Raw genomic sequence first — 72,089 nt, 5'->3', positions numbered from 1 at the left:
GTGTGGGGGTGGGGGGGTGGGGAATGCTGAAGGAAGTCTAATATAACCAATTTCGCTACACTGATGGAAGAAATTACATTCTTTGTATTCTAGTCAAATCCCTGTTTAAGGGATCGCACTAGAAACAAAGCATCATCAGTGGCTTCCATTGCAGGGTTGGGATGCCACCACTGTTTGGACAATAGAGCTGTGAACCTTTTGAAATCTGTCATAAAACCCCAATCAGATTAACCACAGCCCAGGCATGGGAGTTATACCCTATCATGGTAGCACAACATCCTCAAACATTTTCCTCAATTAAAAGATGTCCTCAGAGCAAATATTAAATTTACTTCCATTAGGAACTGGCAAATCAATTTTGTCTTTTCTCACTTACTCATTTTTTTCCAATTTCATTCCTCAGAATGCTGAGTATTTAAAAAACAAAAATTATCTGCAGATCATCAAATGATGTGCTTGATGGAATAATTGCATTTGCATTTGCTAGTTTTGGAAGAAAGAAAACAAGTAGGGAGTGATATGTCATAGTGCTAAGCATCACAATGTAGACAGAGGATTGGGACTTAGAGGTTCATACAAACCCATTCCACCCCAAATATATCCTCTTTCAGTTCAAATACTGAAATCACCAGTCTACTTGTAGCTCAGCTGAGGCTTCATCTGGTCACATTAGGTTTTCTACCATTTTCCAGGTTGTTGTTTTGCTTACCTCACACTGTGGTTGGGGGATTTTGAGCAATTGTCACTGGAAAGAGCTCCAGAATAAACATCCAGTGTGTAGTAGTGGAGGGAGAAAGGTAATACAGGATAGCAAAAACCAACAGGCACCGTTTGGTGAAATGAGGTGAGTCTCCAGAATCGCCTCTTTAAGTTGTGGGTCCCAGAGCAAGATGAATAAGACTTCCAATGTCCTGTGTTTAAGGCATATTTCTAGCATAGATATTATTTGGGAAATCCTCCTAACAATAAGGGCAGGAAGCCTATTAACTCATTACACCGGGGGGGGGGGGGGGGTCAACTGGAGAACCTCTGCCCTAGTAGAATCTACCTGGTGGCTTTCCATCACCCTGTTGCAATTTTCAAGTTAAATACTTAAATCATTCAAAGAGTGGCCATATTCAACCCATTACTGTTGTCTGGTCTCCATGGTTCTAAAATGGGGAACCAAAAGACTGACTGAAAAACTATAGACATTTGTCTATTTATTTTCTCCTACTGTATGCATATTTATTAAGACTGTGTAATCAATAAAAAATGTTTCAAAAGTCATTACAAAATTAGGGGGCACCAGCAATTTGTTTGTAAGCACTAAATGGCTTTTAGTGCTGGGGGACTTCAATGTTCATGCAGAGACCACCCTTTCAGGAGCGGCTCAGGACTTCATGTCTTCCATGTCAACTATAGAGCTGTCCCAATTAGTAGCTGGCCCTACCCACAGTCCTGGACACACATTAAACTTGGTTTTCCACCAAGGATGGGAGGAAGGTGGTGGTGTTGAGGAGCTCTGTTGCCATGGACCGACCATCACCTGATCAGGTTTAGACTTACTGCACACCCTAACTTCTGTAGGGGTGGAGGACCGATTAAGATGGTCTACCCCAAGAGGCTTATGGATCTGGATGGATTCCTGACGGCTCTTGGAGATTTTCCCGCCACCTCGGTAGGTGATTCTGTTGATGCTCTGGTCACTCTCTGGAACGGGGAGTTGGCCAGGGCAATAGACATGAATGCTCCAGAACATCCCCTCTTGAGTAGCCTAGCTAAACCATCTCCTTCGTTACTGTGGAGTTGACAGCAATGAAGTGAACAAAGAGGAGACTAGAATGTGTGGTGGAAAAAATCTATTGAGTCAAACATGGCTATACCTCTTTCTAAGGGTATATGCTGCAGCAATAGAAGCTGCAAATAAATCTTTCTTTGTGGCCAATATTGCGTCTGCAAAGAACCATCCAGTGGAGGTGTTTCGAGTAGTCAGAGGGTTATTGAACCCCGCCTTGCAGGACGGGTCTCCTGACAACTCAGCAGCCCACTGTGAACCATTTGCTCAGTTCTTTGCAGACAAAGTCACTTTGATCCACTCAGGCTTTGACACCATGTTAACGGCAGTTTCTGACGATGTAACAAGAGCACCTGCTCGTCCAGTTTTGATGGATTCATTTTAATTGGTTCAGCTTGAGAATGTGGACAAGATTCTTGGAGGAGCGAGAGCAACCACATGCATCCTAGACCCCTGCCCATCCTGGCTAGTAAAGGAATCCAGAGATGGTTTGGCAGAGTGGGTGAAGGTGGTGATTAATGCCTCCCTTCAGGAAGGCAATGTTCCAGCCAGTTTAAAACAAGCTGTTATAAAATTGCTGTTGAAAAAACTATCACTGGACCCCACTCAATTCGTCAACAATCAGCCAGTCTCCAATCTCCTCTATTTGGGCAAAGCCCTGAAACTTGTGGTGGTCTTGCAACTCCAATGATTCTTGGAAGACACGGATTATTTAACTCCAGTGCAGTCTGGCTTTAGGCCGGGACATGGTACTGAGACAGCCTTGGTTGTCTTAGTGGATGATCTACACCGAGAGCAAGACAAGGGGAGTGTGTCCCTGTTGGTTCTGCTGGATCTCTCAGTGGCCTTTGATACCGTCAACCATGGTATCCTGGGATGTCTCACAGGAATGGGTCTTGGAGGTACTGTTTTACAGTGGCTCCAGTCCTTCCTGGAGGGTCACTCCCAGAAGGTGTTGTTAGGGGACTCCTGCTCGGCCCCACGGTCATTGTACTATGGGGTCCCACAGGGTTCAGTATTGACCCCTATGTTGTTTAACATCTACATGAAGTCGTTGGGGGAGATCATCCGGAGTTTTGAGATGAGGTGTCATCTGTACGCAGATGATGTCCAACTCTGTCACTCCTTCCCACCTGCTACTAAGGAGGCTGTTCAAGTCCTGAACCAGTGCTTGGCAGCTGTAACAGACTGGATTAGAGTGAACAAATTGAAACTAAATCCAGACAAGACAGAGGTCCTCCTGGTCAGTTGCAAGGCTGAACAGGGCATAGGGTTACAGCCTGTACTTGATGGGGTTACACTCCCCCTGAAAGTTCCCAGGTTGGGAGTGATCCTGAACTCATTGCTGAGCCTGGAACCCCAGGTTTCGGTGGTGTCCAGGGGAGCTTTTGCACAGTTAAAAGTTGTGTGCCAGCTGTGCCCATAAGCTTGGGGTTGCCTCTGAAGACTGTCCGGAAGCTCCAACTAGTCCAATGCTCGACAGCCAGGTTGCTCACCAGAGCGGGGTACAGGAAGCGCACAACACCCTTGTTACACCAGCTCCACTGGCTGCCTATTACCTTCCGAGCACAGTTCAAAGTACTGGCTTTGGCCTATAAAGCCTTGAACAGTTCTGGCCCAGTTTACTTGTTCGAACGTATCTCCCGCTACGATCCACCTAGGATCCTAAGATCATCCGGGAAGACCCTGCTCATTGTCCCCCCCCCCCCACCCCATCATTGCAGTCATGTTTGGTGGGGACATGGGATAGGGCCTTTTCTGTTATGACCCCTCAGTTGTGGAACTCCCTCCCAAGTGAAATTAGATCAGCTCCATCCCTCCTGACCTTTCAGAAACAAGTGAAATCCTGGTTATGGGATCAGGGATTTGCAGACTAGGCTGACATGCTGGCAAAGCAACGGCTTTAATACACTAATATAGTGCTTTTAGGATTTCTGAAACCGGCGATTGTTTTACTGTTTGAATGTTTTTATACTGTTTTTATACTATTTTTATTTAAATTGTATATTTATGCTTTTGGTTGTGGGCCCCATGGTGTGCCGTTGTTAGCTGCTCTGAGACCCTCTGTGGAGGTTGAGATAGGATGGGATACAAATGTCTGAAATAAATAAATAAATAAATAAATAAATATTTTTAAAGAATAGTTCATGAAAATTTTGTTACTATAACGAGAGTAACAAAATTTCACTTCCTTTTCTTTACAGTAATTGTGCAAGTGAGAAAACTTCAGGGTCTCCTTTCTCCCTCGTTTTTACAGCTATTGGGGTTAAACTTGCTTCAGTGGTAAAACACATCTACCACTGTTAGCCCATTTCAGAACATTTCACATATCCACAGATTTGTTAGGAATTTTCAAAAATTGTATAAACATTTTTTTGAAAAACTACAAGAGTTATCTCTTTGAATTTTCTGTACAATGACACAAGATAAAAGGGGATAGTTTTGCTCAACTTTCAGATATATTCATATATCTACTAATTTAAGGAATCTTTTAAAGTTTTAACAAAAACATTTTTTTAAAAAGAAAAGCTACAGCAGCTATCTCATTTACTATCTCTCACATTGACCAATAGAATTTCCATTTAGGAATTTCTTTCCAGCCCAGCACAGAGATTTACTTACTAAAAGCATCAGTCAGTCCTCCTCTTTGCAGTTTCAATCATTTATTGGAATTCTGACTGGCTACGGCTACAGAAAGATAAATCTCCCCTATCCTGATTGGAGCTTTCTGATGATGAGCAGGATTCTGGGAATTGTAGTTGAGGGCAGGGCCTTTTGAATTCTCTGGCATAGAGCTCCTTGCCTTCCCAAACAACATTTCTCAAAATTCTGTGCTTTCTCAGACTCTTTCCCAGTGAACTCTGCTTTCTCCCTGCTGCTTCCCTCTCCTAATGGTGAAAGGTCATTAATTTAAATAGAAATTGCAGTCTTTTTAACTTTGTTTTGCTTGAGTGTACTGAAAATGAAACTGACTTTGGGAGGTTTCCGAGGTTTACAAAAAGCAAACAAAAAAAGTATTGGGCAAGCTTCAATTCATTCATTTTGGTGCAGGCCACAACTATATGTTGGAGATTACATCATAAGTACGAATTTAATAAATTTGATCTGACTTACATTGACTAATGGTAATTTTGCACAGCTCTAATATTTATATTCCATTTGGTCTGATACACTAATTTGGCAAGAACATTTCCTAATGTATTGCATATCAATAATTATTTCGACAAAATGTTTGCATTTTCTATGCTCTTTCATCTAGTATACACATTTTAAAACATGGAAGAATTTATTGTAAATGTCAAATAGATTTGTAAGGATAAATGACATTTGTTTCAGACTTATTTGAAAAAGATAAACTAGGAACTTTTGCATTCAAATAAAGAAGAATTCGTAGCCTGGTGTTATGGTGTTAACTACTCCAGACTAAACCAAGGGAATCATGTCACAAAATTCAGAGCAAAATGATGGATAATGCATTCCAGCTTGTGTATTAGTTTGGGAAGTGCAAATTAAGTCCATTTGTATTAAGAGGCATATGAATTTTCTTCTCATCCCTACCTAAATGTCAACCATTCCTATTGTTCCTCATATGCAGTCATTTTATCCAAATGGGATTTGAAATTAGCTGCTTTGCTCATCTCCCCTCTCCTTCTCCTCAAAGTCAAAGTAAGTGATGCCTTTCTATCTTTCTTAGAGAATTAAATCAAAAGAACTACAGATGTTCTTGACAGTTACCATGGTTATAAGATATGTGCTCCTTCATCAAGTTCAATGCACATTGTGGAACAACAATGGAGATAATGTTACTGTATCTCTAAAATGCAGTTTGATATGGGAGAAGGAAGATACTACATAATTAATAGTTTGCATTACAGCAAGGGCAGTTTTTAAAAACCCATTATGTTCAATAGAGTTATGATTCAGCCCAAATATTCAGCATAAAGCCTCATTGCAGAATAGAAGAATGTCAAATACGTCCTATCATAGAGAACATATTTATTAGGATAAAGCTGTGAGAATTTTTTTAATTAACCAATTAAACACCATGGGGTAGATTAAGATTTAAAGGAAAACATTGAAAATCCTGTTCAGTCAAAATATTTGAACTGATTTATAATAAAGCCAAAATAACACAGAGAACATTAGCAATATTGCTCGAGGGTAGGAACTGCACATCAGTTCAAATCTGAGGCATATGAAAAAGGGAGGGCCTTACTCTTCTAAACAAAAGTTCACAGAAATGGGATAAAAGAATGCAAAAGAGATAATTCTGTGATGGGAATAGAAAAGAGAGCAAACAGCATTAGGAAGTGTCTATTAAAATAAGGCATTATGTATTTATTTTGTTTATATGCTGCCTTTCTCCTAGAATAGCACACAGGGTATCTACCAGAAATAATCAATTAAACACATGTACAATAATTGCTTTTTTAAAGAAATAGTTAATCATCATCATCATCATCACAAAACATTTTAAATTATTTTAACAAGATCCAAAAGCTTTAAAAGATAACTAAAAGCTAGCATACTATACACAGGAACATTCTAATTTCCAAGTATCATGTTGTGCTGAGACTCCACACTGAACTAGACCTACAACTGCAGATATTCCAGTAACCTACTAAGATTCAGTTATTTTTACTTGATAGATAAAATATTACTGAAAAAGGTTCCTTCAACCAATCAATTGCATTTTTCCACTGGAGCCCTTGTTTTGGGCACATCTACACTGACTAAATAATGCAAAAGGGAAACAAATCAGCCACACGGAGCTGGTTAAGATTAATGTGGGGCAAAGATGCTTAATACAACCTTGAACCACATTAACCGAAGCTGCAGGTTTCTCTGAATTCTGCCCAAGTATCTTGAGGAACCCACAACTTTGTGACCATGTTAAACAGCTGAGCTTGTTCCAAGACAGAACCAGCCACTATTGTTTACATGTGCATCCTGTATCTTATGTGAAGAGTCGATCCTTCATCACTCTGGTGATCTGGCCAACATCACATCAAGTGACAAATGACTGGCAGGATCCATACTGTGCCTGCGGGCCTCTGCAACAAGGAGAATAGGAAGAGGATGGTAAGAGTGGGTATTTGGTGACATTGAACTGGGTTTGACACAGCTGGTGGTGGGGACTTCTTCCCATATCTGCAGTGACTGGGAAGGGTGTTGATGTAAGCCATCCTTGGAATCAATCTGGCACATGCCATGCCAGATCACCTCAAGATAGAGAGTCAGTGTGGACCTGCCCATTGATGCAGCCATTGCAGGGCTTTGGTATAAAAAACTGCCCAATGCAGGTTTGGGGTTTTGTATTTGAGGTAGGATCTTGTTTTTTCCACCCCTTAATGCACATTTTATTGATATAAGCAACAACTTCCTAAACTCTTAAATTTTATTTCATTAAAATTCATATTTACCAAAATGTCATCTTCTTTACTTTTTTTGTTGAAATTATCTAACCCTAAACTGAAGCCCTGTTCTTCTGGTGTGATAAGAATTCCAGGAAAAGTAGTTTGGGAAGGCAAGGGTCTCTGTAGCAGAGTATTCAAAAGGCCCCACCCTAAACTACATTTTCCAGAATTCTGCTCATGCCAGAAGAATGGAGCTGCTCATGTTAAAGTCCTAGTGTACATTAAATTGGAAAAAAAAATAAAAATCAGTGGACAGACTGATTATTGTGAAACTTGGCAGGCTTGCTGCCCTGTTCATGTTGTCTCACCATGCCACAATTTGAGGGGATACTTCTTGTAGTTTTTTAAAAATATTCTTAATTAGTTTTTTTTATTTTTAAAATTCCTAAAAATCAGTAGATGAATAGAAATTTCTGAAGCTTTGAGGAATGGCTGCCTTCCTTATGTTGTCTCATTGTGTAGAAATTTACAATGAAATGAATTTCTTGTTGTTTTTTAAATTAAAATTATTTGTATAACTTTTAAAATTTCTTAAAAATCAGCGTGTCAGCTGTGGTGTGTGTGTTGCATGAATGCAACAACAAATCTCTTAGTCTATGGACCTCATCACACACCAATTTAAGCATTCTAGAACACTTGGCAGCCAATTGAGGGACAGATGGGCACAGAGGCCAACACACAATGTCCCTCAACTTCTGGCAAAGGCACTGCCCCCAACCAGTGTGGAAGTGTCCTAGAATGTTTCTTCATCAATATGGGAAAACTTCCAATGGAGCCAGCACACTTCTGTCCTGGTTGAGTGATGTGTCCCCTGTGTGATGGGGGAAGCGTTGCTGCACCGGAGTGGCATGTGGGGTGCCAGAGTCACTCTGCATACCTGCCATTTTGCCATGCTTGCTGACCTAATGGCACAGGGGGCGGGGTTCATATGGACCTAGGTACAAAGCAACAAAGCACTTTAAAAAAGAATTAATTAAAGGTTTTCATGAGATAGCTTATTACTTTAACCTCTGGTTTGCTAATAACACTAAATTAGTGTGATGCATGTCCCGCGTGCTTTTGAACTTCTAGAGCAAGTTTGATTGGTCTGCTAGTGTCTAAGTAGGAATTTTGGCCCGCAGTTCTATCCTAAGCCTCATTCACTACATGCAATTATTTGATTGCATTGTTTTATTGTTTGTCTGAAGCCCCATCTACACCATCATGCAATGCAGTTTCAATGCAGGTGGGGCCTCATTGACAAAGATGAGGAAGAATGTATTGTCTAAGGCTTTGTATTATCGAAGGCTTTTAAGATGAGGAAGTTTTAGAGGTGAATGAATTCAAGCTTTCTACCCTTCAATGAACTTCCTTCTATCACAGAGAAAGAAAACCCTGGTTAGAAGGAAAATTGCATTTAAGGGTCCTATGTTATTCATAGACAGCTCTACTCAAGCAGTTGAGAGGAAGCTAAATGTGACACAGAGAAATGGGAAGGAATAAGTATGCTAATGAGTAAACACAAGGTCAAGAGTTATCTGTAAACAGAAACAGATGAACAAGATTTCCATCTTGCCATTTTTGCTCCAGCCCCTGGACAAGAAAGTTTCCCCTTTAATGTGTTAAAACAGCTTGTTTAACTTGCCATGGACTTCTCAAGTGCATACAACTCTCATTGTTTTCATCATCAATGCTTTTCAGCACAGCCTTTTCTTTTCATTAAAGCACTATTATACATTCGTCTTCACCTTTCTGTGCTGAGTGTCTGTCAGTATCCACATTTTAAATCTCCTCCAGTGACTCTACATAAGCTTTCAAATTGCATTATCCTCATTGGAAACACATCCATATTTTTTACTTTCATCTTTTCCTCTAAGAACTTGAAGGATGACAAAACAGTTTTCAAAGAGAGCTGGGTCAGTAGCATAAGACATTTTTGATAAAAATTTCTCTACCGTGCAAAACAGGAAACAAGAGGAAGCCAACTAGGGCTCTGTGAAATTGCTCCTTTCTCTTTAATAAATTGTTTTCTCAGAAAACATGGGTGTTTTTTTTTATTAAACCTGTTGAAGGAGTTGGAAAGTACAGGGAGAAAGACATTCATTCCCATTCTTCTACTAAGTCTAATGGTATATTTTAAAGTCTGTTCATGTCAGATAGCATAATCAGAACAAAATTCAGCCCTGGGTATCCGAATGCTGTAAAAACACAATAAATGCTGCAATTTTCTATCAACTTAAAATTAAACGGGCTTTGCTAGCTAGAATGATTTTACAATACCTTTTCTAAGAAAGTGGCAATTTCCTGAATCAAATAGCAGCTGTCATTAATAAATGCATTTTGGAGGAGGTTCCAAAACAATAATAAAAAAGTTTTGTAGTATATGAAAGTCTAGAGGGAAAAGGTTGAGAGAACAAAGATCTTTCATTTAAAGGTTGGATGAAATGTGTTGTGTAATGGGTTTTTATCCTCTTGTGTTCAGTAAGTATTCAAGATTTCTTGTTTTGTTCCAATGAATAGGAAATGGTCATTTATAGATGTTTTTAAACAGTGAGTAGCATAAAGACATGGGGATCAGGTATGGACATTTGAGTAGACTTGAGGATTTCAGTGCTGACTTTGTAGTTGCAAAAATTATCTTTACAACCACAGCTTTGACCATATCAGGATAGGGAGTGTCCAGAAGGACTTTTATACCCTAATAATGTCAGGTTGTGATCAGAAACCACTGACCCCTAAAGTCAAATCTGATCTTTCAAATAGGGGGTGCCTAAGCAGTATTTGACAGTACTGTTTCACAAATAACTAGATACTTGAAATCAAATTCTTTTTCTGATAATGAGCTATAAGCAAGCTCCATTATGATTGCAAAATAGTGACAGCAGCATTGCTTCATATGGGTCCTAAAATGTATCTAGTTTTAAATTGTGTTTAAGGAATGTTTGTTTCAAAGTATTTGATATATTTAATTGAATATATACATTGTACATTGCCTTGGTGTTCTGCTAGGCTGATAGGTAATACACAAATGCCCTAAAATAGATATACATAGTTGATAGAGAGAAAGAGAGAGAGAGAGAGATGACAGATAGACATAACAGGTATTTTGTGGTAACTACAACTTACATGCAAGGGGATTTTGTTTCTGTATTTGATTAAATTCCTAATACATGGTAAAGTAAAAAAAAAAGATGTATTCAGCAATTATAATTATCAAAGAGAAATTATTTAACAGCTCTATACTGTTTTAAGATATAAGGCCTTTACATACATAACAAGGTTGCACAAGTAATGTCCTCCCAATGAGGCATGCAATGTCCACAAATCAGCCCAGAAATAATCACAAAGTACAGTGCACACAAAAGCAATATGTGGTTTAAATAGTTTCAGAAGCCTCTGGATTTAGCTTGACTCCAACTCTAAAATTTGTTTGAAAAATCAAACTCTCCATGTTTCCTTTTGAAGATAATTGAAAATAACAAATCATTACAGGGTTGTTGTTGTTTGTGTGTGTGTGGGTGTGTGTGTGAAATTGTCTGATGATAATGATGGCGATTATTATTATTATTATTAATAATAATAATAATGATGATGATGATGATGATGATTAATTTATCAGCAATATGCCCTCAAAATGCACTCTATTATTGATTTAGGATTGATTGATTTGCACGCCCTATCCCCTCCAAAAATTTCCATCCCAGTTATATCCTACCTTGCTCATGCCCAGCATTATTTTTTAAATTTTAATTTTACATTTGGCCCAGCCATAGGTTTTAAATGCTTGTTGTGTTACTGTACTGCTTATATTTTATTTTATTTTTGTTTATGAGATATATTTAAAGTGTTTTGTATTGTTTGTTTGCTATTGTTTTATTATTGATGTATTGTGGGCTCGGCCTCATGTAAGCTGCACCAAGTCCCTTGGGGAGATGCATTGGTCCGCGAGGCCTTACTGGTACATTATTTAAACTGTTATGTTTGTTCATATCATGATCTGATCACCATGCTCAATATAGGTTTGCTAGGGTAGATCCTACCCTAGATTTGCTAGGGTAGATCCCCCCGCCCCCAAATCAAACTCAGCCCCCCCCCCCGAATCAAAATCCTGGTTATGAGCCTGCTTCTATTGGCTCAATTTATAAGTATGCCATCCCTCGAAAACCACTATAAATTATCCATGCCACCTGCTCCCAGATGAAGACTCTTTCATCTGCTCATGGAATGACAGGAGCCATCCTAGAGAGAGATTTGTAGAGCCTGGAGTCAGCTATCTAGAATGCTTTCTTCTGGCTTTCTTCTGGCTTCTCAACAACATAATTCTGAGGTTGGTAGGACTGAGTGAAAAGCCTCCCACAAGTATATTTGTAGGTCAAAACAAGCACTTCTCACTGCGCCCAGACTGGTAGCCAATGGCATAGCCATTACAAAGATCATACATGTCCTCAAAACTAGTCCCAATTAACCATCAGATTACAGCTCCATGATGGATGCAAAAAGGAGACAACATCCACATGCTTAATTGATGATCAATCGCTTATTTCTTTCAAAAACCCAATGTATTTCAACACATATCATTGATTTGTTCTTTATAATTACAATCAACAATATGTATAAATACCTACAGCAAGAATTGAACACTTGATGGCCCAAACTGTTGAAGAGTATTATCTGTAAATCCAGATATTTATGTTGAATAGTTTGCATGTTTTTGATATGATAATGTAATCTTGGGTATGGCTAAATTAATATTATCTTGATTTTTTATATTTATAATATTTTTGCATCTAGTATTCTGCTTTTAGCCTCTGAAGAAGACCTTTTCTCAATAGGCTGAAGCCCAGTGGGCTTTTTAAAAGAATAAACAGTTGACCATTGACTGAAGCTTGTCTTCTTTTTGTTCCCTGCATTTATGAGCTTTTCAGACTCTCTCTACAATTGCATCTGTTTGGATCAATTGAAGTTTCTGAACATTCTTGAAAGATGTTCCCAAATAGGATTACTGCTAAGGCATGTGTCATTGTGATATGACCAGACATCTACAGGACTGGATGAAACTAGGACACTGGTTTTCACTGTGTAAATGATTTCCTGACAATCATGAACCCTGCAAAATTCAAAGTGAAGAACTGAATCCAGGAGTATCCCTAAACGTAATCTTCCTCTTCAGAGAGAATGTTCCACCATCCAGCACAAGTTCTGATTTTTCCTTGGACTGACTGGGAGTAACTGACTTGTCTGGATTAAGCTTCTATTTGTTAGCCTTCATCCAAACCAATAGTTCTCCACCTTTGGTCCTCCAGGTGTTTAGCATTTCAACTCCCAGAAACCCTAGCCAGCTTTACCATCTGTCAGGAATTGTGGGATCTGAAGTTCAAAATACTGGAGGATCAAAGGTTGGGAACCACTGATTCAAACCATTAAGGATGACAGATACCTACTTTGAATTGAAACAGTTCTCTTGGATTTAGAAATATGGGGTTGAATGCTATCTGCATACTAGTATTATAATCCTCTCGAGAGGTGGAGCACAAGTTGTTCCAAGTAAATGAAAGCCAAACATAGCTGCTGTATATGTATGATTATTCCAGTTAAAACACTGCAAAAGTACACATTTCTGTATTTGACGTAGATCAGAAAATTACTAAGTAATGCCTGACATTCCTTAAAAAGGGTGATGCTATCACACCCCTAGCCGATTAAACAAAAGAACTATCAAGAATAGCTATAATTGTTGTTTTATTGTTTTTGGATGATCCTTCAATTACTTTTCAGTGTCTTCTGGTGTGGAGCTATGAGCATGGTAATATTTCCATTTTCTCCATTACAAAGACCTTAGTGTTTGACATCCACCCACTTTGAGATTGTTGTTTCTATTAATCATCTATTATCAATGCTTTCTGTAATGTGGTTTCCCAAAATTCCTGGATCTTCCTTATGATCATCTCTTCTGTCTTCTAATCTCAAGTACTCTTTGATTTCTGTAATGGCATTCAGCATTTCTATTGCACTGGATTTGTTATGTGCACTGGATTCTCTTTTTTTCTGCATCATTAAAGTTATCTAGTCAGGCTCTTTCAGTCATCTCTCATTAGAGCAAGCAGAGATTCTGACAGATACTCAGAGATTTCAAGCTTGTCCTATGCTAAGCAACCCCTATTAGTCATTATAGCAGACAGTGGTTTCAACACTATTCTTTTTCATACAGAACAGCTCATAAGCTGATTCATGGATGAAAATGGAAGAGCCACTGTATAGTCAGACACACCGTGTATGCAAACGCCTTTTTTATCCATTTCACTTTCAGATGAAGTTCAGAAATCAGTCACCATCTTTTCATGAATTTCCCTTTTCAGTGGCTAAGAGATTTTTTTTGTAGACTTTTTTTGCAAGCTTCCCACAAAGCCTATCAATCAGTCCAGTTTAGATGTATAAAGTGTCCTTAATCTGAACACCTATGGGCACTATGAAAAATTAATATGAAAACAGATACAATAAATATTTAACAGTCTTCACAAGCAAGAGGGGTGGTTTTAACATTTATCTGTGGATATTTATTAAGCAAGGTGATATCGGACATGCTGTAAAATCCAGAATGATGTAGATTATGAAAGGGGGGATGTCATTAAAAGGCACAGCCCTAATGTGTGCCACAAAACACATCCACAGGGAAAATATGTGTTTTAAAAAGACAGTCAGCTATAAAATGTGCTGTAGCTGATCACTCTATGCATGCTGCAGAGCAGAAATTTGGGGGTGGGGGTGGTGTCCAGTTCTTATGTAAACAGCAGCACCACTAGAAAATTTGGGTAAAGGATTTAGATATGATTCTCTCTGGAAAGTAAACAAGCACCTTCCATCCCTTCCCTGAGAGGAAATTGCATTTTTTTTGTTCTTGAGTTGGAAGATGAGTTCCATTGCTGATGCTCATCCTATGTGCTGCTGCAGTTCAGCGCATTTCTGCCAATAAGATAAGATAAAATAATAGGTCATTCTATTTGATTTTACTTGGCATGAGAGAAGCTTTGTGGGTGATGTAGGAGCTTTTACATGGTGCCCAGGGTGCATATGGAGTCTCTCTGGAGTGAAATTGATGACCTCAATCCACATTCTGATCTGGTAGGGTTCTGTCCCCCTTTTGCTCATACACTGACTAGTAATATGAATAAGTCTTCAAAGGCAACCCCACGTAGAGAGCGTTGCAGTAGTCTAAACGGGATGTAACCAGAGCGTGGACTACCGTGGCCAAGTCAGACTTCCCAAGGTACGGGCGCAGCTGGCGCACAAGCTTTAGCTGTGCAAATGCTCCCCTGGTCACCGCCGAAACCTGGGGTTCCAGGCTCAGCGATGAGTCCAGGGTCACACCCAAGCTGCGAACCTGCGTCTTCAGGGGGAGTGCGGCCCCATCCAACACAGGCTGTAACCCTATGCCCTGTTCGGCCTTGCGACTGGCCAGGAGTACCTCTGTCTTGTCTGGATTCAATTTCAATTTGTTCGCCTTCATCCAGACCGTTACAGCGGCCAAGCACCGGTTCAGGACTTGGACAGCCTCCTTAGTAGCAGGTGGAAAGGGGTGACAGAGTTGAACATCATCTGCGTACAGATAACACTGTACCCTGAAACTCCGGATGATCTCCCCCAGCGGATTCATGTAGATGTTAAACAACATGGGAGACAATATTGAGCCCTGAGGAACCCCACAAGACAAAGATTGTGGGGTTGAACAGGTGTCTCCCAATAACACCTTCTAGGATCGACCCTCAAGGAATGACCGGAGCCACTGCAAAGCAGTACCACCAAGACCCATTCCTGTGAGGCGTCCCAGAAGGATACCGTGGTCGATGGTATGGAAGGCCGCTGAGAGGTCCAGCAGCACCAACAGGGACACACTCCCCCTGTCAAGCTCCCGGCACAGATCATCCACTAAGGCGACCAAGACTGTTCCATGTCTCAGTTCCATGTCCCGGTCTGAAACCAGACTGTGCCGAATCCAGATAATCCGTGTCTTCCAAGAATACCTGGAGTTGTGAAGCCACCACACGTTCCAAGACTTTGCCCAAAAAGGGGAGATTGGAAACTGGCCGAAAGTTGTCGAATTTAGTGGGGTCCAATGATGGTTTTTTCAACAGCAGTTTTATTATAGCTTGTTTTAAGCTCGCTGGAATCTTGCCCTCCCAAAGGGGAGGCATTAACCACCACCTTAACCCACTCAGCCAATCCCCCTCTGGCCTCCTTTAGAAGCCAGGATGGGCAGGGGTCTAGGATGCATGTGGTTGGCCAAATACTAACCCTATTAAACACCTATCTATTATTATACATAACTGTAGATTAAAACTCACACTTTACCACAGTAGAATTAGATAAACACATTACATTGGAGGAGTTAGGTGAAACAATTGTTAAGGCAAAGATAAATAAACCCCTGGCACAGACAGGTTTTCTGCTACATGCTATAAATATATATAAAGTTCTTCTTTCAGTAATGAACCAAGTGCTTCAGAAAGGAGAAACCCCAGATTTGTGGGCAGAGGCCACCATAGTTCTCATCCCTAAACAGGAAAGAGACATGGAGCAGGTAAAAAATCTTTAGGCCAATTTTGCTACACATTATTTGCAGAAATGTTGGTGAGCAAGTTAAAAGCAATCCTAGCAAAAAAAAAATTACATGAAGATCAGGTAGGGTTTATTCCTTGAAGATAGCTAAATCAGATAATAATAATATTAATATTAATATTAATAATAATAATAATACACTTTATGTATAACCCGCTACCATCTCCCCAAAGGGGACTCAGTGCAGCTAACATGAGACCAAGGCCAAAATAATACAATATAATAAACACACCGTATCAAAATACATCATAACAAAATATAAAATAATAAAATCAACAATATAAAACAGCATGTTAAAACCAGACATGGAGGGCAGGCCAAATGTGTGAGATAAAACGTTTAAAAAGTTAAAACCCTGGGTGAGATAGGGATAAAAGTGCATTTGTAGGAAAGGAGCCCAACAGGGAGGAACCATAGGATTTAGCCATTTGGGGGGGGGGGGGGGGGGAGAGATGCTTTATTCTGAGGGCAGCTGTAGACTAAGACAACCAGTTGGGTTGAATGGTTGAATAGCTAAACAAGATCCCAAAAGAGAAGTTTTGTTATTATTTTTAGATACCGAGAAAGCTTTTGATAATGTAGGCTGGGAATTCATAGAAAAAGTATTGAATTGCTATTCATTCAAAACAAAAAAAAACTAAATTAAGAATAAATGATCAAATTTCAAATTGTATAGAGATACAAAAAGGAACAAGACAAAGTTGCCCACTGTCATCTCGACTGTTGATATGGATGTTGAAAGTATTAAATATTAGGATTAGGGAAGAAAGTGATATTAAAGGAGTGAAAATAAAAGGGCACGAATTTAAAGTCAATTTTTATGGTGAACACATGGTGTGTATCATAGAAAACCCAGTAAAGAGTATTCAACACTTAATGGAAACTATGGATAGATATGGATCTGTGGCAGAATTTAAAACAGACAAAGAAAAATCCAGATTCTTAACTAAAAATCTGTCGAAAAGCAATATTGAAAACTGGAGAATGTGTCAGCCCGTGAGGCTGTAACAAAAGTAAAATATTTAGGTTTATGTATTACTAATAAAAATATCAATTTATACCAAAATAATTATGAAAAAGCATGAAAAGAGGTAAAAAGGACCTGGAAAGATGGCAAAGAATCCAACTTGAATGGGGAAAATTGCTGTAATAAAAAGTGATGGACTTACTAAAAATGGTTTTTTTTATTTCAAAATCTACAAGTAATTAAGAGAGTAAAGGTCTCTGTACATTGAAGGAGGGATTTGGTCCAATTCATATGGAATGGGGAAAAAGCTAAAATTGCTGACAGGAATTTAAAAGATGCTGAAGACAGAGGGGGCATAGCACTCCCAGGTCTTAGGTACCACTTTGAACGGGAGGCTTAGCTGGATAAAGGAATGGATTAGAATAGAAAATTGTGCTTTACTTAGCTTAAAAGGATACAACTTAAGATTTGTATGGCATGCATACTTATGGTACAAAAAGAAAAAGGCAATAAAGATTTCAATAGACAAATGATAAGAGACAGCCTTCTTGCAATCTGGAAGAGATACAAAGTGAGGATGGATCAAAAAACACCTCTATGGCTGCATCCTCTGGAGACAGTGCTAAATTCAGCATTTTATGAGGAAAAAAGAACCTATAGGGGGTACCTAAGCAAAGAAAAACAGCAATGGAAATTAAAAGGGAGAGGAGAATTTGGGATGAACAATTGGTTCCATTACTTCCAACTACATGACAGATTTATGAAGGATAATAAAGTATGATTTTCCCAAAGAAAATTGGAATTGGAGAACATTTTGAAGAAGGGGAATAAAAGACTTATTTCCAGATTATAGATACATTTTACAATACAACTTAAAAAGATAATCAAATAAAAATAGTGATGATTTCATGGGCTAAAGATTTAGAGAAAAATATTGATTTTGAAAAATGGAAATAATTTTAAATTTTTTATTGTTGGGTCCATTAGAGAAAACATATAAGTTCTATAGAACATTTTATACATAACAACTGAGATGAGAAGCAAAATAGATAAATCCCATTTGAGGGAATGTTGGAGATGCAAAATAAAGAAAGGTACCTTCTTCCATGCTTGGTGGACTTGTAGGCTGGTAAAAACTTTTTGGGAAAAGGTAATAAAAGAAACAAACAAAATAATTACTAACAAAAGTTAACAAAACTCCAGAAATATACCTTTTAGGTTTATTTGGTGTAAAAAAATAGTAAAGAAGACAGAAATCTGTCAATACAGTTTTGTAACTGCACGTTTAATAATAGCAAAATCGTGGAAGGAGGAAAAGGAGCTATTCATAAAGGACTGGAGAGGGAAATTATTAGACTATGTCCAAATAGCCAAGCTGTCCAATGGCATTAAAGGAGGAAATAATGAAGACTTGGTTAGAAAATGGAAGCTTGGATCTGAATATTTAGAAAGGAAGACAAAGGTAGACTTTAAAATAGCAGCAAGGAGACATTAATAATATAAAGATGAGGGTAGATATTAATGAGTTATTAATGAGCGGTGTCAGAAGTCATCGGTGGTGATTCACAGAAGCGGAAGGGGGGTTGATTGTGATAGGAAGATATATATTTGAAATATTTCTTTTATTTTCTTTTACATATTATCTATCACCTTTAAACAATAAAAAGGTTAAAAAAGAAAAAAGAAAATAAAATTATATTCACAAATTCCAAACCATCAGTAATGCTATGAACAAAGAAAATGACCTTATTGCATGAAACATACAGTAATATTAGAGTCCTGGGTACTGCATATATAACAAAAGAAATGTTCTCAGAGAGGGTTTTGCCCAGGGAAATTGACTTTTGAGAAGCAGATTAATTGCTTTCACACATCAACACTAATTGACCACTATAAAGATCTGAAAGACCTGTATCACTTCATTCAGACCTTTGAAGATTTAGGGCAAGAAAAATGATTTGCATCTTTCTGGATCCAATCATATTCTATCTCACTTGCACAACTGTATAAATATGTTTTATAAACTAAAGCTTTAATATCACTCTGAACTGCAGCTGAAGAATTTTTAGCTCATACTAAAATAAAATAAGTCAGATTAAAAGTACTGGAACAGTTCAATTTTTTTTCCTCTGTCTCCGTCACTTTCATGTAAAAGTTTCAATTAACCATTTTGGACAGGGGAAAACGATGCTATCGATAGGATTTCAGGGAAAATAGTTTCAGCAAAGAACTAATCAACAGCAAATCAATTTAATATCAATCCACATAAAAAGCATTTATAGCCTGAAATTATGGATAGAGAAATCTGTCATTTTCATTTCTACCATGCTTGAATTTTACAAATTTTGGAAAATTGATATCAAAATGAAACTGAAACAAAATGTTAATCCATCCTTCTCTGCAGCTAAGCGAAACATCAAGTTGCTTCATGAGATTTTCTAAGATACATATGTCATCTGAATACATATAAAAAGAACATGTAGGGTTTATTCTCAAGGAAACATAAATTTGACTCCTGGCTAATATCATAACACTATTGATGACAACTGTGACGAAACTCTGATTTTAAGCAATGGCACTTACTCTGAATAAAAGTATGTAGGATTGTAAATTAAAGCTCGGTTATTTTAACCCATCCTCCCCCTTTAAGAAATTTGCACAATTGTTCCTCCTTGAAGATTTAGTACCTGCTACAATTGAACAATCTATCTTTTGGACTAAAAAGACTATGTTGTATAACTGATGACTCAGTTCCAACATTAAAATATTGAGAATATTACTGACTGTACTCCATCTGTTAAATGGAAGGAGAGTTTTGTGAGTAATGGTGGAGTCGACAAAGCAGTACTATTATCTCATCATCATATTAAACTAAATTACCATTTTATGTAGGTGAGACTCCATTTGCTCAACTTAGAGAGGGAGGGGAGAGGGATCAGACATATCAGGGATATCTACTGACTGATATAATGCTATACGATTAAAAAAAATTTGAGAGACTGAAAGTACATTTTGTATGTTGCAAGGTTCCTGTTGTTGTCATTGCTTAATAGTAATAGTAATGAAACCTGTGATTTGGGCATCTAATTGTGCCTTTCCTGTAAGCCGCCCTGAGTCTCCCCCCCCCCCCCCCCCGGGGTGAGAAGGGCGGGGTATAAGTAGATGAAATAAATAAATAAATAAATAAATATCTCTCCAATTCTGAATTTTGTTCCTTAGGTGTGAGATATCTTCCATAGACTGGAGCCAAAATGTACTATTAAGGTAATGAAACTTGCAGATAAACAATCAGTGATGATTTTCCTTTTCTGTAAATGACTGTCTGCCTGCCTATATAGGAGTGTATTAGGGTTGTGCAATTTGGGTAAACTGCAGTCTGTTTTGCTGTCCTGGATTTTTGGAAGGGGTCTGTTTTTCAGGAGCCTCCTGAAAACGGGAAGACAGAAATCCAATTTTGATCCAGGAAGTTGAAAGATTTGTTTTCAATTGAGCCAATTGCCGGAAATTGGGGGGACGGGACTTCCCAGGCCCCCCTTCTCATCATTTTAGGCATTGTTTGTTCTTATATCCTTCATCAAGACCTGAGTGGTTAACTGGCTGCGCAACTTGCCGGCAGCTGCTTCCACAGCTGCTGTTGCTCTTGTGGGTGATGATGAAGGGGGTGTGCTGCTGCAGGGAGTGCAGACCTCTGCCCACATCACCCCTCAGCAACAAGTACCATGCCAGGGAAGCTGCCATGCCCTGCAGAAGGTGAGAAGGAAGAAGGCTGAGGCAAGCCACAGCTAGCAAGAGGGGAGTCGGTCTCTTCTCTCTCCCGGCTCCTTTTTGCAGGAGTGACAAGAAGCACAGTCCTGAGAAGTGATGAGAGCCTCCCTCAGTAGAGATATTTCTCTGTCTATCTGTTGGGCATATTCAGAGCAGATGGTTTGTCCTTCTATTCTTCACTAAGAACTGGATTTAAAGCACCAGAGTTAAGTTACCACTCTTTCTGTGATCCTTTCCCTTCTGTCTTTCAAAGAGACCTGGGTTTAAGGCAGGGGCTTAAGAAGCCCCCATTTCTGGCATCCTTTCCCTTCTAGCAGCTCCCTCCCTCCCTGCATTCCATGTGTAGCTGAAAGAAACAGAAAGCAGCAATTTTTCAGCAGGCAGTGTTCTGTCGCAGCCAGAAAAATATGGTGGCAGAGCCCATGCCGTTATGGGCGTCTAAACCAGGTGGACCAGCCAAATAACTTTTTTGAAAACAAATCCTTGCACAAGCCTAGAGTGTATGCCTTTTCTTCTAATACAGACAAGAGAAAAATAGGCTTGAGAAATAGACACATCGCTCTGGTTTGATTCGAGCTATCCTCACCCGTTTGTTTTCTAAATAAAATATTCATAACTATATGCTCCAAAGACCAATTCACATTTCATCTCAATTAACATATATTTATCCTACTATTTGATTATTCTCAAATTATAAATTTAAACAAGTTCTTTATCACATACATACACATCATTTTATATGAGCCAGTACCAGTTTCATTCACCAGCAAAAAACATCATCCTTAGAAGGGGGGAGCATCTGGTCTCCCTGTCTCTTCTTGTGAAAAGAAATTCATGACTTACCCCATGGGGAGCCCTATGCTGTTGTTAACAGCTTTAGAGTAATTTCCTCATTAAGTAATAATGTAACCTGGTCAGGAGCTTTTGCTAAGTGATGACTGTTTAGCTAGAATTAATTAAGATGTTTAGCTAATCTTCAGGTCTTTTTTAAAGGACTAAATGACACTAAATCACAACATGGAACAATGTAGTTCTGTTTTATTAATGTAAAATGTGAGTTACTTATGATCCCTTATGGAAGAAGAGTGGGAAATAAATAAAATAAATAAATAAATACAAAGAACATAAGAACTCTGTTTGGTCAAAGAAAACACCCAGCAGTCTTTAGGAGGAGCCTGAAAACGTGGTTGTTCCAGTGTGCCTTCCCAGAATAAGGAAACCTCTTAGCAATATGTCTTCAAATGCACTTTAATACTGATTTAGGATTGTCTGCATGCCTTCATCTTTCTTTAAAAACCCGATCCTAGTTTACCCTACCTTGTTCATAACCAGCATTTTAAATTATAATTATTACATTTGGCCTGGCCATAGGTTTTTAAATGCTGTATGTTATAGTTATTGTTTATTGCTTATTGTGTATTTTTTTTGTTTTTGAGTTTTATTTTAACTGTTTTGTATTGATTATTTGTTATCGCTTTTGTTTATTGATGTGCTGTGGGCTTGGCCTCATGTAAGCCGCACCAGGTTCCTTGGGGAGATGGTAGCGGGGTACAAATAAAGTTTTATTATTATTTATTATCATTCCCCTTGTAACAGTGGCCATGAAGAAGCTGTGAAAGAGCACATTGAGGTGGATGATAATGAAGGAAAACTCAGAGGAGCCAAAACCTATAGGGTTGTATTGTTTGTAGAAAGTCCTTTTAGAATTATTATTATAACATTGTACTGATTGTGGGGCATCTTTTCCTTCAGCATTTCCTGAACCCTTTCCATCTTGGGCTCTAGGGAACTGGATGTCCGCAACTGGTTTGCTTTACCTTTAGGAGGCAGGTGGCAATTTAGCAGACATTTCCCCTTTCATTATGCCAGCCTTTCCCTCTCTGCCCAGCTAGCATAGTTTGTACTTGACCCACTTTAATCACCACTGAAAGCTTCTACCATTGACCTTCAACCAGATTGATAGGTAGCAACTGAAATACTCGAGTAACACATATATTATTCTTAAATGGTTCCTTTGTTGATATAGCCCATATACCGAGTTAGCTTTGGCATATTCTAAGTATATAGTCTAAATTTGACTGCATCCCTGCATCTTGCCTTCAAGACTGCAAAATGTCCACATGCAAGACATTGTATATACAATACCAAGTATTTCAATTTGCTTCTTCACCTGGATGTTCACAGCACCGCACAAAAGGGCTTTAGCCAATGTTGTTAATTGTTTGTGGTTAACTTGTGGTTATAAGACATCATTGGAAATAAATATTGAAAATACTTATGGTAGCCACTTTTAGTCTCCTTTGCAGAGACTCACCGTGAGGTATAAATAAATATCATCATCATCATCATCATCATCATCATCATCATCATCATCATCGTTCTGGAAGAAAGATTGAACTTCGATCCTAAACCTTTTATCAATATAAGGAAGCCCAGAATAAAGGAGCTGTTTCATATCATCTAAATATGCTGTATAATAATATTAGGATGATATATGTCAAATATTGGATGTGTTCTGAAATACCTATGTGAAGAGATGGCTTGTCATATTATGAGTTATAACTATTCTAACGGGAGAATCTTACTGGAAAATGAATGAAGACTTTTTCTGTAATACTGACAAAACAATCTGGCAATAATTTCTCCCTACCTTGTGAAAGTTTTTAGCTCTTTCTGGAATGAGTCTATAAGATGAGTGATTTGTATTACTGATTCACTAACAGAGCCAGTTCAAGTGATCATTGTTCCTATGCACACGATGCTGGCTGTAAGTGCACTCACCATTGAGAACATATGACACATGTGCACCCAACCTAAATAGCTCTGCTCATAGTAAAGACAATGGCCAAGAATCCTCATCAGTAATTTGTGGAAATTCATGGTATATCTACCAGGGATGTGCAATTACAAAAATGGGGGTGCTGGAATTTCATTTCTAAGGTGTTTCTAAAGTTCAGTTAGTGAAAAATCCATTGCTATAATGAGAGTAACCAACTTGTATTACTATTTTGCTGTAGTAATTGCACATAATTACTATAATTTGGGAAATTTCAGGGGCTCCTTCCCCCCCCCCCCATTTTTATTGAACTTGCAACAGTAGTAGACAGCATTTACTACTCTTAGACCACCACATTTCAGAAAATTTTACTTATCCATAGATTTTTGGGAATTTTTTAAATTTTTATAAACAACATTTTTTTTAATAATAAAGAAAATATGTTCCTAATTTGACAGCATTATTTTGAATTCAATTGTGTAGTCTTTACTTTGAAAGTAGTAGTTCTATACCAGGAACTTTGTTTTTGTGTCAAAACATTGTTAAATGGGTGGGTGACAATGTTAAATTGGTGGACTGGATAGCAAAATGTGCTATAAAATGATGGCCCTTGTGCAAAGACAACGTTTTTGCAGTTTAATAAACTTTTGCCATGTTTTTATGATATACGCAATTAGGAAATGACATTTATAACTCAGGAACAAAAACCATAGTGTAGAAATCTTCAAAGCACCCCCAGCAGATGGCCATCCGGCCTCTGAATAATAATAACAAAGAAAACATATTCCTAATTTGAAAGTATTATTTCCTGTTTATTTGTGTAGTCCTTATTTTGAAAGTAGTAGTTCTACTCCAGGAACTTTTTTTTTGCACCAAAAGCATTGTTAAATGGGTGGATGATGACGTGTTAAATTGGTGGACTGAAGACTACAGCAGAATGTGCTGTAACATGATTTTGCAAAGACAAGGTTTTTGCAGTTTAATAAACTCTTGCCATGTTTTTATGATTGAACCAAATAGGAAATGCCATTTATAACCCAGGAACAAAAAATAATAATTTATTGGAACTTTGACTGGCTGTTACTCTTTATTTCACATTGACTTTCCTTTTTATTAACTCCAACTTGTTTTAATTTTTTTCCTTTTGTCGACTTGATCCCTTTTTCACCCAAACCACACACAGATGTACAAGAATAGTAAATTTATTCAGAATAGAGATTCTAATATAAAAACAGTTTCAAATACATCCATGAGTGAGATTTTCAGAAGCTTCACAAACAACAATGACCAAGAATAAGAAGACCAATGACTAAGAATACTCCATGTTGTCAATGACATCACACTTTCTCACACCTGGGTTCACTTTGTTTATCATTCAGTCTCTGGGAACACCGAATTTGTCTGTTTCATACTATCCCTTTTGATCTGTAAACACTGGGTTATCTGTAACCCTCCTGTCTTCTCCACATTCCTTTCAGAGTCAATCCCTGGCTGATTCTCATAAGAATCACTTATCTGTTTCACCAACAACAGATCTGCCCAAAACATTCCCATCATCTTGAAAAACTCTTTCACTTTCTCCCACAGAAACAACAGGCTCAACCAGAAATCCCCATCCCCATCCTCATCCTTAGAGGCATCACAGGCCTCAACACTGGCTTCAGAGGGGCAAATCTCTCTGATGCAGGACAGTGCACTGCATTTTGGTAAACGTACTGTAGTTTAGGGCTGGGCCTTTTGAATTCTTTGGCATAGGGCTCCTCCTTCACCAAGCTACATTTCCCAGAAAACACTGCTCCCTCTTTTCCCTACTCCTAATGGTGATAGACCATTAATTTACAGAGAAAAGGCGAGGCAGGCACCAAGGCATCCTTTTTGGCTTTGCTTCCTTGCACTGAATATGAAACTAAGTTTGGGAGTTTTCCAAGATTTGGAAAAATTTAAATGAAAATAATATTGTGCGAGTTTCAATTCTGATTTTTTTTTTTTTGCGCAGGCCATGTCCACATATTGGATATTGCCTTGTAAGTACAAATTTAACAAATTTGATCTGAATTATTAGGACTAATGAAAAATGCACACCTTTAATATCTACAAAAACATGTGTAGTTTGAAATGGAGAGGTTTCACATCCATAACTAATTATAATGCAGTGAAAACTTAAAGATAAAAAGAAACATTTACTCCTCTATCTTCAATTAGTAATGTCTAATTGAAACTATGTATTTAAACATAGGGTATGGGTAGGATGCAAGTTGCAAGAGGCCCCCATCAATCCCTTTTTGCTTTTCTTGAGATTTCCAAAGACAACTACCATTTAAACAAATCAAAATTACTCAAAGCTGTGACAAAATATGGTGGTCTTGCTCTCCACACCCTGAAAACTGGAGGAAGGTAGTTGGGGAATAAAAGCCAATAATGAAAGCAGACATGATGTCACACCCCTTCTCGTTTTGATATGGCATGATACCACAGCTAGCTGGGAGTGCTGGAGTGATGAAAACCATCCCTAGAAACAATTACCACCTTTGATTTGAACCAATATGCCTACATGTTAAGACTCAGTACAAAGACTTTTGGGGAATTTAATTGCAGTTGAATTATATTTGAAGGATGTAACCTCTCTGACATTTTCAATCAAAATTGACACAGGTTGGTGTGTTTTCCTGCCTTTAGGTTATATTAGGGGTGTGTTCCATTTTTGGGAAGATTCCAGGAGATTAGGAGGGATGATTGTTCAGATTCATATTTCAGGATCCAGAGTTTTGTTTCTGTTTTGAGAAGATTCAGTCCATTCACCGATTGGGAAACTGGCGAGGTTGCTGGTGTTGGAGCACACACACACACAAACTGCAAGGAAGACAGGTTGGTAGGTACAGGTAGGTAGGAAGGTAGGGCTGACACTTCAAGTTTCAAAAGTAGAAAATGTTTAAAAATAAAAAATTCTCTTCTGTTAGCAGAGTAAAATAAAACAAAAACTTTCATAATGCCCTTTCAATTTATAGCCCCCCACCCAAAAACTGCATGCCCACCTGCACCTCTCTAGTGAAATTTGCAAAATAAAAATTAGAAGAAGATAAGATAAGAATGTTGTTGAAAGAAAAATAATTTATTTAATTTTCTAAAAGCTAGTGCTAGCATTATAAATCCTGAGTTACAGTCAGCAGGAACAGAAGTAAGAGAAGTAAACATTCTCTCCTCAACACATCACCATGTCTCAAAATGGAGGCCATATATAGGCCAGCTTAGCCAAAAGCCAAGTGATCCGCTTTCTTCTTCTGATTGGCTAGGGCTAGGCTAATGAGGGGAAAAGCTACTTGCAGCTGCTCTTGTCAATCATCATTATGCCTGTCCTCACCCCTGGGGCGACAGAGTATTATTAGCATGAAAAAGAAGTCCAAATCAACAATTTTTTCCTGAATTTAGCAGAAATATTTGGCTAGCTGTATTTCCTTTTGGTAAGGCTTCAGAGGGGTCTTTCCCCATTCCTTTTTCAGCAGACTGTATGCTTGAATTGCCAAAATTATCCAAATTATGAATCGACCTCCAGAATTTTACACACCCCTAGTGTGTAAAATTTCTTTTTAGGTGAGACATTTCTTTTTAAGTGAGAGGCAAACATTATAAATATATTATAAATATACAGGAGCATTTTTTTAAAAAAAAGTAAATTGGATCTAAACACACAATGGAACATAATATACTTAGAAAAATAGGGCAGGGAATATGGAAAAGACAAGTAAATTAACATAGCAGTCTCACTTATGAACTGCTAAAATTCAATACAAGTGATGAATTTGTTTGAGCAGGCTACCTGCCTGTTAACCTGTATTACTGATCTAGTTAAATAACTATTTGCATGAATGTTTTATTCAATGGAACACAGTAGGCTTAAACATCTCCACAGTTATAAAGTCTACGTTCTGGAGAGCAGTATAAATAGCCTTTGCAATGACAACACGTTTCAGAGGTTGCCTCACACCCTTGGGTAGTTTGCATATGTGCAGATATTTGCACAACCAAAATTGCTGCAGTAATATCTGTAACCATTTTCACAAAAAATACAAATAAAATTCCATGATTTTAAAGGGGATCCAAAAAACAGCTCTCTTGTCAGTAAAATCTGGCCTTTTTGAGCAGCTCTACTGCTACATAAAAAAGTGCTGAACTTTCAGCTCGGTCAAGATAAGAAGATAATTTGCAGTCTGTGATCCATTTCTCATGCTTTATTTTGCTCTGATGGCATGCTAAATAAGCTGGAAATGCTTGAGTGTTTTTTTTAATCTTGTCCTAGGTTCAACATCACATGAAAGTGGGGGAAAGAGAAGGAAACCATCTTCTTTTGTTCCCTAATGTGCTTTTTGTCATCAGGGTTGGCAGCCATCCTATGTTCTTTCCCTGCCTTTCCTCACTTCTATCCATCTTCTCTCCATCTTCTGTCATTGGAAGTTGGGTACCACCTCACTCCTGAAAACACAGTCTTCTCTCTGAGTCCCATTGGCAACCACAGAAGACAGCCTTGCATCATGTGATGACCTCCATGGGAACCTGTTTAATCAGCACAGAAAAATGGAGAAAAGACAGAGGGAAGACTGTATGGGATGAAGTCTCTAGACACACTCCCACACCCACAGACAGTAAACTGGAAAGTAAGAGAGGGGTAAAGCTGAAAAACAGAGATTTTATTTTTTTTCCCCTAACTAGCTTCATATGTATTATAAATATATCTGTCATTTAAAAAAATGAAATAAAATGAAGATTTGAATATTTTGTCTTACAGATTTCCAGTATTTGTGAATTCCACCAAGGAGTGGAGGGAAAACAAGTATAAATTGTCCCCAAATTTCCAAGAACAAATACTGCTTTAAAATGCCTTAAATCCTGTTCAGTCTTTCATAAAACTTAAAAGACAAACTGTGAATAATCTAAATAATCAGAAAAGTAATCCATGGAAATAGGACCACCATTCTATATTTCAGTGTGATCGAGCCCAGCTACAAGATTCAGGTATACAGCAATCTTTGCAGCACACATTAAGGGATGGATTCAAGGTAATTTTCATTTGTTGCCTTCTTTCCATGTTTACAGGATAACATTTCAAAATGATAAAACACACCCAACTGTGTAATCCTATGCATGCCTACAGTCACTCTGAATTTAATGGCTCTTCCTCCCAGGTACATTTTTATAAGATTAAAGTGTAATTTTTAAAGTAAAAGTATGTTAAGAATCTCTAGGTAACTATCTGATTTTCCATACCTTGTAATAATTGCGGCAACGTTCCTGGCAGGATGACTTTTGGGAAAGAACAATCTATCTGATCAAGCCCACCATGTGGTAGCATTACTTAGATAATGTACCTCAGCCTCACAGGATGACTCCATAGGGAAGCAGCTCACATGTGGGAGTTTGTAATGGTCTAGTTTCGGGGACTAAAGCAAGCTTTTGTCTGGTGATTCTTGAACAGCAGTCCTTCTCCCTCACGCCACATTGCAAACAGCAACTGAAAGTGAGGGGGAGTTTCAAAAGCAGCTTGTGATATGGTAACAGGTCTGCTCTACAAAGAAGGGAAAAATGTGAAGAAATCCCACTGGGAATACGTTAGCCTTTAGGCTTGCCTCAATCCTGGTCTCTATTGTTGTTGTGATAAATTTGATCCTGGATCAAGAGATGCACTCCAAATGCAGTCTTGTCACTCAAAACCTCAAGAGATCAAGATTGCTACCTATTAAGAAGTATTTCCTTTTTTGTTTTCCTGCCTTGAATGGCTTTCTTTTGTCACCCTATTGTAATACAGGGAACATCCAAAACTCAAAACAACTTACAAGTGGCAATTATGCAGCCTCTAAAGCTATGTTTCATATTACCATCTGGCTTCTCTTATCCTTACAAGCTAGACACTGGAAAGATAAGCAATAGAATTAAAAAGAATAAATCTTTTGTTGATCTTGAGACAAATAATGATGGTATCATTATGAAAATGGAGCTTCTTTTTTTTAAAAAAAAATGTCACACATAATTGTGCATAGCCGGAATTAAATGAACCAGTAAATGGATTGGCGTTAATAATTATATTGGATATGCATGCAATTCTAAGTATTAACTAATAAAAATGATTGATAATTTTAAGATAATTGTGTAAAGAATATGAAAGAAGTTTTAACAAAATGTGACTTGTCGCCTTTTAGAAGAGTTAATTAAATACATGTTAAACATAACAATAATTTATTAGATCAGTAGGGGCTTTATGAGTACACTAAAATACCAAAGAAAGCCATTTGTATTTTTTTAAAACAAGAAAACAGCAATGACTGTCACAGACTTGTAAACATCCATCTTCATTCTTTATGTCTAGTCCTAGCTTATTTGACTTTTTAGAATTTATTTTGGATCTCACTCTCATTAATCCAACCAAAGAATCTTGCATTCACTTCTCATAATAGGCTTCTTGCTGAGATGGCTGATATCAGCCATGGAAAATCAACGTGGACTGAAATTACTAAGCATTTTAAACCTTCTGACTCACTAGTTTTATGGAGACACTCAAAACTGAAGGGGGCAAAAAATGAATGCTTTTGGTTTTGTAATATAGCAAAAAAAAAAAACATTCTTGTCATCTTGAGCTGGTACTGAAGTTGTCAATCTAGGGAAGTGATAATTGCTTCAAATAATAGCTCTGATTTTCACAGGATATCAAAAACATTGCAGATCAGCTTTGGTTAATGCATGTTAAACCTCTACAACATTTCTTCTGAAACCTTTTCCACTTATGTGCCATTCTGTTTATAATGAATATTGGCAATGTATAAGTGTAGATGTCACAAAAATTCTCTATCATCTATCTATCTATCTATCTATCTATCTATCTATCTATCTATCATCTATCCAGCTATCTCGGGAGTGTAAGGCAAGCCTCAAATAATATTCTCCTCTGGCTCAAATTTTATTATAATCTAGATAGAATTCCATTTCTGCCCTCAACAACCGCCCAAAATTCATGATGGTATGATGTCAGAAGGAAGAAGAGCTCGGTCATCTTTTTTTTCATGCTGATATTCAGCAGCTACCAGGAAAAAGTCAACTTGGAAAATTTAGCTTGGTCATTTAAAAATTGCACAATGCAGGTCTAATGGACTGGCCTTTTGTATCCCAGTATAAATTGCCTGACAACTATAATGGACTTTTTTTTTAAATGTCAGGAGCGACATGAGAAACTACAAGTCACTTCTGGTGTGAGACAATTGGCCATCTGCAAGGACATTGCCCAGAGGACACCTAGATGTTTGATGTTTGATGTTTTTATGTTTGTGGGAAGCTTATCTCATGTCTCAATATTAAACTGATACTACACTTGATCTTAGCCAAAAGGCTTAGAACTTGGACTGAATGGAGGCAAACAAATTGAAGCTTAACCCAGACAAGACAGAGGTGCTTCTGATCAATCAAAAGATAAATATGGGAATAGGGATTCAACACATTATCACATCAGTACTTTAAAGCAGGCAGGGTCTTTTGAATTCTCAGCTACAGAGGTCCTCACTTTCCCAAACTACATTTCCCAGAATTCTGCAGGCAGCAGAAATGCAGGGCTTCCTGTTTTAAAGATGGGGCGTGATAATGTCAGTCTGTGTTAGATAGGGTCACACACCCCTGAAATTGTATGTTTGCAGCTTGGGGAAACTCCTGCTTTCAGCTCTGAACCAGAAGTCCCAGGTATCTGCAACTAACAGGAGTTCTATATTTTCTGCTGTATAAGAAAACTGGACGTATAAGACGACTCCAACTTTTCCAGTTAAGACCACCCCTCTTTCAACACATGCCAAATAAAAATAAAAAACATCAGATTTGATTTCAATGTGGTAATTTTTCTATTACTGTACCTCCTTCTCTGCCTCTTAGATCTCGCATATGTGAGCCTATACCACTTCACTGCAGTCCTCAGAAGAAATATCTGAGAGGCAGAGAAAGAGGTATAGTAATAGGATACAAGGGCAGGCCAGACTGGTGAAAGAGGCACATTTTTCTGGTTATGGCACCACTCTATCTCTTTTTTCCAAACACCCTGTGTATAAGACAACACCCAACTTTTGAGAAAACTTTCCTGAGTTAAAAGTAGTCTTATACACCAGAAAATACAGTACTTTTGTACAATTAAAGCTAGTGTGCCATCTGTGCCAGTTTCTGGAGAAGTTGGATCTGGCCATGATGATACATGCCTTGTATAGTAATCCCAATTGGTTTACTGTAATTTGCTCTATGTGGGGCTGCCTTGGAAAAGTGCTCAGAAACTTCAGTTGGTACAAAGAGCAGCAGCCAGTATGCTAACCGGGCCTGACTACAATAAGCAACTGTTGCAACAGTTCCACTGGCTACCAATATGTTTCTGGGCATAATTCAAAGTGTTGGTTTTGACCTACAAACCATATGGCTTTGGTCCAGGTTATCTGGAGGATCATATCTATCTCTATCGATATATATCTATATCTCTATCTATCTATAAACCTATTAGACATCTATGATCCTCTGGAAAGGACCTTCCCTCTGTCTCATCACAGTCTCAAGCACATTTGGTGGAAACAAGGGAGAGGGCCTTTTCAGTGGCTGCTTCCAGACAGTGGAATTCCCTCCCAAGAGAACCCAGGATACTATAGCCCCATCCATGCATGACTTTCACAAGCAAGTTTAGATATAATGGGCACACTGCTGGAGAGGCTCTATGCAGTGAGGGACTTGGGGAGGGTATTTAGCTTTAAATTTCATTTTTATTGCTATTTTATTGTATCTAACTGTCTTAACTTATATCAGTAACACAAATATTGACTAGGTTTCAAAAATTGTTTTTCATGCTTGCATTTGCTATGTGTGTAAATGAATTTGGTGGTGACATATTATTGTAAGCTGTCTGGAGTCTCCATGGGGAGAAAGGTGGGACTGAAATAAGGTTAATGGAGTATAAAATAATAATATCATATAACATAAGACCTTTCTCTTTCAGCAGGCATTTGAGGGGTGGATAAGGGCAACATGGGTGGGGAGCTTGATTTTATTATTGCCTTGGTACAGTTTTCATGATGTTATGTTTTATTTGATATACGGCATGTTTCTATTTGGTTTTGATTTGTTTTTGTTTTATCACATTATGTTTTAACTCTGTGCTCTCTAGGCTTGTCCCTTTGTAACCTGCCTCAAGTCCCTTCAGGGAGATGGAGGTAGGGTATAAAAATAAAATTATTATTATTATTGTGAGTTTTAAATGTAAATTTAATAATAATAAATAATAAATTTTATTTATAACCTGCCCTATATCTCTGGGGAGATTGTTTAATAGTTTTTGATTCTGTATTTGCTTTTTAAAGACCATTGAGTAATTGTTAGCTGCCTTGAGTCCCTATGCGGAGAAAGGCAGGATATAAATAAATAAGTAAATAAAGTAACAAATAAATAAATAAATAAAGGGGATTGAGGGAGTAAGAAGAGAAATATGTCTTCATCTTGCTGCAAGATAGCTAGACTACCCCAGGAAAAACAGAGATGAGATTTGGAAGTGAAGGAAAAACAGAGATGAGATTTGGAAGTGAAGGAAAAACAGAGATGAGATTTGGGAGTTGGTGGGAAGAAGGATTCATGGAATTTGGAATTTATCTTTTCTTCTTCTGTTATGATTCCTGGGGTGTTTATCCATATCTCCAAGTCTCCAAAATCAAAGACTGGTAATTCTATATGTCATCACTCCTTTAATAGTGTATCCTCCTTCCATATGGTAAGTGTTTTGATTGGTTAAAGGGAAGGGGATGAGGTGGGTACTTGAGGACTCCAAATGTGTTTTAGGTGAGGGACTTCTCTCAGTAGACATAAACTTGCTTGATTCTGTTTGGAAGAATTTCACCATGGGTGTTACCCTTTCCATAAAATGCTGTTTGAAACATTTGTTCCACCCATATTTACTAGGCCTGGGTAACAACGGAAAAATTTGTTTCTAAAATCGATTTGTATTTGGGGTTTTTTTTGTTTCGATATTTAAAATAATTACAAAATTTTCCTTTTAAAAAGTTTGATATTTACGAAATTTTGTAAATGGTAAAAAATTAATGAATCGATTTCCGAAACAATAACGAATCGATTCGTTAATGGCGGATGCGACCGCGAAATACGCTAAAAAACCTCCAAAACCTTCTGAAGCTTCCCTCTCCCTCTGTTGTTGACTGTTGGTGTGATATTATAATTTTTTTTCACTAATTAAACCATAAAACTGGCCCAGACATGCAGAAATAATAACGAAACGACCTCAAAACAATAACGAAACGAATACAATATTGAAATACGAAGCATTTACAAAACATTTTTGAAAATTCGTTTTTTTAATAATTGCTCCAGAATGGTTCGTTATCGTTTTGTAATTGAAAAAATTAACGAATTATTAACGAATTACGAATTAACGAAACGAAACCACCCAGCCCTAATATTTACTATGCTTGGTTGATCTTTAAAAAATGGTTCAAAACTCATTTCAGAAGTAGGGGGCACTGGTGGTTTGATACTAAAGTTACTTCCGACTTTTGTTTTAAAAAGTTCAAAACTTTCCAAAACTAATGAAACTTCCAAATTGCTCAGTTAATGGCAGACACGCATGTGCAATAGCAAAAAACAAAAACAAAAAAACAGCTCTGGCACTGGTGAAATTTCAGGGGATTCTCCTTCCCTCATTTTTAGTCCAATCCTAATGAAACTTGCTACACTGGCAGACCACATGGACAACTATTAGTTCACCAAATTTCATAACCTTTGACTTAACCATTGATTTTTGGCAAAGTTTCTACACACAAGAGATGTAGTTTCCCAAAGTACCTTAGCAAGTCAGACTCCCCAGTGCATCAATCCTAGGGGACTCTAAAGAGAGGGATGAAGGAAGGAATGTCTTCAAGTTTTGGGAGAATCAGGGCCAGAATGGCCCCACTAGAGGGAAAAGAAGAACTGGCTTCCCACTGGGAAGTGAATAAGTATAAGTTTTGAATTTCTATTGCTACAGAACGGTCAGTGGCTCCCTGAGAGACCGCAGTGCCCCCAGAACCAGAGGTTGTGAGCTCGATCCCTGCCAGGGAATTTTTTTTTAATTTAATTTTTTTAAATAATAAAGAAAATATGTTCCTGGTTTGAAAGTGTTATTTCCTGTTTCATTGGGTAGTCTTTACTTTGAAAGTAGTTGTTCTACTGCAGAAACTGTTGCACCTCAGAGTAGATTCACCTTGCTGAAGACACCAAACCACACACAGCCAGAAGTCTTTATAGTTTATAAAGACTATAAAGATAAAAAGTTAAAAGGTAAAAAGTTCGTAAAAGCAAAGGTTAATGTTTCAACAGATCAATATCCTAAGGCACTTGAATATCCTAAGGCACTTGAAGCTTAATCCAAAAAGGCACCAGCAAAGCCAAAACCCAAAAGAACATGCCAAGGCCTGAAATCATGAACACAAGCATAGGCAAACTTCTAAGTAGAATGCAAAGTTGCTTTGACCAAGATGTGGTCTCACACATATGGCTTAATATTCTTTGCAAAACATGGTGTTTTTTTGGCCCCTGGCCTCCCTCTTGTTATCTATCCTTTCACTCCTTCGGACTCGGAATTCCAAATGGTCAGCCTGATCTAAGGTTCCCATTTCGTCAAGGTCAGTCTGTTTGTTATTGTCAGCCTGTTTGCCTGCTTGCTCATTCTCAGGCTGAGAATTATCCTCCTTCTCTGCACCTGGCTATTTTCAGTATCAAGACTCTCATGCCTTGCTGTGGGAAACTGCACTTCTTCATTGTCTATAACAGGGGCATCTTGAACCACAGGGACATCTTAAACCAAACTATGCATCTGAGTCCAATCATCCTCATCAGAGACAGTCTGTGATTCCAGCTGAGTCACAACAGAAACTTTGTTTGTGTGGCACAAACTGTATTAGATTGGTGGAGAATGGAAATCATATACAGACCCCATCAAGGGACATCTAGAGGGAATAAGTATAAATTCTTAATTGCTATTGCTACAGAGCAGGCGGTGGCTCCCTGAGAGAGCACACCACCCACCCACCCCGCAGAACCAGCAGGACACAAGTTCGATCCCTGCCAAAGAAAAATCGCAAGAAGGAAAAATCATGACAAAATGGTGGCAAATAATGGCAATCATCAGCAGGCAGGGCATGGGGAACCAAGGCACATGTTTTGCCGCAAAGGAAAGTGTGGGGAGTCATGGAGGCTCCCATTTTGTGGTGGACACACGTATCTTTATTGCAGACAGACCCTACAGACAGCTATTGAGCTATAGGGATCCTTTGGCCATTTTGGCTAATGAGCAGCAAGGCAGTGTGGGAAATGTAGTTTAACAGCAGGGCCTTTTGCAATATCTACCATTGGGAGCCTGTCCTTCACAAACTGCAACAATGGCTCTGCTTAGCCATGCCCACCTCATTCCTCCTTACCTCACTGATGGAAAGCATGAGATTTTAAAAAAATTTAGGCTTTACCAAAGTTGCTTACTGGTTGTGAAAAGTATAATAACCTTGGGAAACATCTGAAAATTATGGAATATTTCCTGTTCAAATTTGGATTTGCCCCTCCCACCTTTCCTGCATGGCTCAAAGATGCTTTGAAATTCAAAAGCTGGAAGTTTTTTTATGACTTTTAGGCTCTTCTAAACAAACCTATCCAACCCTACTATTTACATTACTTTAGCCATGATGGTATAATTTTAGTCCAATCCTCAAAACTATACATCAATTCTCTTTAAATGAAATCAAATGTTTTGTTGTGAGTAAAAATATAATCCAGATAAAGTTAAACAAGTCCACATTATACTGATTTGAAGTAAGAAAAATCTATGTACACACATAGTATCTCCTATTGAAATCAGTAAATCTTAGGACTTGGGCTTGGGAAATGTCCTAGGCCTGCCAGTCCATGATGTCGCAGGACTTCTGGTGGAGTCCCTGGCCACAACTGGAGTGGAAATGTTGTATTTTTTTATTATTATTAAACTTTATTTATATCCCGCCACCATCTCTCCATGGGGACCCGAAGTGGCTAATATGAGGCCAAGCCCAGCAATTACAATAAAGCAAAATAAAATACATACTACAAGTAATAATATCAGATTAAATACAACCAATAACACATTACTACGCTTGTACAACTCTTATCTCCCAATACGAGAGCCTACCTGTATTGTTCTGGCTCCATTGGAGCAAGCATAGATCCTTGCCACTACAACAATGCTTCCCCCATGTAATGGGGGAAGTATCACCGTGAGGTACTGGCATGAAAGGCAACAAATTCACTCCACTGTCCCTCTATTCGGTGGTGAAGCAAGACGCTTCACCTGGCTTAGGTGAGAAGGTCATAAGTCATTATTTTGGGTGGGATCTTGCCCTAATTCAGAATGTAAGAATTACTTTGATCTTAACTACCCTTCCCTCTTGTGTCTGGTAAAGGACAATAAAGATAGGAAACACCCTGTGAATAAAAATAGCTAGAAAATATTTAAGTTCTGTGTAAGGTATGCTGTCTGTAAGGAAGTGAGTCTATAAGGAACTTGTGCCAGATGCACTAAATGAAATTGTGTTACCATTTGCAATAAGCCCAAAACAATAGAATACAGATTTATCATTCCAAAGCGAGATCAAGGACAGTTCTATTGTGAAACGTTTCTCCCCAGCAGTGCATAATGAAAAGGCTGTGCATTATGTGAGCACAGAAAATATCCATACAAATCAAGTTAAATGCTGATCTCAGTACAGGCAACAAACAAAAGCCAGTTAGGGGATATATTATCAAAGACTTCCCGGGCTCTGTTTTGTGAGTATTTAATTTACAAAAGTATATTACTTTATGATATAATACACTACAGAAATGAGAAACATTACTTGACCCTTAAACGGGCTTGTTTGCCTTATAGAACAAATCTACAGAAATAGCATATTAAGACCTAGTATGGCTGAGCTGAACCTGCTCACACTTGTGAACACTTTTCACCCAAACCTTGTTTTGTTGTTTTTTGACAATTGCTTAGTCTTCTTTATGAAAATGTTTGCTACTTTGATTACATTTGACTCTTTTGTTCCATTTTTAATTTCACTGACATCATCATATAAACAAATCAATTTGGTTACATCATACAGCGATATTATCCCATTCTTATTGTCCTTGATTGACTAGAATGACGCACATACATCAATCAACAAAGAGAAAGCATGAACTGACAGCAAACAAGTAGTATCAAAGCAACTCACCATAGAGGAGAAATGACATCAAACAATTGTCATAAAGAGGCAATTGTGACATAAAGGTCATAATCCATTTTGAAATTAACTCTCTGTAAGGGTTTCATTATGATGGTGTTAAATGTGTTTAATTTGGGGCTGTGGTAAGTTCAACTTTGCTGGGTATGAAATATTTTTTCTTGTTTTACAAGTATCATTGCCCACTGAAATCATTAATTTTGGTCAGAAAATTGAATCAGCCCAAAGAACAATTAAGAACAACCAGAGTTCTAATGGACAGTGTATAAATTGGTTGATTCATGGACATTATTTTACCGTCCCTGTGAATTACAAGACATGAATGAAAAATTATGTCATTCTTGCTAAAGTGCCAGTAGATTAGCATATTTAATGATGTAAAATGGTAAATGGCAAAATGACAAGACAGGAAAATAGAGCATTGCAGCTCAAACCGAAATGGTATGAAATTTTTAGTGAATCAAAAATGTCTGATACGTTCAGGCAAAGTGACTTCCGTTTAGAAACCAACAGATAAATATTTATATTACCTCTTTCACAAAATTTGGCAATGTTCATTAAAATAATAATTACATCCAAAGAAGAAGAGTATAAACCGGTGGACTGACAACATCTTCTAACATGGATTCCAAACTTAACAGAAAATGCAGATATCCAGCAAAAATATTTAAGGGGATGGAAGCCTATTGAAATACACACCTAAGAATACATAGTACAAAAAAATTAGAAATCTCAAAATCTTAGCTATATTCAGTAATTTGATGTGCTTTACTGTGACATTGAGCTGCAGCACAGTGCTCTTCAACTGCACAACTTAAGCTGAAATCATGATCTGAAATGCTATTAGCAACTCACATTGCCATTTAATGTAATTTGATGTTGTAGAGCACTCTCCCTCATATCCCCCCTCATACAGTGAATTCCCCTGAAAGGCCCACCTTCTCTCTGCAGGTGTCCCTTTCCACAGACATTCAGTAGCTGGTGGAGACCAGGACACATTGCAGAAGGTTCTGGTTGCATGTCTATAACTACATTTTAAATAACAAAGGAGTCTTTTTGATCCTCCTGTGAGTCTTCCAAATATCTTGGAAGATAACATTATTACTGTGAGTTTTGTCATAGGCACACAACCTACATGCTGGTATTGACCTATAAACCCATACACACGAGGGTCCAGGTTTATGAACCTATAAGAACAATATGATCATCCAAAGTGGAGCCTTCTTTCTGTCCTGCCTGCCTCTCAGTTGTTCGGAACATGAGAGGAGGCCTCCTCAGTGGCTGCTCTCAGACTATGGAGCTCCCTCCCTAGAGAGATAAAAATGGCCCATCCATTCCTGCTCACCATTCTTGCTCATCAGCAGGTCAGAACATTTATTTGCCTCCAAAGCTATATAAACTTATGAGAGTTGAGCTTTTAAAGGTGATGTGATTTTTTAAGGTGGGCATATACTTTAATATCTGTAATGTTTAATGGGTTTAATAGCATAAGAGCAATAATTACTAGTATTGCTACTACAATTGGCCTTCTGTATCCATGGATTCTGCTTCCACAGATTCCACAATCCAAATATTCCAAATAAAAAGATTTCAAAAAAACAAACATTAATTATCATTTTATATAAGGGACATCATATTATGTTGTAATGGAACTTCGGCATCCACTAATTTGGGTGACCATGATGGGTTCTGGAATAAGACTCTAGCAGATATCAGAGGTTCACTAACTACTGTTTTGGTAGCATAGCACTATAGTGGAATTCCCTGTGGATGGCATGTGCTTCTTCAGCCAGACTTTGCCACGCATTCTGAGTAAGATCCTATATTTCTACACCTAAATTCTGTGCCTGTCCTTAGTTTCAAATGGCACAGAGTTAAGTAAGAAGTCTCTGTCACACTGCCCATTAAATTGAACACATTCCTTCATTTCAGCAAAGTTAGCACTTGAGAACTTCCAAGGATACTATGCTGAAGTTCTTTTTTATTACTCTTTATATATTTAAAATTCTTGATTATAAGTTTGAATAACATTTTAAACACTGCTTCCTAAGGATATCTATCTAACACTTAAAATGTAATGTTCACCTTCAAAAGTATATTCTTGGTCCCACTCATTCCAGGATATCTTGTTTCAAAGTCATATTATAATTTTGCTTTTTAAAGAAATCTTGATTGCTGGTATTTAATTTTTTAACATTATTTAAACAGGATTTCAGAAGGCATCTTTCTAAAGAAAGCTAATCCATATAATTTACCATTCACCTTCAAAGCACATTAGATCGCCCTGTTCTTTTTGTTACAGAACATAAAAGCGTAAGGGCAAAAAAAAAATGACTGCATAGTATTTCAGTCAAGATTGCCTTTGGAAACTAAGACAAGTCTGTCATCATTACAAGAAACACAGTTATCAAGGCAATGGGTAATGTTGGTGGGGGAATTTTTAGAGCATTCCTTTTCCTCAAATAATCTAATGCAAAAGGACAGTGAAAGTACAATACATACTTTCAGTGGACTTAAGGATTTTGTTGGGTGAAGAATTGTCTTGAGTTTCCTGTTCTATGACTGTATGGGATCAAGCACACTGGATTTTAGAAAATGTCAATGTATACAGAGCTCAATTGTAAACAAGCAACCAATCCAACTAATCTGACAAGCTTTTGGAAGTGGTCCACAAAAACATCAGAAATCTGTAAGGTAGAGCTGCCATTTTCTGACTGAACAGACCTAACTAGAAGCCCTCACCCAAAAGAAAAAAAAAAGACAAGAAAAAAAGATGAAATAACACAGAAATACTGGACAGTTTGCCTCATTCTGCCACACCTCCTCCCTAGGTTCTTAGCCCATTACACCTTCAAATTGAGATATTGTAAAGAACAATAGAGAATAACACAGAAACCCAGCAATATATGACAGATCAGATTTTGAAAAATTTATTTTTGGGACACAGCTCCCAGAGTCCTCACTGGCCATTATGACCTAGAATCTTTTGGAATTATCATTTTTTAAAAAATTCCAAGCTCAAAGGAGATATAGATCTGGCTTTTTCATAAACTCAGGGGCTATTCATAGCATATTCACATACATCTGAAATATATGCATATAGACACAAAGATATAAAAGCAGCATCCACTCGCTACAGCACATTATGTATACGGAGACAAAGAGTACAAAGTTTGGACTATTATACAAGAGTTGGGTTACCATGATCTGTTTTTGCTAGTGGTCCTTTTGAGGCTCTGGATGATTTTTTTTTTTTGAGAGGGTAGAGAAATTAAGGAACAATATGATCATTTATCTGAAATAGTAAATGTGATAAGGAAACCGCTGGCTCTGGTCCTTCTTGGAGGGACCAACTCAGATGGTGAAGCTGGGAGATGCCTGCTCGGATCCCTGGCCTTTGACCTGTGGGGTCCCACAAGGCTCTATTCTTTCTCCAATGCTCTTTAACATCTACATGAAACCGCTGGGAGAGGTCATCAGGAGTTTTGGAGTTGGGTGCCATCTCTACGCAGATGACACACAACTCTACTACTCTTTTCCACCCAATTCCAAGGAGGCCTCTCGGGTGCTAGATGAGTGCCTGGCCGCTGTGTCTATCTGGATGAGGACGAACAAGCTGAAGATTAATCCCGACAAGACAGAGGTCCCCCTGGTCGATCGTAAACCAGATCGGGGTATAGGATGGCAACCTGTGTTGGACGGGGTTACACTCCCCCTGAAGCCACAGGTCCGTAGCTTGGGAGTCCTCCTGGATTCATCGCTCACGCTTGAGGCTCAGGCTTCGGCGGTGACCGGGAGGGCTTTTGCACAACTGAGACTCGTGCGCCAGCTACGTCCGTACCTCGCTAAGGCTGATCTGGCCGGGGTGTTTCATGCCTTAGTCACCTCTAGACTGGATTACTGCAATGCGCTCTACGTGAGGCTGCCCTTGAAAACGGCTCGGAAATTCCAATTGGTCCAACGGGCAGCAGCCAGGATGCTAACTGGGGCCCATTACAGAGAGAGGTCAACCCTTCTGTTTAAGGAGCTCCACTGGCTGCCGTTTATTTTCCGAGCCCAATTTAAGGTGCAGGTGCTTACCTACAAAGCCCTGAACGGTTTGGGACCACCCTACCTGCGTGACCGCATCGCTGTCTACGAACCCACATGTTCACTTCGGTCATCTGGAGAGGCCCTGCTCGTGATCCCGCCCGCGTCACAAGCATGCTTGGTGGGGACGCAAGACAGGGCCTTCTCCGTGGTGGCCCCCCGCCTCTGAAACACCCTTCCGAAAGACCTCAGACAAGCCCCTACACTGGCAGTCTTCAGAAAGAATTTGAAAACCTGGCTGTTCCAATGTGCCTTTTCTGATTAGGAATCTCCCAGGACCAAATCCCAGAAGCACTTTAGTTACCAAGATCACCGCACACTGCACACTGCACTTATATTTAATCCCATAACCCTCCGATACATCAGCACTTTTAACCCTGTACCCCTACTCCGGCCGACTCAGTTTTTTAATAATGTCTTGTCTTATTGTTATTGTTTTGTTTTTGCTTGACTGTTTTGATTTGCTAGGTACTGTATTGCTGTATTGTGTTGGGTTTCGGTCTGTTGTAAGCTGCATCGAATCCTTCGGAAGATGCTAGCGGGGTACAAATAAAGTTATAATAATAATAATAATAATAACCATATGTTGGGAAGAGTGAGAGTACAGAATATTCAGACTTAACAGGTGAATGTATGGGTCTCCAAATGGGATTTTACAAAGGCTGTTCTGCACAGCAGTTAGCAGAGAGAGAGAGAGTTTGGATTTACTGAGGGCCCTTCTACACTGGCATATAATCCAGGATATCAAGGCATCTAATCTACATTATTTGCCATGAACTGGATTATCTCAGTCTACACTGCCATATAATCCAGTTCAAAGCAGATAATCTGGATTTTATACAGCAGTGTAGAAGGGGCCTTAGATCAATTGTCTAGGTTCATCTAGCATTATGAAGAGATAGGCAAAGAATTAGTAGAGTCAATTGTGATTTAGATGTGTCAAGTAATCTTTATCATGTTACACTTATGTTTAATAAATCATTTGTTTTTATGAATATTATATGGTGTTTTTGGTTGAATTAAGACACCCAGAGTCTGAGTTTGTAGCTATGGTTATTTGGTTGATTTAGAGTATTTATACTCAATCTTCAATCAGGAAAGTTGCCAAGTTTCAAAAACGGAGATATCCACTGGTGATACTGTAAGAATAAAGTCACACTAAGGAACCACAGGGCATCTAAGCAGATGGATGTTGCTCTAGCTGCAAGAACAAGTGGAGGTTTCTACATTTGGAGGCAATGGCAAAAATGTAGCAGTTTTTATATTCCTCAAGATGGTTTTCAAAGAAAATTAAAATATAAAATTAAAGTACAGAATAAAATAGTTTTCATTCTGATAAAGGGACATTTGTTTATTTTGCTTACAAAATGTATACACTTTAAAAAAAGAAATCATTTCTATTACTTCTTCTACTTATTATTTCTCCTGGAACTGGTAACCAAAGTGGCTCACAATGTTAAAAATTACACAATTTTAAAACCTACAAAATATAAAATATACTTATTTTCCCATGATAAAACACATAAGTAAAACACATAACATCCATAGTCATTTTGAAGCAGAGACATAGTGTGTCTCTTACATGCTATTCCTGGACCAGAAAAATGATGTGCAGACATTTCACGTAATGGATAATGCCATCTCCAGCATATTTTGTTCTATGAAAAATTGTAACTAATAGATCTTCTGCCAAAATCAAACATTACACTCTTTTCACATAAGGGAAATAAATGCTTTGCAATGAATGGAGCCTCAGGGCTTATTCATGTTATCTGAGACTTTTGGGACTCTAGTCATCTGCAGCTGTTTCCCACATTACCCTGGTAAGATCTATACAGGGACAGGTTCTTCAGATATTGTTGGACTACAACATCCATCGTTCCTCATCATTTGTCATACTGGTTGGAAATGTGAAACCCAACAATATGTGGAAGGCCACAAATTAACTTCCCTGGTTTACAGGAAGTAATAACCAGGAAACATTAACATGGGTTCGAGGAAATGAAAAAAAAATACTTCTCCCATGAAGATCACTGGTCCCAAGTAATGCGGGAAAAACACCAACATGTAAACAAATGAGTCCTTTCATTCACATTATCAACAACAAAATATTTTCCAATGTAATCAAAAAATGTACACATTTCATCTACTGTGCAATTTAAACTATTGTAGCGTGGTAGCAGAGAACCTGTGCTTTTTGGTGGTTTGGGAAGTTTTGAATCTCTATTCAGTGATGAAAACTCACTGGATGAACTTAAATAAGTCACTCAGCCTAAAAGGAAGACAATGACAAACTCCATCTGAATAAATCTTACTAAGAAAATCCCATAACAGGGTTGCCATGAGTCAGAGTTGACATGAAGGGCTCTCAGGGCTGCTGAAATATAAGAAATACAGATTTTAGTTACTTGGTTGTTGATTGGGTATGTCAATTTCAGGCAGAAAGAAATATAAAAGTACTTGCTTTCTTGTCAGACGTATCTTCAAGTTCTAGTTTTCCAAATGAACAAGGTTTTTTTTCAATATAGTAAAGTGTATATGTGCAATGTGTATGTGCATGTTTCCAGCCACAAGTCTTTCTTTCTTGTGGTAATTCAATCTGAAATAACAAATCAAGACTCCAAAAGTCAGCTTTCTTTTACACTATATGAAATGCCATTGCTTGGACAGAGCAAGCATTTAATAGGGGCTGTGCCTCTTCTGCCTGGATTCTCCTCACTCTTACTCATCACTAAGCCTTGGTTAATTTCTCCTGTACAATGTTGTATAAGGCATAATATTGTATAGCATTATTTTCTGTATAGTATTATGTATGATGCAGCATTGTACAGGAGAAATTAGTTCAGAATGCATAGAAAAGGATACAGTATAGAAGAAAAGTTACTGAAGAGACATACAATGCATTTCCATTTACCCTGAAAGTCTCCAACATCTTCCATACACAAGGGAGTAGAGGGTCAATATGACACCTGATTTTCAAGCCAAAAATATTCTGAAAAGGACCTGGTTGTTTGAGGGCTAAGGATACACATCATATTCCTTACTCCCATTCCAAAACAGTTTTTTTTTATTATTCCTCTGCTCTGGCCAGGATTCTAGAAAGATCTCTCTAATCTCCCACCTTTGTCTTCTCAAAGAAAGCAGTAGGTTTTTCCAGCTTAACAAAGAGATATAGTAGTCTTCTTCCAATTTTTGGCACTTGCTTTGTTCTTTGAATCTTAATATATATTTTTGAGGCAAATGGTCTTTTATTGAACATTATATATAGATTAGCACCTAACTCAAGAAAGTCCAACATATTTTAATGATCTAATTTACTAAAATATTTTAAATTTCAGCATTGAGAAACTTATAAAACATATAACTTAACATGTTGATTATTCCCAGTTGTTCCCAAGTTATGGTGATTGCCTCCCCATTTGCTCTAGCTACAAAAGTTTACAGTTGTCATTGAAAATGAAATGAAATAAGCAGGCAATGATTCCAGATATTTAGCCTGGAATACAGCACCCAGTCCAATATGTAGTTTTTAGAAGAAACTTAGCTGTTGTATTGAACACCTTCAGCAATCCATTTCCCATGTGTTTCACTAGATAACCTATTTCCCTTTCCATTATCTACTTCCAACATTGGCTGATCATCTTTCAAATATATTGCACATTCCTCCCGGTGGACAGTCTAAACATCCACAAGATCCCTAGGCAGAAAACCAGCACCTGGACTCACTCTTGCTCTAACAGAAGGTGTAAACAGCTCCTAGCCATGCCTCCTGTAGTAGGTAGAGCATCACATCTAGAATGATAGGACATAAATCCCAGCATTGGAAATATCACACAGGGCTCTGCTTGAACCTTATTTAATAATTTAAGACAGAATGGAGTTTCCCCTCTGTTACCTTATACACCATGGCAAGTGTAAATGTGTAATGGGAATTATCTGCTACTTATTACAGCAAGAGCAAAGCACAACTAATTAAAGTAACAGTCTTATTTTTAATATATTAACTTCACAATCTGCATCCAGATGTGCTTGAATCCTGTTACCACAATTCAGAAACAACAAAATTATTTGTCATCCTATCTGGAGATTAAGAATGTTGTAGCTCAATGTACCTGTGTTGGGTAAGGCTAGTAGGAACAGTATTAAGCTAGATGAACCAAAGACCACATCTGCTGCACAGTAGTTCACTGTGTTGCTAATGTAAAAGTATTTATGACTAACATAAGCTCCTGGCTTGGTCGATTCTGTTATATCTCCTCACACAAAGTATCTCTTTCTTTATGGCAGTCTTATTTATTATAATTAAATATGACAGGAGGCAGAGGAATTAGGAACTGAAAGAAGAAATAAAACATTCAAAATCTCCATAAAAATAATGGTAAATAATTGATCCTTTATAACATTGTCTCTAATAATGGGAACAAATGAATATCCATTCTTATTATTATTTCCACTTTTGTTAACATAGAAGGTCATATCTGCTTCTTGTTATTCTTTCAACAATTCTCCTGCTTTGACATTTTCTAGCAAATAATATCAAGTTCTACTTCCCTATAAAATAGCCTAGAATAAAGGGAAAAGATGGGATAAGAACACTGGAGAGACTAGCTGACACTCTAAAAGGGACACTTTTTGACCACTAATTCTTCACCGTTTCACATACCATTAATCTTTCATTTCAATGGCTTCTAAAAATTTCAATGTAGTTGGGGATAATTCATCCCTGATGGGGTTCCATTGATTTCAAAGGTATCACATCAGGGATTAATTTGGTTCCACATGTTCACCACAACACTCAATTATCACTTTAGCTTGCTGCCAGCCATTTGTAGGATTAAAAGAATTCTGTTCTTGTAAATCCCACACACCTCATAATCCTGTCTGTGACTCTATTTCTCAATTGTATGAATGTTATCACATTTTGTTGACTGAAGTCCTTTGTGACTTGTTGTGTTATGTAGAAAGCCTATTAATCCCCCGATAATTCCTTTTAATGTGTAGTGCAGTCATTTCTTTGCAATAAATAAAAAAGCTAAAGTTCTAACTGGTGCAGGCTCAAAACAGTTTACTTCATTTCATGTGTTTTATTGAGAATATTGAGAAGAGTCTGTTTCTTTTACTGTTCCATCACTCATAGTCCACATAGTGACTTCATCCTATTGGCTGTGACAATGACACTATTTTAAAAAGACATTTCAACATTTCATTGGAAGATGATGATGTCACAAATGTTCCTAAAGTGACAAGACCTGCCAATTAGATAGAATGACAGTATAAAGGACTGGAAGAGCAAAAAAAGATGAAGCAAGCAGTGTCAAGAAACAGAAGAAGCCAGGAAATAAGAGGGTGCTAACCGATAGGATTTACTTGTCAGTAGACCTTTTGGCTACATTGGGCATGCCAGTTTTTAAATAGATATGATTAATCAAGGAAAAAATTCCAGGAGACCATATGAGGAAATGAAATTGCCCTAGCTACTTGAAACTGAAGTAATGCTGCTATACAATTTTAATGTTTTGATCACATTTCCTTGTGATTCCCTATGTTCCTGTGGGATTTGTTTATCTTTTGAAAACAAATGTTATATTAAGAAATGTATGAAAAATCCAATCCATTGATGTTATCACTATCATTGGCTAAAACGCCACATTAATATGTATAAAATGAATGGACCTACACTACACTATAGGTCATGATTCATTATGCCAAGGTCCATCAGTTTACTGAAATAACCTCCTTCTCAATGGTCATTCAGTGTCTGGTGAACTGTCCAGTGACAGATTGAGATCCATTAACAATTCTCTGGATATTTCAATGGACTGTGTGTTCAATCTCCATCTGGATATAGGAAGATATGAGAATATCTCCTAAGGTCCTTCCAGACAGGCCCTATATCCCAGGTTTTCTGCTTTAAATCGGATTGTATGAGTCCACACTGCCAGATAATCTGGGATAAACAGAAAACCTGGGATCACATCCTGAGACATAGGGCCTGTCTGAAAGGACCCCTAAATGGGGAGATTCCTACCATGATGCTCTCTCCCAGACAGTGAATGACTACTAAGGGGAGATTATCCTAGCAAAATGGTTATTGCTTTGGTAAATGTGTCTTTGGCCAATGTAGAGGAAGCAAAAAAGAAACTCTGCAGTGATACCCTTCTACACACACAGACTAGCAAAAGAGCATATATAGGATGCCCTTCTCTCTACAGATTTACCTTAAGTCCACACTTCCTGGGTGGAAGTGACAATTGGATGTAATGTGTGTCTAGAAATCCTGCATTTGTGTGGTTGTAGGATTCAATGGACATAAAATTTGACAGCATGATCACATTTGAAAACATTTGCAAACCATTAATAAAAAGTGTTAGGCAATATTGTGTTGTCACAAGATATTTAATCTTCTTTTGTAATCCTTTGGTTCACTCAACTGTACATTTAAATTTGATCTTCAGATTGTTCAGCTGAAATTGCTCGTATTTTCCCATGTCTTGCCTATTTTTAAAATGAATACAATTACATATTAAACATAATATGTGCACTCAAACACATTGTATGCACATTTCTCAAGGAGAAAGAAAAATGTTTTAATCAATAAAGGGTATGTGCTATTAAGGAAAATGTGCAAATATATTATGAGATTTTTCTTGTAAAAAATAATATCTGCATGGAACTCACATGGACTAACCACAACAGTGGCAAAAGGCATTACTCCATAGAAAGGGACTAGACTAATCTATCTGACACTTTTTCCTGTCTGTTGCCTAAGACCAATTAGACTTTTTGTGAGCTAGACCCCAGTCAGTACATCTTTTTGAAGTTTCCAAAAAATAGATTTCTCACTCTAATATGTTGCCATATTCTATCAAGTCTTATCAATGCATACATATATAAAATTGTGACCTGTATTTACTTCTATGTGAATTAACTCTTCTGCAAAAAAAAAAAAAACCCTACTTCTCACTCTTCAACACCAATCATTAGCCTTGGCCAGCCAGCTAAGGTCTTTTCTCATTCATATAATGATATATTTTACTGCATCCTTAGAAGCTGGAAGGAAAATAGACCAATATGTCACTCAGAAGCAGAAGAAATTAAAACTGGACTTATAAAATTTTGATTGAATTGAATTTTTTTTACCATAACTATCCATATTATTTTGTGATTGTGATTGTTGAATAGTGAGAAAATCCATATGGTTGAGTTTTTAATGTGATCTGATCATGTTGTTGATGATGCTGGGTTTTTTTTCTTCCTTACTAAAATAGCTCTACCTAAATCTACAAATGATCTAGAAATAGGCTAACCATCAAAGTCCAGGCTTTTTTCTAAGTTTGAAATTAAACTTTGCATATCAAAATATGAGGAAAAAATGTATATGCTACACATATGTGTGGTCAAAAAGTCCCGAAGAGAATGCAAAAGAGTATTTTTAGGGTAAACTGACTGCAAAAATGTACATAGTTTGAAATATGCACAGAAAATGATCATATTTTACAAGCTACAGAAAAAAACAGATGAGCAGTGTAATTCCATTCTCTGGCGCCCCTCATATTTTGGCACACAGATGTGAAAGCCGGATAGAACAAGCATAACTTTGAGAAGATGAGAAAAAGAGCAAAACCAAACTTGACAGATAATCCATCACTACACCTGTTTATCCTGTCAAGTAATAACCTGGCTAGTGTCAATCAAGTGTGATATATTACTAAAAAAACAAAGGGGACGCTTAACATTTCCACTGAAATCAGTGATTCTTACAAGTGCATAACATGGTCTGGGTTATATATTCTATCTGTGGCAGCTGGTGGGCCCCATATCTGCTCCCCAATGTGCTAAACCCTATTCCTAAATAAATCCAGCATCTAAGAGACCTCCTTTTCAACTAGATAAAACCTAGAATAGATTCACTATCTCATTGATGTGGGATCCATCAGCTATTAATGTATTCTATATGTTGAATCTAGGCATGCTTTTATTGCATGGGGTATCAATTAATTCAAATGAATTAAAGGTGGCTTACAACTTACTAAAAGGAATACAAGTTAAAAACTATACTATAATAGTAGCAAAAAGTCCAAATAAAGAGTTGTTTCTTTTAAAAAAATTGTAAAGATAAAACCATGAAAATATATTAAAAGACAATATAAAAATCTACCAAACAGATTATTGATTAGTGAAATGACTACATAGATGAAGTCCTTCTAAATATCCTAGGATGGGTGCTTTGAAGTCTGGAAGTCACCACCAATAAGGATCAAAGACAGCAAAATCAGCTGTGCAAAAATTGGTTATTACTAAATTTAATCTTATGTTCTGCATTTTTTCTTCTTCAGTATTTTGAATTACTCAGGCACAAGAGCATCAATAGACCATAACTGAGCTTTATCAAGAAATCTGATCATCACTTATCAGGACAAAACAATCAGAGATGAATTATGAAGTAGACTGAGTAGACTATGTGGATGGGATGGAAAGAATATTCAAAAATATTTTAAGAATATATTTCTCAAATGTTAGGAAACTTTGACAAGTTCTAGATTGAGAAGAACCTTCAGCATTTGGGACTTGTTCTGGAAAAATTTTATACTTTTTTTTCTTTTTTTTTCTTTTTTTAAAAAAATATTTTTTATTGAAAATTTTATACATTTTTTTCAGATTAGAAAATAGTTTTTTGTGTGCAGAAATTGTATTTTCTATGCAGCAAATGCTATTTCTTAGATTTTAATTGTTGTTTTCTATGTACAAAAACTGATTTGTTCACAGTTAGTTCTGAAATATTAATAATCTTCCAAAATTATGCATTTTTCAAAGACTTTCTCAAAGCAGGAACAAAATTTGATGTTTTCTTGTAGCTTCTTTCAAGAATGAAATTAGTGTATTGAATCCCTGCTCTATGTTTCCTCTAACCTCTTACTCCTTGATATGACATTGCATAGTAATATTCGTATTAACATATAATAGGGCTTAATTTGAATTTATATCTACTATTTTATTGCTCTACTTTAAGGAGCAGTATCAAACTTCATTCTGAAAATTGGAGAAATGACAATTTCATGCTGTTGAAGCATTATAACAAAATAAAAATGCTTTATATGTTTACCTACAGAATCTATAGAATATGGGAGTAGGGGAAGAAGTTTTGTTGAAATATTATGTGTCTGTAACATAAATCAGGCATTAAATAAATTACAATTAAAATGAAATTTACAGCTATGATACACGGAAGCTAATCAAAACCAGTCAACATGTTTAGCTCAATATAGTGAATTTTCTATAAGTAAAAGAAATATATAAAGGCAAATTATAATATCATAATGCTTACTTAAAGAACAGAATTTTAGAGGTCACTGGGTCCCATATCCCAAAAGGATACTTAAGCACAATGTAAAAACTTAATGTGATTGTATTAATTAGGGTATTATAAAGAGCAGGCCTTGTCAGTTTTACTGCTTTGCTTACAACCATAAGCTATTTATGCCTTCTGGTCAGTACAGTATAGCTGAAAGGAAGTGCTAACAACAAAAACCTTCAGACAAAGCAGTTTGTGGCTGCTGAAGTTGAAAATATTTTCTAAACGGTGCTTCAAAACCACCAAGGGATATTTTGGTGGTTTATCAGAAGTCGTCTATGCTGCCTGAAAAGCTGAGAGCAGAAAAGCTGTTTTGAGAGTTTGCCCACCTTATTGAACACATAAGCCACTCTCTTGTGAGTTGCTTTGGGTTTTACTCCAGAAGAAAGATGGCATATAATGCAATATGAATAAATGAATGACATAATGACTACTACCTTTTGCCCATAGGAGCATAATGTCAAGGGAAATAATAGCATCACCCAATTCGATTTGGTCAGACCTCAACTGTAATACTGTGTTGTGTTCTGGGCACCACAGTTCAAATCATCTTGAATATGTCCAGAGCAGGACAACCAAAATTATCAAAAGTCTGGAAGCTTTATGAGGAGTGGCTTTGGGAGGTGGGTATGTTTAGCCTGATGAAGAGAAGATTAAGAGGTGACATGATGGCATTTTTAAAACACTTGAAAGGATATTGTATTGAAAATAGAGCAGGCTTGTTTTCTGTTGCTCTATAGCAGTGGTTCTCAAACTGTGGGTTCCAGATGTTTTGGCCTTCAACTCCAAGAAATCCTAACAGCTTGTAAACTGACTGAGATTTCTGGGAGTTGTAGGCCAAAACACTGGGGACTCACAGGTTGAGAACTACTGCTGTATAAGTAGGACATAGAGTAATAGATTCAAATTACAGCTAGAGATTCCACCTGAATATTAGGAGTTCTTCCACAGTATAATATGCTGCCTAGTAATGTAGTGGAGTCTCTTTTTCAGGGGGATTTTAAACAGAGGCTGGATGGCCACCTGCTGGGAATGCTTTGATTCTGTGTTCCTGTATGGAAGGGATCTGGAGTCAATCACTCTTGTGACCTCTTCCAACTCTATGAGTCAGTTCCCATCTGCATTCCACTGCTTCTCATTTCTTTTACATATTTCTTTTTTTCACATGAGTCTTTATCTCTCTCTCTCTCTCTCTCTACTACAGCACTTATCTGTTTCCCAGTTCTAGCATTTTTATGGTCCAGTCATGGAATGCAAATATCCAGTCTGCCCCCAATCCCTATCAGTTGCTCATCCCTTTTTTAGAGGGACAATATCCTTGTAAAAATCAACATTACCAAGACTAAGCAGTCCAAAGCCTTAAAATGTTGCTTTGTTTTTAAAAGGCAGCAGCTTACCATTGTCTAACACAAAACCCTTGAAGTTATCTATCTAAAATTTAAGAATACTACATTGCTAAAATTAAAAAAAAATGCATGAATAAATGAAAAAAGTTTTATTTGCACAATATCAACCAAACTTTACACAGAAATAATATAATAACAAATTAATAATTGAGATTCAGGAGCCAGACTAGATTGAACTATATATGGGTTGATCTGGATTAAACTGAAGCCTACTCAGATTTTAATTACTGAGGCCCCTTCTACACTGCCAATGCAGTTTCTGATCTGCTTTGAACTGGATTAAATAGCAGTATAGACTCATATAATCCAATTCAAATCAGATAATCTGGGATCAGATACTGGGTTACATCACCGTGTTGATCCAGCCTGAGTCATCTTACAAAACAAATCAACACATAGTTCTGGTGGTGACAATATTTAAAAATGCCTATTTTGTAAATCTAGTTGTATGTAAATTCTGAAAAATGGGGGAGAGGAAGTAGTGGTAATGATGCTGGTGGCTTTGGGTAGTGAAATATCTCACCTGATAGAAGTATTTGTACCCTGCAATACAATATTTACTCACTAGATACTAGGTTGCCAGGAAGCATACACCAGCCTCATCAGGAGTAAGAATTATAATTATCAAGAATAATGTAGCTCATCAAGAGAAGGAAAACATTTTGTTTTATCCAAGTACTTGTTCAGCTGGATCCTAAACATTGGAATTTTATATTCCCTGCAACTGTTTAAAGCAAAGAAACATGATTTAAAATTTTAGAGTAGTAAATAAAAGAGGTAGATTATTTGGGATTGAGATTGAGCAACCCAGAATTAAAAAGACAGTGTTGGACTAGAGTTCCAGAAAGTCAATTTTTGAATACTTCCTCAGAGGAAAGAAATAGCAGACCTCCTTTGAATAAATCTTATCATGAATCCTCTCTGTTGGGATCTCTATAAATCAGAGTCAACTTGAAGGCACTTAACAATTCCATCATATCATGTAAAGAACATAAGAAAACCAAACTTTATTTTCTTTTCCTGTTTATAAAGCAATTTCAAAAGAAAATCTTCCAATCTAAACTTAGTTATCTGTGTTTTCTAAAATTTCCCAATCTATTCTGATTTATACTGCATGATGTTAGGGACAGTGGATTACTTGTGACATTCCATATATTGAATATATGGATATAAAAATCAATAGTGATCTATGGATGATGGCTAGTTGTAGTACAACTGAGATCTCTAAACATATATAAATATTAATGAACACATTGTGGATATTCTTCAAAGATAATGTAAAATGGATTCATACATTTAGTCTCCTGTGGTGTCAGGACACAGACGCTTTAAGGGCCAGATTCAGAATTAGTTCCAAAATAGAGTTTATTAAACAAAGATAAAGGACTCAGAGACACTTAACTCAGTGCCTCTGGCCAAACTCAAAAGCAAAAACCAGTCCTGGTTCGAAAAAGATAACTGAAGCAATAATCCAGATTATCTGGAGAAAAGAACCGGATTTAAACAAGGCACTCAGAGATTCACACAAAATAGCACAGAAAGTAAACAGTTAACAAACAAAAGAGACGCAGGGAAGAAAGCATAGTCAAATGAAGTCCGAGGTTGTAGCAAGCCGAAGTCAAAGTAGCCAAGATCCAAAGTCCACGTAGGCAGCGTCATAGTCAAGGAAGGGGGAAATCAGCACTCATGGGAATCCAAGCCGAATCGAAAGCACACACAAATGGAAGCAGTAACCTGTAGATCCAGGACCCAATGCCAACACGAAACAGGCAGTGATAAGAACCCAATGCACGAACCAACACCTTGCCTTCTGCAAAGATTCCCCATTTCAGAGCCTACTTTTATCTTAAACATCATCATCAGAAGATGAGCTGACCTCCGCCCCGTCATTATCTCTTGCAGCCGTTCTTGATTCCACATTTGAACTCCTACTCCCATCCCTCCATGTTCTCCATCTTCTGTCAAGACTTAGATCTCCCCAAGACTCAGATGTATTCCCCGATTGCCAGTCCTCATTACCAGAGAACCCTACAAATGTATCACTAGATGTATCACTAGTTCTGCACATATAGCTTGTACCTCTTTTACCTTAGTCCAGTCCAATGTGTCATCTCCGTCTTCATCACTCTCTGACCCATCACCCCCAGAGAAACCCATAAATGATTCCTCATCTGTGGGAGCATTAAGTATATCACGGATCCTCTTCCTCTGTTGCTCCTCATCAGCCTCCTGCTCCCGAGTAGCCTTTTCCTTCCCTTAGACCAATCTATGAGGTTTCCTTCCTCCTCTTCACTTGTTTACCCATCATCCCCAGAGAAACCCATGAATGATTCCTCATCTGTGGGTGCATTAGGAATATCCCAGATCCTCTTCCTCTGTTGCTCTTCATCGGACTCCTGCTCCCAAGTAACCCATTTTCCCCTTCTAGTGCCCAAACTACTGTTAGTATCAGAACTCGCAGGCTCTACTACAACATGTGGTTTTCCCCTCTTACTTCTATAGAATGAGAGAATATTTCAATATAGTTGCTTTGGTCTGATCAGAAAATTGATCTACGGAAATGTGGCAAGGCAGAGCTACCTATCTTCCTTAATTCAGTTGATTGTAATTAAAGAGAAAGCTTAACCATAATCATAGTCATCATCATAATTTTTTCCCTGCAAATTTTATTGCAGAGGAAATCTCTTCTTCTCCCAATGAAGCAATATACTATCAAAGATGTAAATTCTAAATAATTGTACACACATATGTGAGAATGAATGTCTTCAAAGTGTTTGTCCCTGTTGTAGGAGATTTCAAGACAGTTTGAAATCTCCTACAATTCCTGCAGGCTATTAGGAATTGTGGGAGTTGAAGTCCAAAACACCTGGAGGGCCGAAGTTTGCCCATGCCTGAGTTATAGTCTTTGTAGCCCGAGGTTTCTGTTGATATTTCTAAAGCATGAGAAAGAAAACAATTATCTTACTATGAAGATAATGTGAGAAGAGAACCTATCTACATTGTAGAATTAGCATAGTGAAACTATAGCTCAGTTGTAGTATTAGCACAATGACACCATAGATCATAGATATGGAAACTGTAGCTTTCTTTGGCAGAGAAGGCTAAGGACTTTGTAAAACTACAACTCCCATACTTTCTTACCAATGAGCCATGGCAGTTTAAAGTGGTGCCAAACTGTATTCATTCCATGAATTGTTAGTTTGTTTAAAACAGCATGAAAATGTAAACCTACCATCTGTCATAGTGACCAACAATCCTTAAGTAGCATCATTTAAAATGGTCAAGACCATCCCTACAATTAGGCAATGAAAAGCATCAGGTAATAGAAGAGTACTGGGAGGAAGATCTTTGTACCACAGTTCCACAGTACCACATTATCTTTGAATAGCCAGAAATGATAGCTTTAACTATCCATCTAATTGGTTTCTGTACACGGAAGAAGCAAAATGCCTGATATGGTTCTTTACTTGAGGAAGCAGAATGTCTTTGGTGGCCACTCATATATCTAAGACAGCCATGCTCTTTCGTAACTCCCTTAATATTATCCCTTCTGCTTGTCACCAGAGGGAGGATGAGCTGCCCTGCTCCATAAAAATGTGAGCTAGAAAAATCAAGAGGAGAGGCTGTAAATGTAGGAAGTTAATTGGATTAAAATGAGAAGCTCGTCTTTCATTTTGTGTAATTGCTGCCATTGAATAGAAAGGCCATTCTGGAAAGATAATTACTCTGGACAGTTTTGAAGACTTGCTTTGATTTTCTTTTGTTATAATCTTAAATAAAGTAAAAAGCTAATGATAACAGATTTAATTTTTATAAAAGGTTGACATTCTATCAATGTAAAATATCATACATTCTGCAGGACCTCTTATGTTCGGCAATACTCTTGGTTCAAAAGATTGTGGGGTGGAGGTGGGTGGGAGAGACAAGGGCATTGAAAGGATGTGCTCCAAATACCTAATGAACAGCAGTCTTCAAAAGACATTCAGCAGTCTGATCAAACTCTATACCAGTAACTTACCAACTGTACTGATTGCAGTTATGACAGGATGTACTCAATTCCTTTTTTTGAAAATGTGGCTTTCTGAACTCTAAGAAGATGGGGTTATGTTGAAAACTGTCTAAAGATACCCTTCAAAAATGAATTTAACCAAGGATTGAATTAATTAACTGATTAAATTAGATTTTATCTGATACTCCGCTCTTCAGATCACCAGAATTTCAGAATTTAGTCATAATCATATTAGGAAGCACAACAAGCACACATATATACAATACATGCACACATACAGACTACAGGAAAAGAAATTCCACCTAAACATTAGGAACACTTGCCTTGGAGGTTTTTAAACAGAAGTTGTTAAAACTACAGAGAGTGCTTTTATTTATGCATGGCGGGGGGTGAACTGAATGGCCCTGGTGGTCTCTTACAACTCTGGCTTTCTTGGATTCTATGATGCTTGGAATGCCTACCTAGAATTAAAATTCATTTCAACTGACTTTAAAAGTACTTGGAATTTCTTGTCTGGAGATATTAACCTGATAGTAAGGATGAGGACATGCCAATCTCTTTGATGAGGGAATTTCCCAGCAGAGTTGTTTGCCCTTAGAGAAATCAGCACCTCTTACCAACTTCACAATAGGATTCAGGGGCATCTTCAAAAGGTTCTTCAAAGCTCATCTGAACACTTAACCCATTTACTCATATATAAGTCTAGAAATTTTAGTGTTAAAAATTAACCCTCAAAATCTAGGTCATCTTATTCATGAATCAATATGAGTACTATATTTTACCTCTTATTTTCAAAAAGATCTATCCTCTTTTCTTTAGTAGAGTAATAAAATATGAGAGCTTAGCCCATCCTGAGAGAGCCCAAAAGAAACCCTGACCCTCTGGGGCAATATTGATTTCTCCTCCACAAAAAAACCTCTTGATTTAACCAATGGGAATATCAAAATCCATAATTTTGGAAAATTTGCCCTCAATTTGCATGCAAGATCAAATTGTACATGAGTATAACAGAGGTAGGGGTCATCATGGCTCAAGTTATAAACAGTGTCATGGTGAGTGGATCAACACTCAGGAATCAAGGGAAAGGAGATGTTAATGCTTGGGAATCAGAAATCCAGGCCTTATGCCCACTCTACTCTTCATCATGGTGTGAAGAACTCAATGCAATTTAGTGGCCTTGCTTTCTCAGGAGGCCATCAAAGAAGTCTCCATCCGGATGGCTGCATCAGTTCACAACTTATTTTGCATGAAAAATACACATGACTTTTTGCAGGAAATGCTGCTATCTGCATACCTTTTTCCTGCGCAAGGAACTTCTTTTTTCCTCCACATAAAATTGTATTTTCTGTATTTAAAAAAGCACAAAAACCCTGAGCTTTTTCACAGAAAGCCCCAAACTCTAAATAGCTTGCATAAATTTTCAACTGTTTTCATACTGTGAGAAGAATATTCAAGCAGTTATTCAATTTTGCTTACAAGAATGAAATGTATGAAGATTTACATTCCCAGCTTATATTTTGAAGCACCCTTATTTTTGTTTCTATTTTAGTTTTGCCTTTGAGAAATTGGTAAATAAAGAAACACTTATAAAATTGATACCCATAGTGACTGTGTAAGCAGTGTGACAGAGCCTACTGTTAAGTTGGTTGGTTTTTTGTTTTTTTTTTAAAGAAAACATATTCTCAGATTTTCATGAAACAATTGAGCTCTTTATTAAGAATTGTAGTTCTGATTTGGTCAAAGTTACACCAGTCTTTGTATAGAGCCAAGAGAGATGTACAGGGCTTGGGAGTTTTGTTGCTTTTTTTTTTTTAAAGGACTTTGGACTGGACAAGTAATTGTTTTTAAACTCTCTATTCCCAAAGGAGCTTTTGGTTTTCAAAGAGGTTTTCAGAGAACATGGCATACATACCCATCCTCACAAAATATAAGAGAGCAAGGGAATTGTTAACGGCATGAAAGAAAGTCATTTTTATAATATCCCCAGAGCTGGGTTCTGATTTAAAATCAGACAGAGATATTGTTGTATGCATAATGATTGGCTAGGCAGTGGGGCTTTGAGGAGGTTGGTGATTGCAAAAATAATGAAACAAAAGTGATGAGAGGATTCGTGCTGATTGAGAGAAAGAAAAGGTTGGCTTTTCATATTCTTTGCCAGGAGAATAAAAGTCATAGACTAGGTGTTAGAGCTCTGAAGCAACTTCCTTAAGGAGAAAATGAATAATGACACTTTCTAGGAAGGTAGTCCAGATCTAACACTATGGTGGTAATAAGACTGAATAAAGTGTCTGACAGGACTGAACCAGGGAAGGCGGGGGGAAGGATGAAATAGAGAGAACTCTGGAAAGGAAGACTAGGTTTTAATGAGGAGTGCTAGAATACATTTTTATATTTCCCTCTCACAGAAAATTTTAATATAGATTAAATTAATTAATGTTCCTATATATCCGGTCACAATGATTTTGGTAGAAATACTGAAATTATCCAAAACAAGAAGCACCGGTGAGTCACTGGTAGGGGGCTTCATAATTTTTTACAAATTGTTAGGCATTACATAGGTGAGGCCATATACATCCAATTGCTTTTACTGCCATTTAAAGTATGTTCAACTATGGCACATTGCATATGTTTTTATCTATACTTTTTTGTGTATACATAGATTAGATCAGTGGTTTTCAGCCTGTTGGTCTCCAGATGTTTTGGCCATCAACTCCCAGAAATCCTAACAGCTGATAACCTGGCTGGGATTTCTGGGAGTTGTTGGCCAAAACATCTGAGGACTCACAGGTTGAGAACCACTGGATTAGACAGATAGACCTCCCAAGTTTTAACTTTACCTCTTAATAATTAGTTTTTATTAATGCATTATTATTTGTATTTTTAAAACTATCATTGGAAACATAAAGGTGGTTTTTAAGCACACCTTTTTTTCTAACCAGAGGTGTGAATGAACTCCCTAATTAACATGTTATGTTATTGATATAGTAGTTTTCTAAGCATTTTTCCAATTTATTAGATTTTTTTTGTTAATTTTGAAGTTAATAATTTGATGATATAGGTTATTAGAATGAATTAGAAGTTGTTGGAGGAGACTCCTCTGCCTCCACCACATTCAGAAAAAATTGAAGTGCTACTTGCTCAGGAAAAGAAATATTACCATTAGAGGAAATGCCTCACATCCATCTTTTTAGGCAGGTTAATCTATGTGATTTCTTTGGGGTGATAGGACAGGAAAAAATGTATTCCAGGAGCCCAGTTCAGAGCAGAAGATCTGTGTTTGTGGAACAAAACAGATGGGTTTTGAAGAATAAAAACATGAAAGTGGGTGGTAATTTATTTCCTAAGCAGGAAACTAAGCCCCTCAAGTAACTGCAACCCTTTCAGATCACACAACCTGCTAAACTTAAAAAGCAGGTGTCATCTATCTACCACGGCAACAATGATTCTATATAGATAGAAAGTGTTCAAGTCCTAGGGTGAGATACAGTGTAGCTCTCTTCTTTATCTTCTCCTTTCTGGTATAATATGATTAAATACTGTACAATTGTGTATTTTATTTTAACCTTTGTGATCTTGCTCAACAATGCACTGGAAATGATTTTCCCCCTCATTTCTATTTCACTTGGATTCTTTCCATTCTGTTTTTTTCCCTCCTGTTTATTTGTTTTTTAATTACACAATTAATTTAAGATGGGTGTGGAGAAAAAATGGGTTTCTTGGATGTATAGTCACCAAAACTTAAAATGCCACGATTGAATCCATGCATGCAAAACATACACTGGCCACCCTTCTTGACTGTGCATGGAGAGGCTGAAAGGATGCAGTGATTCAGTAAAAATGTTCTGTTATACTAGGAAAGTCAAATTAGATTCAGATTAAGAATTTTCTGCTCTTGATTCAGAAACCAAATTTTATAGCTATCCACCTATTGATGCACTTGTGATGAATCAGTGTTCCCCAAATCAAATAAATCATTCCTTATGAGCCTTTAATAAACAAGGGATTTGAAGAATGAGTAAAGTGCATCTGCTGGTGAGGATGGGGAAAAAAAGAGGAATGAAGATAAATGATGAACCAACTTGAAGAAGGTGTAAAATAAGATCTCAATCTTTCTCCAATCTGATTGTTTTTAGACATTTGGGACTCTCAAAATTACCAGGCAAGATCCCTATTATGGGCTCAGAAGAAGACTTTTGGGGGAATGTAAACAACTTTTAAAAGATAAAAATGCAGTATCTACTCACTCAAGGCCCTCTGTCCATTGATGACCTTTATGCCATTCTCTGTAAATCCCAGTTTTGCTGCACATTAATATCTTAAACAATTAGTTAACTACTAATGTGTACATTCCATGATTTCAGTTATTATTCTTTATAATACGAAATTAATTTCTCCATTTGTAATGTTTGACCTTTTTTAAAAAAATGAATGTTCTCTATGCTGTTTTTAATAGTTGACATGACACTATACAAGGGGGAAAACCATGTCTCCCATCATATTGTAGTGTGAAGTTAAATGGTGAAAAGAACTTAAAGGACTTAAACATACTGGTAGCCAATATAAATACTGGAAAGTTTCTTTCTCATTTATGTAGGAATTGTAGAATGTGAAGAAGGAGTAAAAGTCACTTGAGATTTCAGGTTTGGCACTTCTACACAGCTCAAGGAAGCAAGCTGACTGATAGCACTTGCTAAAAGTAACCCATATTGAGGAAGATTTTGAGTTCGCATCTCAATAGATTAAACACAAATAAATCCCCACTAAATTATATTGGAAAAAGGGAAGCAAAGCACAAGAAAATGTATGGAGTAAAACACATACTGTTGTGAAGGAAACTCCTTCAGTCTGTAAGTTAATATCAACGTTTTTATATTAATGTCAGAACAATCTTATATTAAGCAAATGGAACTAGTTCATCACCTTGACAGGAGAGGCCTTTAAGGAAAGCAAGAATTATGAAAAAGAAAAATGGCAGTGATTTTTATTTTGCAAGTTAACAAAGCATCCCTCTATCCATAAAATATGTACTTTGAAACATACACCAAAAACGCATTGAGAGAAGATAGGAAGTTGTGGATAGATCTAGGCACTGTTTTATCATGACTTTGTTCAACAAAATAAAATCTTTTAGGGAAAAAACTTTTTGTTACCTACAAGTATTATGTATGTTTCATGTTTACTGAAACAATAACCAATTCATTGGGTGAAATCTCAGGTTTCTACACTTTTCTTTGCTATTTCTAGCATCTATAAACAGACAAAATTGTTACGCAGTGTGAGAATGTTTGCTGAGGAGAAAGGGAATTGATTTCTTTTCTTCAAAGGGGGATTTTCTCAGGATGACAGCAAGAGGTGATAGTTTAGTCAGTTTCCAGATGGCTGTATTTCCTAATACTGGCTTCAAAATGCACTGTGGGTTAAGGCTCCTCTACACTCAATATTCTCCAGCTGCTCCAAGTCCTGGAATTCCCTTCCTAGCAAAACTGGACTGGCTCCTTCTTTACTACCTTTTTATCCTAAAGGACTTTTGAAAACTGGCCATTTTATGAGTCTGAGTGAAAGAGGGTCTCCCCTAGCAAACCTTTTGTATCGTTACCCCAATACCCCCATACATATGAGATATATTGAGCATGGTTATGGTGATCAGATCATGATATGAATGAACATAACAGTTTAAATAATGTACCAGCAAGGCCTTTTTGCAGATCACCATGAGAATTTGGGGGGGGGGGTGGTGGCTGAAGCCCCCAAAGCCCCCCCCCCCCGGCTACATGCCTGGGACTCACGAACAGTGCCATTATACACTTAAAGATTACTTATGTTCCAGAAAGGCAATCTACATGTACGAGCAGCAAAATGTGCTAAACAAACCAACAAACAATGGTTTATCTAAACCAATATATATACTTTGGAAGTATACAATCCAGAAATGGTGAGTTTGTGTAACACAGAGTCTATATGTTTCTACAATTCACTTAATGAAATCTTTTATTTTACTGTAACATTTTAAAATCTATCTTGGAATTATTTTAGAAGGATAAAGTCAAAATAGATAAGTATGTTTTTCTGAATGTAAATATAAGACAAATATGAGTGTTATGGCTTCCAATTCTCTTAAAGTCCCTTGAAAATCTTGGCAGTTACAAGCAAACATATAATCCTCAGATTGGAAGCAGATAGAATCCCATTCATGATTCAATTTTTTTTTTGTCACAGCCATAGATAACTGCTCAGTGATCTAACATTCCAGATTCATATTAATCCCATTTACAATTGTACACAGCCCCTTGACCATGGATAATAGAATTGTTGCAAGTATAATAAAGGGAATTGGCCTGGAAGTAAAAAATAAAAATATTGCATCAACTCAGGTAAAAGAAACATTATTAGTCCCATGTTACAGCGTTCAACCTAATTAATAATGTCCTGGACAAGTATAACTACTTGCAGAGCAAATAAGAAGAAGCATCAATAGGAGTATATTGTCTAGATTGACAGAAGTAATAGTGCCACTTTATTTTGTGTTGGTCAGATCTTACATGAGATACTCTCTCTGATTCTGGGCACAAAATTAAAAAAAAGATTGATAAGCTAGAACATGTCCAGAAAAGGGCAACCAAATTGATCAAAGGTTTGAAGGCCAAGCCCAACAAGGAGCAGCTTAGAGAGCTGTATATGTGTAGCTCCCAGAAAAGGTTGAGAGGGGACATGATGGCCATGTGTAAATATTCAAAATAATGTAATACTGAAGAAGGTTCAAGTTTGTTTTCTGATGCTCTATAGACAAAGACATGGAGCATTGGCTTCAAATTGCAAGAAAAGACGTTTCACTTAAATATCAGAGGGAAAATCTTCCTGGTGGTAAAAACTGTTCAACAGTGGAATATGGTGCCTCTGAGCATGGTAGAATCTCATTCTTTGAAGATTTTAAACAAAGGTTGGATGGCTATCTGTTGAGAACGATTTGATTGTGTGTTCCTGCATGGCAAGAGGTCATACTGAGTCAACCTTGTGGTCTCGTCAAACTAGGATTCTAGGAGTCTTAAAAATAGTTTTTCACCATTATGTATAGTGGGGTTGTGCACCTAAAAACAAAAAGGAAGTATCTGCATATGAATATATAGTTTTCTATGTCCAATCCTATATGACCGCTTCCATACTGGTATACCCCATTATGGTTTTTAATGTACACTTAATATTTCTGTATTCATAGAAAAAGAAAAGCTTGGACTCAGTCAGAGAACATTCAACTCTCCACATTCATGGGTTATGGTCATGACCAATCCATGAAAGTGAAAACAAAAAGACAAATATCTCCAGGGGACTGGACTTGGTCACTTGGTGATAGATGAGAGTCACTGGGACACATTCACATGGAGACCCTATACCCCAAGAGAAAGGGAGGTGAATGATTGCAACCACTGCCTTCCTCCTGATGCCTGGGGCCATGCCTGCACATCCACACAGCAGACCTATGTCTTTGGGGGAAAAAGGGAGATGAAAAATCACAACCACCACTCCCTTCCTAAAGCTTTGAGATGCCATATCAATGTCATCTGCACATTCACACAGCAGCCCAGTTCTTTGGGAGGAAACCAGGGTCTCACAAAGCCATCTGCTGTGTGGGTTACAGGCCATGGTTGCTGAGAACTGTCATAACTGTTCTGTTCTTCCAAAGTCACAATCAGATGTGCTGGCCTTCAAACGGCACCTCTTCTGATGCTGCCCTGTAAGGCACATGCTCACATATTATCAGTTGCTGGCACCTAAAGTTGTGAGAATAGCTCAGTAGCAGTGATCTCTTGTGAACTGCCCCCTCTCCCAAAAAAGCCTATGACCTTTGGAGAGTGGTGGCAACTAAGAGCACTGTTTCCATGGTCCCCTCCCTAATCCATGGGGAGAGTAGAGCAGCAGTGATGAACATTGCCAACTGCCCTCCAAAGCCTTTTTACCAGCAGGCTCCTGGAATTTGTTGGTGCAGAGGATTACTGTCCTGAACCCTTCAAAGACCCAAGGAGATCAAAGTAACAGCACAAATTATGAAAACTGTTCACACTTCACGACTTATTGCAGTAACTACCACAATAAAGTAGGGGCTGTCCAGATGACGTCCTGGACAATCCCAAATTAATTCACTACAAACCAAGACAACCCTGGTTTGTAGCAAATTAATTAGATAGTGGATTTATTCTGCACCTTCTTGGAAGGCACGGGATAAACCCACTATTTCTGGTGTCTGGCCTTCGGACCAGACACCATTCCCACAGTCTCTGTACTAAATAAGTCCAGAAAACTGTGGGAATGCCCTCCCCCCCCCCCCAAGAAAACCCCTTTGATAAGTAAAAAAAACATACCTGCCCTCCAGTACACTTTTGCAGCAGCTCTCCCGGCATGCAGAAATGATGCACCAGGAGAGCGGGGGGGGGGGGGGGATTGATTTTCCTCTCCATCCCCCTGCTCTCCTGGCATGTCATTCTACATGCTGGGAGAGCTGCTGCAAAAGTGAACTGGAGGCCAGCTAAGTTTTCTTTACTTTTCAAAGGGGTTTGGCGGCTTTAGGGAGGGCCCCCAAGTATTCTGCCAAACTAGTTCTGGCAGAACATCTGGACAGCCACCTCAGAAAGCATACGCTTTCTGGGGTGGGTGTAGACAGGCCCCCAGGAACATCTGTGTTTTTAAAAAGCGAATGTTCCTGGGATAAAGGGCTGTCTGGAACTGTTCTAGGTGACCTTACACAAGTCACAATGTCTTAGTCTTAGAGGTAGACAATGGCAAACCCCCTCTGAACAAATTTTTCAAAGAAATCTCCATGTTAGGTTTGCATTAGGGTCTCCATGAGACAGAAACAATTTGAAGGCACATAACAACAATGCAATGCAGTTAGGTCTTCATTGTTACTGGGGAAAAATACAAATAATATGTTAGCTTCTTTACCACTGCTGAGTTCTGAGAATAGCTATGTTAACAATGAGTTTCTGATTACCTTATGAAGCAATAGCAGAAAAGGAATAGGGCTCAGCTACTTAGAGATGTCTTGTTTCTGCCTTTTCCTAGCACAAAATATCATTGCTGAGCTTTGTGCACTGATGCCAGGTTTAAGATATATCTGAGCTCTGCACTGCTTGAGGGGAGGAAAAGATATAAACCAGATTTATTGGCTATGTAGTGGTCTTTACAGATCTTTCTTCTTGTGTTCACACTAAGTAATTGCTGCAGCTATTGCTCAGGTCCCCAGTTCCTCTTTGATGGCTGCCTGATGGTGCCTCTGCCTATTAAGAGACTTTGATGCCAGGCTTCCAGCCTACCTTTTATCCATGCCATGTCATGTGTGCAGAGGCTGTTCAGAACAGAGGTTGCCCACATTAATCAACTCCCATTTCTTCCTCACTTTAAAATATCACTTAATGCTATTTGGGGGGGGGGGGGAGAGAGAGAGATGCTATTTCATTACCCTATTTACTCATATCTAATGCTTACCCTTTTTTAGTTAAATTATCTCACCAAAATTAGGGTGCATATTACATTTGCATAATACTGTAATCTTAGTGCTGAGCCAAAGTAAAAGGGGAAGGTGCTTCAGGAACACAAGGAGCTCCCATCTCTAATTTAATGGTCTTAGCTCAATTCTACAGTATCCTGGGATTTGTAGTTTGGTAAGGCATCAGAGAAGGCTCAAGATGTTGCAAAACTATAGCCCCTCTGACTCAACAGCACTAAACCAAAGCGGTTAAAGTGAATTCATTCCACAGAATAGATGCACACAAGGTTTTCCTTTCCATTGCTGGAGGCTTTGGTGCTTTGACACTTTTGTTTTTAAAGAAGGGATTCTAAGCAGGAAGCAACTCTAATGCATACCTTTTTTGGCCAAATTACAAAGAGTACACTTTTTGCTGGTGCATGTGTATTGCATTCGGCAGTAAATACTTTTTTTAGTTTCAGGGTTTTGAAAATTGATGTAAACATTACACTCAATGATGCTTTAGACTCAATTAAATATGGTATTATTTGGCAAAGATTCACTTCAGATCCCCATAAAAGATGGAAGAAGCTTGTTTATTTCTGCTGAGTTGTCTGCTTTCCTATTTTGGCAGGGTGGGAAAAAAGTTTTCCCCACCACTAACAGCTCTCCACAAATCTAATGATGTCAAGAGGTTCGCAGCCAGAATTTCAGATGGAAGTTGTCTTAGGCAAATTAGGAACCAATCAGAGAAGAGGGATCAGGCGAAAACCCAACACCTATACATGTCAGTTGAGTGCAGCATTATACTTTTTTTTTCTCGTGTCAGGAACAACTTGAGAAACTGCAAGTCGCTTCTGGTGTGAGAGAATTGGCCCATCTGCAAGGAAATTGCCCAGGGGACATCTGGATGATTTGATCATTCTTGTGGGAGGCTTCTCTCATGTCCCCACATAAGGAGCTGGAATTGATAGAGGGAGCTCATCCGCCTCTCCCTGGATTCGAACCTGTGACCTGTCGGTCTTCAGTCCCGCCGGCACAGGGGTTTAACCCACTGCACCACCGGGGGCTCCAGCATTATACCAAGTGAATTGGGATAAGGACAGGCTGGATGAGGCACAATGCACACCATGGCATTTTTTTAAAAAAATATTTTTATTAACTTATTTAAATAGAGAGGAAAAATTTGCTCCATAAGAGTAGGAGCTGAATAAGGGGAGAGAGAAAAAGAAAAGGGGAGAAAGAAAGAAAAAACAACAGAAAAAAACAAGAAACTGAATAGTCAGTAGATAGTTATTTACATAGAAAGTGTGGGAACAATGTGTTTGAGAAAAGTAGGAAATCGGGCGTTTCCAGGAACTGAAAAATGGGGATAAGAAAAAAATGAAAAGGAAAAAAAGGGGGGAAAGGAAAAAGGGTCAGGAAAAAAAGGAAGAATAAGATACTTCCAGGTCTTCCCAGGTTGTGAATTTGTTTCTCTTCCTGTGCCTTAGTTTCCTTTCACCGTCAGTTTCCTGTTGCTTGATCCTTTGAGTTTCTTTCATATCTTGAGGATAGAAATTTCTGTATTTCCTTTTTTCAAGAATTCCAGAAATTTTTCCCAATCCGTTCTGTGTAATTTTGTATTATTGTGTGATTTTTTTCTGTAAGTATGTCCATATTCATGATGTCCATTACTTTCAGAATCCACTGTTCTGAAGTGGGTATTTCCTGTGATTTCCATAATTTGGCTAAAGTAATTCTTGCAGCAATTGTCAGATAAAAGAAAATCTTGTTAGTGTTCTTATCCATTTCAAAATAAGTGGGTCTTAATAAAAAATATTTAATTTTTTGTTGCAGAATTAATTCTATTTTCTTATGTATCTGGTGCCAGATTTTTTTAAACTTTTTTTTCCTTTCCACGACATGTGAAAAAAATTCCAGTGTGTTTCTCACATTTCCAGCATTTCTCATCTGTTTTTCCTTTGTTAATCTTTGATAGTTTTTCAGGTGTTAAATGCCACCTGTAAAACATTTTGTACCAATTCTCTTTAAACTCGGTTGAATATATATATTTTATTTTCTTTAACCATATCTCTTCCCATTCTTTCCATCTTATCAATAGACTTATATCTCTAGTCCATTTTATCATATTTTCTTTAACCTGTTCTGTTTCTGTTGACCAAATTAAGAGATGATATAAGAACAATAATCAATGTAATTGAGTACTATGAGAAAAACAATCAGAAAGAAGTAGCCTTAATGTTCCTGGATGCTGAACAGGCATTCAATAAAGTGAACTGGAATTTTATCATCTCCATTCTAAAAGAAATGGATATAGGGTACTATTATATGTAGTGAAATCTACCTTTAAGGCGACCAGGCCGAAGCCTGAAAGACAGTAGCTGTCATCTTGTAAGACAGGCAGAAGCAGGAAGAGGAGTCAAGCCGACTCCTGATTGGTCAGAGCAATTAGGGGAGGAGTCAGTTGAGAGAGGGAAAGAGGCTGTCAGCTTTTGACAGGGAGAGAAGTGTCTTGACATCAGACACAGAAGGAAGGGATTTTTAGGAGAGGAAGCTAAAAAAGAGTCTGACAGGGAAAGAAAGCTTTAAAGTGAGCCTTAAGGATAGGGAATAAGTAGCAGACAAGGGCTAGGGTTACTGAGAGGATCAGTAACAGAAAGACTTGTCTTCTTATACTTAGGAGAAGTAAAAGAGAGCTTATTGCCCTGGGTGTGAGACAGATAGGAGTCTGTTCTCCAAGTGATACTGTTTCTAATAATAGAGCAGTGTGTTTAAGGAAACTCACCGTTTTAAAAGCTTTATTGTCAGTAGCACTACTTGTTTAAATATCGAAGTCTCTACAACTGAATCAAGTCTCTGTACCGCTCATTTTATGAGTTGATATTTGTTTAAAGATTAATAAACCTTTTCTAGTTCACTTTTAAATGGTGTCAGCCTCTGTCAAACCTTTTTAGAGTCCAGTCAACCAGTAAAGCAGTTACAGAAGAATCAAGGGCAAACACACCTTACCTACAACACATTCACACCTTAGGTTCCTCAGAACAATAAAGCTGAGGTGGTGGCAGTCATATCTACCAATAACATCGGTCATTTATATATTTAACCTATGGTCAGCAGCTAATTATTTTACAGTGGTGTCCAGCGGCATGTTACGTCACGTATAGTCTAAATTATATTACATTGGTGGCAGAGGTGGGATTGAAAAGTCTTCCCCCCTGCCAAAGTCAGAAAGGTCAACGCTAATTTCCGTTATACTGGTGGCAGCGGTGGGATTCTTTCTTTCCACCTGCCCCAGATATCCTCTAATTATGTTATACTGGTGGCAGCGGTGGGATTCTTTCTTTCCCCCTGCCCCAGATATCCTTGAATTTCGTTATAGAACGCAATAAAATCAATATGTTCACACAAAACAGCTAAAATTACAATAAACGGGCAATTTTCCACAGATATCCCAATACAAAAAGGAACAAAACAGGGATGTCCCCTCTCCACACTACTCTTTATTCTATCCCTAGAAACACTACTAATGAGTATAAGAAGAAATAATGATCTAAAAGGCTTAAAAACAAGGAAATACTCCTATGAAATCCGCACTTTTGCGGATGACAAAATTTGTATTATCGAGGAGCCAATGGAACATTGAGAGATTTGGGGAAGTTGATTCAGTCAGAACGGACTGGTCTCCAATCAAAAATATTTTAACATTAACTAGATATACGCTGGAGAGAGGAAAACTTTGACGATCATGCCACTACTAACATAGCTACATGGGGGAAAATCAGTAATTAAAGTACTAAACTTCCCACACTCAACCCCAGATACCTTACCCACTTTTTTTTCTTTTGCTCACTTTTTTCCTTCTCCTTCCCCCACCCCGATCCCTATACTCTTTTAAAATATACGACATGCTGATGATTAACATCCTCTCAGATGTACCCTTTAAAACCCTTAATAAAAATAATCTTTAAAAAAGAAAAGAAAGAAACTCTGGACTAGAACTTCTGATGAACTTGAAATTTTGAATTCAATTAAATAAATGCTGAAGAAAGTAAGAACTAGCGAAGCTGTTGGTCTCAGTATGAATCAGGTTTTAGTAACCTGCCCACAATTTCACCTATTTCCCAACAGTTCCCCTGAATGAATGTTCAGCTAGAAGCTACAACAAATCCTATATTATCGATATAGGATTTGTTGTAGCTTCTAGCTCAACATTCAGTCAGGGGAACTGTTGGGAAATAGGTGAAATTGTGGGCAGGAGACCCTTTGTCCTTCCATCACTGGAAAGCAAAGGAAGTGGGGAGAGGGAGGTAACCTTTTCATTGCTGTAGAAAATGATACATTGCATGTTGATGTTAAAAAAGAAAGGGTGAATTCTTATATGGCTGACATTACTTTTTTTATTTCTTGGAAATAAATAATCCCGTGATACAGCTGGCTAACATTACAGCACACAAAATGAAAAAGTGAATCTCCCTGTCTCCAAAAGATTGGGGTGGGGGAATCAAAGGAATACTCAATCAAATATATCATTATTATTTCTATGGACAACATGCAAGAGCAAATAAGAAATCTTATATCAAATATTGTTGTCCACCTATCAGGATATGGAGGATATAGCTTCGAAACGGGCGAGAAGGATTGTTGGCTTGTGTGCTAAATCAGCTCACTGTCTGAAATAAATCATGTTTGTTTAAAGCATTCCAGGTGGATGGAAAAGCCTTTGTTTCCTCGCTTTTTACCGATTGCTATTTCTGCAGTAGCCCAGCATGAGCCTTATGCTTGTACCACATAAAACATCTAAAATATCACCCACCAGAAAATTGCACAGCTGGGAGCATCTCATGTTTTATTTAAAATTCATTTGAAAATAACTAAAAGCTTTAAGGTCTGAAATATCTGTTCAAACCAGGGCCTTCAGATTCAGGCACACCACTATTGACTGTTGTTTGAGGCACCAGAACAGACTACATTTCTGGCTGAAGCCATTTTCAGGCTGAAGTTCCGGGGATGGAAGCAGAAGGAGAAGCAAAACATGGAGAAAACATTTGGGTTGAAAATAACTCCCCTTTTGAATTTTTGATACTCAGATACATCAGCTGAAGAGAGTTCCTAGTGCTTTTGACATAAAGAGCTATTTCAAAAGTAAAGTATTTGCTAATGCTTCCTGTAAGTTATGGAAAATATTATGATGTTTTCAATAAATAACAATTTATACAGTTGACAAACAGTTTCTCGTTTTCTGCGTAATACTTCTGTTACTGTGAGCAGGTGAAACTTAAATTAAAGTTTACAGCTTCTACAAACAAGTGGGACAAAAACCCTTTCAATAAACCACATTGTACGTACATCAGCTGATCATTCTTCTAGATGTGGCTGCTCCCAGAAGTTAGGGCAAATCTACGCACCAATTTTAAACTATTAAATTTAAAAGAAACTTTGAAGCCCCCATTTATTAAAGAAAGGTGAAGATAAAAATTAATCTCAAATGCCTTTATTGATCCAAATAATATTCCTTTTCTTTCATGGTATGTTGAAAGTTACAATTATTAAGGAGGCAAATTATAGTTTTGTGAAAATAACTAAAAATTCTTTCCCTTTAAAGGTCAATTGCTGTGGCAGCTCATCACATTCCACCTAATTGTGTCCTTAGTAATACACTGAATGGTGCTGCCAGGACTAGAGACAAATTTTGAATTTTATGTAAGAATGCCAAATCCTTTGCAAAAACATTGGAAGGGTCTCTATAATAACAGTGGTCATTTCATCAAAACTTTTAAATTTAAAAGATTTACTTAATATCATATATTTTTAGACTGAAGATAATTCGCAGTCTACAAAAAAACCTTCCTAATCTGATATACAGCACTAAGAGTATCTGGAAGATAAATATAAATCTTCAACACAATGGGATTTTACCAGTGAATTTACCAGTCACATCTTTAGATGCTCTTGATGATTTATTCTGTCTATACATGACCTCGGGAGATTTCAAGTTCTCAGAAGCTTCAGAGATGAATGCCTGGAATCCTGAGTTTTGCAGTGCAGGGAAAGAGATGTAGATTTTTACCCAAAGAACGCCAGTGCCTCGCATTCTAACTCTAGGCTCAACTTTCCAATGTTTCTCATGCATGTCACAGGTTCATAGACTTGAACCCTCAAAAGGTAACCCTAAACTACTTTCTTTCACTCACCAACTTCCTCATGTT

Source organism: Anolis sagrei, chromosome 3 (genome assembly GCF_037176765.1).
Source record: "Anolis sagrei isolate rAnoSag1 chromosome 3, rAnoSag1.mat, whole genome shotgun sequence".
Lineage (NCBI taxonomy): Eukaryota > Metazoa > Chordata > Lepidosauria > Squamata > Dactyloidae > Anolis > Anolis sagrei.
Note: the sequence above shows the minus strand (reverse complement) of the source record.